The sequence below is a fragment of the Trichomycterus rosablanca genome, chromosome 8 (assembly GCF_030014385.1).
Source record: "Trichomycterus rosablanca isolate fTriRos1 chromosome 8, fTriRos1.hap1, whole genome shotgun sequence".
In the NCBI taxonomy this organism is placed as follows: Eukaryota; Metazoa; Chordata; class Actinopteri; order Siluriformes; family Trichomycteridae; genus Trichomycterus; species Trichomycterus rosablanca.
The window spans coordinates 27,661,601-27,733,689 of record NC_085995.1 but is presented as its reverse complement, the minus strand read 5'-3'; the positions used below and the strand labels follow the sequence as shown (position 1 = coordinate 27,733,689).

At 38.1% G+C, this 72,089-nt stretch overlaps 1 protein-coding gene across 2 annotated transcripts; it reads left to right on the top strand.

The window, feature by feature from the left end:
• Positions 1 to 20,783: 20,783 nt before the first annotated feature.
• Positions 20,784 to 69,595, top strand: tsc22d3 (TSC22 domain family, member 3). Of its 2 annotated transcripts, none has more exons than XM_063000635.1 (3): positions 20,784 to 21,261; positions 67,238 to 67,289; positions 68,362 to 69,595. In XM_063000635.1, the coding sequence occupies exons 1-3, from the start codon at positions 20,957 to 20,959 to the stop codon at positions 68,611 to 68,613; spliced, it is 609 nt and encodes a 202-aa protein (XP_062856705.1). In that variant the 5' UTR covers positions 20,784 to 20,956; the 3' UTR covers positions 68,614 to 69,595. The 2 variants fall into 2 exon arrangements, with proteins under 2 accessions (XP_062856705.1, XP_062856706.1); XM_063000636.1 differs by lacking the exon at positions 20,784 to 21,261 and adding an exon at positions 66,573 to 66,885.
• The last annotated feature ends 2,494 nt before the right edge of the window (positions 69,596 to 72,089 follow it).

The following is a 72,089-nucleotide window of genomic DNA, read 5'->3' as shown; positions in this document are numbered from 1 at the left end:
AAGAATCAGAGGGAGTTAACTAGACAGGGATTGTGTTAAAAACATAGCCTAGAGCTACTTCTGCAAAAGCTGAGGGATTTGCAATAATGCTGTATTATACACTGATCAGCCATAACATTAAAACCACCTCCCTGTTTATACACTCACTGTACATTTTATCAGCTCCACTTACCATACAGAAGCACTTTGTAGTTCTACAATTACTGACTGTAGTCCATCTGTTTCTCTGGATCCTGCTTTCACCCTGTTCTTCAATGGTCAGGACCACCACAGAGTAGGTATTATTTAGGTGGTGGGTCATTCTCAGCACTGCAGTGACACTGACATGGTGGTGGTGTGTTAGTGTGTGTTGTGCTGATGTGAGTGAATAAGACACAGCAGTGCTAATGGAGTTTTTAAACACCTCACTGTCACTGCCGGACTGAAAATAGTCCACCAACCAAAAATATCCAGCCAACAGTGCCCCATGGGCAGCGTCCTGTGACCATTTACACTATTTGTAGTGCAAATAGATGGACTACAGTCAGTAATTGTAGAACTACAAAGTGCTTCTACATGGTAAGTGGAGCTGATTAAATGGACAGTGAGTGTAGAAACAAGGTGATCATAATGTTATACCTGATCTGTGTACTTGCAGCAAGGTTAAAAACAGGTGTTCAGACCTCCCAGTTCCTAAGGTTTACACTTCCTTTAGATAGGCCTATTATATTAAAAAAAAGTTAAATAAACAAAAGAAAGATGAGTGGGTAATATCAGGCAGTAGCTAAGTGAAAGTTTAGTTTGAAGAAGCACTGTGTGGCATAATGGCCCAGCAGGAAGTGGGGTGCCATACATCAACATAGATTCTATGGACCTAACTTAGAATTTTTCTTTCAGTCACCTTCATGTCCATGTGGTTTTCCTCAAACCGCCCAAAACATGCAAGTGGACTAACTGCTGTGAATTTACCCAGGTAAGTAAGTAAGTAAATGGATCAGTGTGTGAAATCCTGCAGTGGCTTGCCTCTCTTTTCATGGAGTATCCCTGCCTTGATCCTGTAATCCTGGTCAGGATAAAGGAGTTAGTCTAAATTAATAAACAAGGCAGCACTGTGTTCCTGCTATTGTTGTAGGTGCCACTGGACCCAAAACGACCCTAAGATTAATAATTTAGTGTAAATGAGTGATGAATAAATAAATGATAAATCACTATTCCTACATTAAAGGTTTTTTAGTGAGGGCATTTCTTAGTGGGTTAAAGTGCGTGTTGGCACGAAATATACTATATGGCCAAAAGTATTGGGACACTTGTTCATGAGCCTGTTGAATGACCCATATTACAATCATGGGCATTATTGCATAGTGTCCCCCTCCCCCAGCTTTAACAGACTCTACTTACCTTGGAAGGATTTCCACAAGATTGTAAAGGATGTCCATTTTGTCCACTGTCCATTTTATCGGCTGTACTTACCATATAGAAGCACTTTGAAGTTGTACAATTACTGACTGTAGTCCATCTGTTTCTCTACGTATCTTTATAGCCTGCTTTCACCCTGTTCTTCAATGGTCAGGACCCCCACAGAGCAGGTATTATTTGGGTGTAGGATCATTCTCAGCACTGCAATGACAAGGTGGTGGTGTGTTAGTGTGTGTTGTGCTGGTATGAGTGGATCAGACACAGCGGCGCTGCTAGAGTTTTTAAACACCGTGTCCACTCACTGTCCACTCTATTAGACACTCCTACCTGGTTGGTCCACCTTGTAGATGTAAAGTCAGAGACGATCGCTCATCTATTGCTGTTGTTTTAGTTGGTCATCTTCTAGACCTTCATCAGTGGTCACGAAGCTAACAAAGCATGCAGAGAAACAGATGTGCTAATGGGCTTAAAATCAGAGCTCTGTGCAGGCTACTGGAGTTCCGAACAAACTTGTCAAACCATGGCTTTATGAACCTTGCTTAACATAAGAGCATAGTCATGATGGTACAGGAAAGGGTCTTTTTATTCATATAATTTATTATAAATGATTCATTCTGTACATTTGTTAGCAATGGGTGTGGCTGACACACCTAAACACATACTTTTGGCTATATATTTGTATGTATTCTCGAAAAAAAAAAAATGTCAGTGTCACTTTCCCTCTTACATTTTTTACATTTTCTGCATTTAGCAGACGCTCTTATCCAGAGCAACTTACAGAAGTGCTTCCATAGTAAACATTTCATTTCTTAAGTTTAAGTAAACAACAGTCAAAGAACACAAATCTGCTGAAACCTATTAGAACCAAAGTTTTTTGTTGTTTTTTTGGAAATGGAAAAAAAATGTTAGTAAGTACAAGTCAGCTTAAGTGTTTAGGAAAAAGGTGGGTTTTTAAATAGTTTTTTAAAGACTCTCTTTTAATCATCAACTGTAAACACTAGTTTACAGACTAAGCTTAGACAGACATTTCAAAACAAAACCACCTGGGAAAGAATCATTATGAAGATGAGTCACCGACAGAATGAGCATTCAGGAGTGAAGCCGAAACAGATGGTAAATAGAAAACACTGATTCAGAAACCAGACCTGTGATAATGAGCACTTTTGGAGAGGTTGGAGCATTGGAGACAATAATGAACCTATGACCTTCAATAAGATTTACACTTTATGTCCAGAATTATGTGGACACTCCTACTACTTATTGAGTGTGGTTTTTTTTTAGCCAGATCTATAGTCAAATAAATCAACTGTATGACTTTGCCCCTGTGGTCTATAAAGCCAGGACTGACTTCATAAATTGTGAACACAGATTTAAGTTTTAGTAATTTTGAGTTGGTCCAAATACCCTTTATCACATGTTAAACTGACCAGAAATAAAATGTTCTCCCTGTATTTCAAAGCTGTAAAGCAGCTCACTGGGATAATAAACCATTTTCAAGGTTGACTCAATTATCTTTCAGTCATATAGACCAGGAATGTCAATAAAGTCCTGGCTCTGATGCTAAACCCATCTGTCCTCTCATAAACTTGCCCCAGAATGTCAGTAATGCTAATGATGAGCTGAGTCCCAGCAGGGAGCCACAGAGGTTGTAGAACACTGCTGAAGACCATGTTAGATTCACAGCAGTAGCCATAGCAGTGCAAATAGATAAGATGATTCCTACCTAATTCAAAGAGGCATACAACTTCACTTAAATACCTCTGAATGACCTCACTCTAATCAGCAAAAGAGAATTATTTTAACTTTTTTTTTTTTTTTTTACCAGCTGCTTAATACTGCTCAGGGGTGCGGCAGGTATGTTGCCACCTGGGAACTTAAAGACGGCAGAGAAATTTACTGTGGACAGGAAATAATTGGAAAAAACCCTATGCCAGTGCATACACTAAATAATGGGCTATATACTTCTTAGAGCTAATCAGTTGCAGAATAGCAATTTTAATATTAAACTGCTATTTAAAGTTTGGCTCCTTTACACCTGATAAATAGATCTTGCAACAAATTTGTGTACTGTATTTACATATTTACACTAGTCAAATAAAATTGATAGTAATATGCTACATTTACTCTTTCATATTTAGTTATGTAACTTTGAAATTAGATTTGTTTTATTTGTTGACAAGATTTATACCTATTTTATAACATTTTTAGAGATTATTAAAATTAAAAAGTACTTTCATCAAAAACATTTGGCTTTTTTCTTTTTAATAAATTGTAATTCCTCAGAGATTATTGCCAACATTAGAGATTATTACCCACATCTCTGAGGACTTGTCATTCTACATATGGTAAATTATATGTAGAATGCTTTAAGGGCGCTCTGGTAGTGCAGGGGTGAAGTATGCTAGCTAATTACTGCTGAATCCGGAGTTCAAATCTCAGCAATACTATCGGGTGTATGCATGGAAGTGATTGTCCGGGGGTGGCTGAAACAGCCTAGACTTTGAGAGGTGCACTTGTCAGTGCGCTCTCAGTGCCGGTCCTATGCCTGGATAGAAATAACAGGCTTGCGTCAGGTGTAAAATTGTGCAAAGTTTAGTATGCACACCAGATTCACTGAGGCAACTCCTAAATGAATACGAGAGCAGGCAATAAAAATAAATACAAAAAAAAACATTTATAGTGAAGAGGAAGTCAACTAGGATTCAGCCTGTGTTCCAGCATTTAAGCATGCAGCACCAGCATATCTCTCTAGCCCTTTTGATAACACTAATGCTAACATTATTCATCGTCCAGCTATCAAATGTTTATAATGAAGAGTACCTTATGTATAATGTCATTTAATGTAAGTTAACATATCTTTTTTCCTACATCCTACAATGCCATTGAATCCAGTTTAATAAGTATATTTATATACAGTTTTATATGCAAAACCTAATTATTCTTACCCTAATAGTAATCTCGAAATGTTGTCATGCTCTGACATTTCAGAGTAGAAGAGCAATAGCCATAGCCATAGCAATCTAGCAAACTGTGTGAATAATACTGCTTCAGTCCCACTCTATCATACCAACATTTACTGAGTGTGGTTATCAACATGTAATTACTTGAATTAAAGCCTTGAATTACTTTTGGGACTTTCCAGTTCTTACGCAACCATAAATTTTTTTTTTTTTGCCAAATAGACCACTGTTTACACCTCTGATCAAAGGGTAGGCGTACAGAAGGCATCCTTTTCAAATTCCCAAACCACTTAACTGGCTCCTCTTCCTGAATCACCAGTATTTGAATGGTAAATGGCTTTATGGCTCAGCTCCCTCTACAATCTGAGATACTTCAATTTTTAATTGGAGTAAGTTCTCAGCCCCTACCTGAAAGGATACCATATTTTTATGGGAAATAACCATGGCCTCAGACTCTGAGGAGCTGATCCGCATAACGACCACTTCACACTTGCCTGCAAACTGCTCAAGTTCATGCTGGAGGTCTCCATACAAAGAAAACAGAAGGAAAACATTATCTGCAAATAGCAGAGATCACACTACCCGAACCCCCTCGAGGAAGCCCTTCTGTCCCAGACTACACCTTGCCACCCTGTTCATAAATATGATGGTCAAACGCCCATCAAACAAACCTAACTTACTGCCAAGAATGTGAACGCAACTAATACTTCCTACAAAGATCGATTGGCTTGCCTCAGCAAACCTGGCACCCCATACCCTCCAAGCACAACACACAGGATATGTTGGAGAACTTTGTACATATTTGAAGTAGGCATATGACCAGCACACTTACTTTGGAGTAGCAAACTCTAATGCCATCTCAGTTATATGTGAAAGGGTGAAGGTTTGTTACATGGCCAGGACATTATTCATGTTTTTCCTCTTGAATCAAAGGAAATTTGTGCTCTGGACCTCAGGAGTGTTTCTGAGGGTGACCCTTCTCTAGGGAGCCCAGCAGCAAAAAAAAGCCTTATGGCTTTTATTGGTCCCGGCTCAGCTGGTAGCTACATCATCACTTCCACGGTAAAAATGCTGGGCATACCCACGACACTCCTAGATGCTCCATTACTCATTACAACAATTGACAGTCGGTCTGGAGCAGTTAACTGGAAAACTCAACACACAACCTTGCAACTGTTTAACCACACGAAAAGAGATTTCTGACCCAGGCTTTGGACCAACCTTTGATTCTGTGCATCACTATATTAAAACACCAAGCTGACATCTCTTTCCCAGTGGACGGGCTAATAGATATGATAGATTGTCAAAGGATTCCTCAGAGTACCATTACCTCTGGGCAATATTCAGCAAGTGCAGGGCATTTAAACTTTCTTATTGCACCAATCAATCTGCTCCAGAGCACGACCTCATTTCAGGGCAGATTATTATCCCTGTGAGCCCCTAAACAAATAGCCATAGATAAATATATCAGGATGCCCTGGCCTTAGTGCACATTAGTCCATTCTCATCCCCGGTCGGGGCTGTCTTTTTTTTTTTTTTTTGTGTAGAGTAAAAGGACGAGTCCCTGCTCCTCTGCATTGACTACCGAGGTCTTAATAACATTACTATTAAGGACCATTACCCCCTGCTGCTCAGGAATTTGGCATGTGGGTCATTGCAGCAATGCCTCAATTTGACCAAGTTGGACCTGTGTAAAGCCTACAACCTAATCTGAATTTAGCAGAGGAATAAATGGAAGAGAGTGTTCTCGCTTTTGTCACTATGAGTACCTGGTATTGCCTTTCGGGCTCAGGAATGCCCCATTGTCTTCCAGCGGTTTATTATGATCTATCTTGACGCTATATTAATATATAGCAGAAACCAGGATGAACACGTAGCTCACATTTGGCAAGTCTTACAGCTGCTCCAGACCACATGTACATCACGCCTGAGAAGACTGAGTTTCACACCAGTTCACTAACAAGTTGGTTGACTTTGTCTGCTGTGTCACACACATCTAGAAGAGCCTGTCATTTTTCCATAATCAGGTTGTTTTTTTGGGCCAAGTTAGTTGTTTTCAAGGATTTGCACTTTCCTCTGATTCCACCCACCCTCTGTATTGTGGACCAGAATCAGTCTTGGTGGTGAGTCCACTTCTGTCATTTTTACATCTCCATGTTTCTGTTTTCCCCCTGAGAGAATGTCAGTGTTCAATGCTCAGAGACAGAGCTGAGCTAAATTCAATAAAAAAGAAGAATGATATGCATACTTTCTGCCATAAAAATGCAAACAGCCCCCAGAGCCTGGAATGAGATGAAAGAGAAATATGGACTCATCAAAATGCAACCTGATCTGGATGATCCTGTATAGCATCCAGCTCAGAGATCATAGTTTAAAACTCTATTCAGATGGGCTTACCCTTTTACTGCTTGATTAAAGTTGATGGCATAAATAATGAAGCCTAGATGAATTACATTTCTCTATTCAACATTTTTCTCTTGCATGAGTTTTTCATACATTTTATTAGTATGAAAAAATGACATTTTAGCCTGCATTATAAACTGGAAAGTAACAAATTCTATCTTTATAATAAAAACCTGGTGACACACAAACTGACCAAAAGTATGCAAAAGTATGCAGACAACAAAAATTATTATTATTATTGGATATATGTAAATTATTTGCTGCCAGCAAAACTTCCACTATTTATACTAGAATCTGATTACATGAATTTAATTCAATTTAGGCACATGGACACTGTCATACAACAATGCCGAAAAATAATGTTGGACAATAAATCAGGCTTGAGGTTGCTGTTCATTCATCCTGAAGGTGCCAAATTCTATTAGGGTTAGATCTCTAAACAAGCCAATTAGATTCTTCAGACCATTTAAATATCAAAACATAATTAGCAGAGATCTTAACACAAAGACAGATCTAAGAGTCTGTTTCTTGTTACCATGAGCTGATGTCCTTTATCACTGTCCAAGCAAGTGTTGGTTTGGCACGAGTTCAGATTGAGCTAAGATTAGACAGGGTTTGAAATGTGACAATGTCTGACACTGTAGTCAAAGTTTGATGAGAGAGTTTCACAGCATTTTTTGCTCTGAGATGACACTGCTAACTCTCTTGAGATATATTGGTCAATCCGGCTGCTGGAGCAGAGGTGTCAGGAGATGCTTTTCTTAGGGCTAAAAGTAGTAGCTGGAAACTGGACACATTTAACAAGCCTGGTTTGTTGAGCTGTGTCTGGACAAAACATGTAGATTATTTTGAATAAGCAATTAAACACCTTTTTTAACTTCATTATGTTCTTTTTTCATTTTGCCAGGTCAGTTGGCCAGCAGAGTACACCAATTCCTCAAATGTTTGAGGGCTAAGATCATGACACTTATTGATCCAGTACATCTATTCAATTTACTTGAAACCACTCCAGTTTTGCTTTGGCATGGAATGGGTCAACGTCTGGGAATCTGCCTATGTTTTTTAGAGTGGGACACAATTTAATCAAAGATCTCCCTGTACTGTAGACCATTCATTTTCTTGTCAATCCTGAACAGATTGCTTGCTGGAAAAACCTACCAGCATCATACATACTGTGTGAATGGTATTACCTGCACATGTGCATTATTAGAGTTCTTTAACACGTCTCTCAGAATCAGTCCTTGGCATCATGTACATAGTGATGTATATAGACCGACACATCACTGTCACTGCTGGACTGAGAATTGTCCACCAACCAAAAATATCCAGCCAACAGCGCCCCGTGGGCAGCAGTCTGTGACCACTGATGAAGATCTCAAAAGATGACCAACTCAAACAGCAGCAATAGATGAGTGATTGCCTCTGACTTTACATCTACAAGGTGAACCAACTAGGTAGGAGTGTCTAATAGAGTGGACAGTGCTTAGACATGGTATTTAAAAACTCCAGCAGCGCTACTGTGTCTTATCCACTCATACCAGCACAACACACACAAACACACCACCACCATGTCAGTGTCACTGCAGTGCTGAGAATGACCCACCACCCAAATAATACCTGCTCTGTGGTGGTCCTGTGGGGGTCCCGACCATTGAAGAACAGCATGAAAGGGGGCTAACAAAGCATGTAGAGAAACAGATGGCTGACCGGTGTATATGTATACATAGAAGTCTGTATAATAGTGATAAACCATGGACTATTTATTTTTTTAAATAATAATAATCCCACATTTTGTACACAGGTGTTGACTATCAAAAAAGGTATGTTGGTACATAATATTGAAGTCTGTTTACAGTAGTACACAGGTTTGTAATACTGTTACTATTAAATATATTGTTAAAGTAAGTATTTGAATGTAAAGCTGATGTAAATAAATATTCTTTTCCTTCCATGCTATTGCTGATGATTCATTATGTTAAACTAGTTCAGTGCTGAAGCTGTTTTAGACAAAGGTTCACATTAATTAAAACACTAATGAGTATATCAGTTAGTCTGCAAATTAACATGCATAGCCATAGCCACTAAGACACTATGAATACAGCTTTAATGCAGGTTATGATAAAAGTGATTATCTTTTAATACTTATGTTACAGTGTAAGTATTAACTACATGATGAGTTTAAACAGGGGTGCTGTAAAAGCAGATAAAATAAAACATTAAAATGTAGTTTCCTAAATAACATCCATTCTGCAGTACAAATGATGTTTTCCGGCATTTACAATAATAGTGAAGATTTTAAAAGTATGAAAATTCTGCTGTGGTACAAAGAAATTAAACCAATATTACATACAATGTCAGATTTGTTGAAATGGTCATTTTAGTACCTCGTAATCTTCAGATTTTAAGATGCATATTGCACTAAAGTGTTATCAGAATTATTGTGATCTGCTCTGGTTTAAATATTTTAGTCTGATATCTGACCATATCATCTCATGCATACAATGAACTATAGTACAAAGTTTAAGACTTGCTATTCAACTCAAGACAGCTGTTTAACAGGAAGCAGCTCCACTGCTTATTGAGGACATAGTGACCTCTGCTGTCCAGCTTTATTACTCTCTACTGTGACCTTGAGAGTCTCTGTATCGAGCATATGATTATCTGCATGTCAGAAAATGTACACTTAAGCAGAATGTCTAAATGTTAAATATATGTTAAATATTTCCCTCTTATCTTAAATGTGGTCGATCAACCAAGACATGCTTGCCTTCCGGTGTTTAATGTGGCTAATTAATTTACATAGATCTTATATACAGTAATTGTATCCTTGTATACTGTACAGGATGTTCGAAGTTGTTGGGGCTGCCAACTGAATCTAAAATAGTGACCATGCGACTGATTTAAATCTGCTGCACCCAAAACTGTGGTCAGGTGCATCCTGTGTGCTTTAATTAACCTTGAGACCTGTCTAGAACACTAAAATTGAAGTCCAGTTGCTGGGACAATAGGACAATGCACTCTGCATTGTCAGGACAGAAGCCATGAAGTTTAAGCAACTGTCTGTCGGTCTCTGCACTTAGATTGTGGCAAGATCAGGGCAACAATATAAAACTAGATCTAAGGATACAGTTCCTTAGAAATAGTGTTACAGGACCGCATTTTGAAATAGCAGACGCTTGGCTCAGTAACATAACATAGATAGAATATCCTCTTGGCCAGAACAGCAAGCATTATGTCTATATAGATGATACCAGGATCATGCTATGTGGATGCTGCTCAGTAGCTGGGACATTGAGACAGGTACAAAATAAGGGATGTAAAAATGTATTAATGGGATGGTGGTGCTATTAACTTTTATTGACATATAACGTTTTTGCACAAATGTATAATTTTAGGGTTGTGTTAGTAGAAGACACCCACTCAGAAAGCTTTTTGTCCTCCTGCCAATAATTGACTGATTTAAATGATGGAGCTTTTCCAGCCATGCCTTTATAATGTGTTCAGCATGTGGTTTTGCATGACATTTTGACAAATCCATGGGCCATCCTGGAAAAGATTTGAAGGCAGAATATGTTGCTCTAAAATCTCATTGTACTTTTCTGCATTAATGCTGCAATTACAGAAGTGTAAATTACCTTTGCCATGGGCACTGACACAAACCCATACCATAACACATCCTGGTGCTTTGAGTTGTTGCTTGTTGGTAACAATCTGAGTGATCCATCTCATCCTTGGTCCATCCCAGATGCCTTCGAGCCTAAAAAATTCGACACTGATTATGGAATATGATTAAAATAAGGCTTCTTTTTTTGCACAGTGAAGTTAAGTGGCATTAGTGAATATAATTTGTAGTGATTGACAAAGGTTTGCCAAAGTAATCCCTTGCTCATGTGATATCAGCTATCGATGAATGACAGTTATTTATGCAGTGCTGTCGAAGGGATCGGAAATCATGGGTGTTCAGCGGAGGCTTGTGCCCTTGCCATTTATGTGCTGAAATTCTTCCAGATTCCTTGAATCGTTTGATTATGTATGCATGTACAAATAAAATGTAGAAATATGCAAATCCTTTTTAATCTTGCTTTGATGAATATTAAATGTGTTGCAGACCTGAAATGCATGAATGAATATATATTAACAAATGGAATATATTCGACCAGACAAAACATGTCGTGTTCATACTGTCTGCAATTAAATAAAAAAAAAAAATCAAAGCAGACTTAAGAAACACTGTTTTTTTTATACTGTCCCAACATTTTCTAACTTGGGATTGTACTATAATTGATTTTCTGTAATTGAACCTATACTCATGCTAGCAATGGGTGTGACTAAAACCCCTAAACGTAACAATTAGAAAAAAGTATTTTCACCTTCAAATTCATCTTATAAGGGTCGTGGTGAGTCTGGCATCACCCAAAACATAGGGCAAAAAAACTTAACTACACTTTACCACTGTAGCACACACTCATTTATTCACTTACTAAATTACACCTAAGTGCAATTAAGAGTAGTGCATGTCTTTAAAGGTTAAAAAAACAGATAACCCATAGAAAACCCACCCAGATTTAGGAAAACATGCTAAATATCCAAACAATGTAACAGGACTCAGATGCTGTCAGACACCCTTACCACTTGCTGCACCACCATGCGGCCAAGTCGAAGTATTGTTAGACATTAGTAGTACAAATTCTCTCCTAAAGATGGCAGCAAAGCGTTAGTTTTTGTCATTGCAATTTGATTACATTTAGTTTTAGTGATTAACGTGTTTACCTTATCAGTTTGAATGATGTTTGTAAATATATGCGAATTCATAATTGGATGCCTGCAAAACATCAGGAGAGGGCCAAATTAAGACCAGATATAATGTAAAATTAAAAAATAAACACCTAGAACAGGTGGTACTGGCATGATTGGGTATAAAAAGAGCATTATCATAAGTCTTAGTTGTTTACGAGCAAGGATGGGTTGGCAACTAGTGAAATTATTGCCTAACAATTTATGAACAATGATTCTCCAAGCAAATTTGTAAGGAATTTGAGATTTCACTATCGACTGCCCATAATATCAGCAAACGTTTCAGATAATCCAGAAAAATCTTTATGTATAACGGCAAGGCTAAAAACAACAGTAAGTTCCCATTACCATCAATCCCCCAAATGGCAAAGCAATTAAACCAGCATGTGTATGTACTATATGCATACAACCCCAGATCAGAAAAAGTTAAGACAGTATAGAAAATGCTAATAAAATTCGATGCTTCCTACATTTACTTTAACTTTTATTTCATTGCAGACAGCATAAACCCTAGATATTTAATGTTTTGTCTGGTCGACTTCATTTGTTAATATACATTAATTTCTGCATTTGGGGTTGTGTAACAACTTGGGCTCAGAAGCACTTCAGCCAACCTTTTTCAGTACACACAGTTTGTCACTGCATCTATAAATGCAAGTTAAGCCTCTTACGTTTCTTTTTAAAATATCAGACATACTATACTGTATAATATGTAACCCATATGTTAATCCCATGTATCATACCCTATGTATCATCTCTAAAAGTTTATTGACCTGATTTGACAGTTTGTCTCTATTAATATAAAAGGCACTATGTATTATATTTACTCTTCTATTCTTATGATCACTGTCCATAGCGCAGATGTTTAGGTCTCACAAACCTGCAGGGTGGCACAGTAATACAAATCCAGAGTACCAGATTCACTAGCCTCTTCTAATAACTGTCTATGTAGAGTTATACATGCACTCTCCATGCCTGTGCAATTTCCTTATGGGTGTTTTGGTTTTCTGCTTGGGTGCTTTTATTTGCCATTAGGTGTGGATGTGAATAAGTGATTGTGTAGTGGCCTAGAAAAGATTGAAATTCTTCTATACAGGGTGTATTTTGAGTGTTTCCTTTGTTTTTATCCACGTTTTATCAGCATAAAGCAACTACTGAGGGTGGATGGTCAAATAAATAAATGGATGAAGAAATAAAACAGGTGCTTTATGCGAAAGTTTGTGATAATCTGATTGCATTGGACAACACCATTCAAACAAATTTTTTCCACTATGTGCCGGACACTCAGTTTTTGTTTTTATTTGACATATCATGCTGTATTATGTTGACCTAAATTGTGAAAGACATGGTTTCGAAGTTTTTCTCTGGTCAGTACATTCTCAATGTCTTTCATTTGGAAATAAGTCAACACCTGGACCCCTTGATAAATGACTTGATAAGAGGATGATACCATCAGCTCAGTTGTGAATTAAACAAAACATGGGCCAAAAGATCAATAGGGAGGGTGAAATGGGTGTTTGTCCAGTCCCCAAGGGCTAAATCCTTAGTGCTGAAGAAAATTAATTAGTACTATTGTATTTTAAAAACAAGCAACTGTCTTTTAGAAATCAACCTTCTTGAACATACATAAATAAACTACAGATTTATTTGTCTCAATATAGTATCATTATATTTACATATTCCTACATTGTATATTCCTGTTTATGGAGCACCTGTTGACATGATTACATAATATAAAGAGGTCATAAACATGTTAGGGAGACATTATATGCTGTCATGTGATATGTCCAGTCATATACCAGTGTCATGCTTCTATTATTTGTCATATGTCTAAATTGTTATGCTTCTATATTAAAATCACTTGTGATGCCTGAGTTTTGTTAAAAACAATCAAACAAAAACATTAGGACAGTATTATTTTTTTACGCCAGGCAATCTGATACATACCTCATGACAATGATGCTTTTTAGCACACGTCATAACTACGCTTTCCTGACATGGCCTGGCAGAATTCTACACTGATTGGAAAGTTGTAGCATTTCTACTGCTGCTAACCTTAACTCCTGACAAAGGAGAGCTGTGACTATCATAGCCCCCTCTGACTGCTTCTGTTCACCAGCACAATGACGCACAGATCTCCATTATTCCTTGTCTCTGTGAGGATGCCATCAATCAGCCGGAAGGTTGTAAGTGCATCAATTATGAGGAATCCCCCCCCGGCAGCCCCACCCATGAATGAGCCAATCATTGTTTGTTTGTTTGTTTGTAAACCCAAGCAGACACGGGGAGAACATGCAAACTCCACACAGAAAGGACCTGGACCTCTCCACCTGGGGATCGAACCCAGGACCTTCTTGCTGTGAGGCGACAGTGCTACCCACTTAGCCACCGTGCCACCCTAGCAAATCATTGTCCATAGGCACCGGGTTTGATGGTCTTTGAGGAGCAAAGATGGGCAGAGAATATCCAGTTTTTAGAAAGAAAGATTGGAATGGATTTGCAAATTTCTCCCTCTACAGTGCATAATATTATTAAACAATTTGTAAGTAATTTTTGTGAGTAAAGGGCAAAGGCACAAGCCTAAGCTGAAAACCTGTGATCTCCAATCACTCAGACGGCACTGTACCAAGATCTGTCATTCATCAGTAATTCATCAATAATTCACCCCCATACTATTACTCTCCTGAGTAATAAACAAGTGGGTTATAACAACATTTAGTCTAGACAAGAGCATTATGTACTCCAAACACAGTCCTGAGAGAACAGGTTATGAAATTATTTTCAGCATTCCCATCCGCAAGTGCAAAACACATGCAAAACACAAGCAGCATCTGTTAAATAATTAGACAAGATTGCCATCAGACCATCAGATTTATGTTTCTTTGATTGCTGGTTAAGACAGTTCTGAGGGAAAGGAGATTACTTTAATAAAGCGATAAATAATAACACAGGGGACTGGAAAATAAATGAGAACTGAAAGCAGGTGTACAGTTAATTATTTACAGCACATTACATGCCATTCAAGAGACGTCAAGATCTACAAGTTGGGACTTTTTGTAAAACGCAATAAAAAGAAGAACCTGTGATTTTCTTAGACTTAGACTTAACTAAAGCACAAAGAAATGACTTTTAATGGTTTGGCTGACCAACTTGTATTGTAATGTATGTTGTAAATATGAACACATTTGATGAATTTGATGTCTATACAGGGCAAATTAAGAATGAACAGTTTGTAGAATTTTCAGCTTTCGCTGTTTTGAAACAATACGCAGGTGAATTGGTAACAGGTATGGATTGGGTATAAAATAATTTATTTATTAGGATTTTAACGTCATGTTTTACACACTTTGGTTACATTCATGACAGAAACGGAAGTTACTTGTTACACAAGATTCATCAGTTCACAAGTTTGTCATACACATCTCCAATTCACCTCACTTGCATGTCTTTGGACTGACAGAAAGGACCCGGACCGCCCCACCTGGGGATCGAACCCAGGACCTTTTTGCTGTAAGGCGACAGTGCTACCCACTGAGCAAAACATTTTTCACTTCAAGATAATTTGGGTCTTTAACCATCTTCTGCACACTGTATTGTAAACTCATTTAGGGAATCTAGAGAAATCTCTGTAAATGAAGGGAATATAGCTGGAAACCACTGTTGAATGTGCATGGCCTCCAAGCCCTCAGATGGCACTGCATTAGAAACTCTCAAGCTACTGTCATAAATATAGCCTATGCTCGTATCCAATTACCCTGATTGCGTTACGCTTCACCTCCACCGATACAACCCTCCAACTGCTGACTAAGGAGCTTCGCAACTGACACACGCCCCCTCCGACACGTGATCAGTACCGACTGCCTCTTTTCACCTGCACAAGGCGAGTTCATATGCTGACCAGCCTTGTGCACAGAGAGCATTATTTTCCATTATTTCAGGCGCCATCAATCAGCCAGCAGATGTCGTAATTGCACCAGTTATAAGGAACCCTGGTCCAGCTTACCAACTCTGAACAACAGGCCAATCGTTCATGTGTCCGCCCAGCCCAGCCGGATGGCAGAGCTGAGATTCGATACAATGTATTCTAAATCCCAGCTCTGGTGTGCTAGCGTGTTTTACCGCTGCGCCACCTGAGTGGCCAGATATGTTTCTTTGAAAATGTATGCCGTATTATGAAGAGAAGAATCAGACAAAGGTGTCAACTGATTGATAAGCAGCTGAAGTCTTGTATCAAGTGAGAATAGGCAAACTATTAGAAAGTGTAATTAATAGGAATAGTGATGTAGGGCAAGCTGTAGCCTAGTGGTTAAGGTACTGGACTAGTAATCAGAAGGTCGCTGGTTCAAGCCCCACCACTGCCAGGTTGCTGCTGTTGGGCCCTTGAGCAAGGCCCTTAACCCTCAATTGCTCAGACTGTATACTGTAATGGTAATGTAATTCGCTTTGGATAAAAAACGTCTGCTAAATGCCGAAAATGTAAATGTAGACGTAGTAGTATGTGTTTTTTTTTTTTAACTGTGGTGCAGGCATCAAATTCTTAATGTGTTTATATTAAGGTACAATAAAGTTGATAAGTGAAAACATTATAAAAAAAATTTCTTTGTAGGTGTGTGTTAAAAACTGTAGGTGAAAGTTGACTTATACAAGGTACCAATTGTATAACGTTGGCACATATTTACTATACCACTAGACATAATTACTGTCTGTTATTGTGCCCTATACACAATGTATCAGAGCAGTGTACAGCGATTGTGTAAACTGGATTCCTGGCATTTGTTTTGTTTCGAAGATAAAAAAAAATGCTGGGGTTTGCCTCTGACATTGCACGCAAAGGTCAAGTAATAAAACATGCCTTAAAAACAATTACATCTAATTATAGTGACACTGCAATGCTAACATAATTAATTGATACCGTACAACATCGTTTTTAGAACCTGAAACAATTTTTGGTAGTTTTGGTAAATTTAAGGTAGTTTTACATACAGTGGTACCTGTTAATACGTTATATGGTCCTGTGGAACTGCATATATTTTAGGCTAATGTAAAATAATGGGGTCATTTTGACACTTATACACTGAACATAACACATGTATAATATAAAAAAAAACACTGAAATACAATAGACCTGCACTTTAACTTTACTCCTTTTTTATGTTTCCTTATACTTTTTAATCGTGGAGATGCTTGATCTTGGAATACTGTATTCTTTAGCAAGCTTAGTAATGGAAGTGGCAAAACCACTTTTGCGCTGGCTGTGCCGTTATTTCATATGGAGTGTGTCGGTGCACAACACTTAACGTGATTCACTGTACTATAACGAGCAAGAATTTTTATTAATGGAGAGAACTTATGAGCAGTAATAATTAAGAGAGGTTTAGTGTTCCTGTGTTGTTCTTTTATTACATTAAGTCACATCAAGCTTTTAGACTCTCTCGAAAAAGCTGATTCTCACAATTTCTCAGAACCTCGAGCTATAACACAAGTTTAAAAGTGAAACAGGAAAAAAATTCAGCTAAACACAGATACATGTGGACGCTTTCAGAGTGAATTTGACGGTTATTCCACACAAATACAGATAAGTCTCACATGCACACCGCTCAAGCCAAGCGCTGAACAAAACGGCTGTTTATTGTTCATTTGAAATTAAATAAATAAACAAATAAAGCTGAACACGTTGAGTTTAAGGGTACAAATTTCTCCACAAAGTGCATCGAGTTTTAAAGAGTTCAAGCTTAGGGGACATCGAGTTACAAGGTACCAATGTATCTATCATGAACAGTAAGTGCAGTAATGGTGAAGCTCATAGGATTGAGTGCAGAAGTGTGTAGCACATAAAATGTAGAACTTGACTGGCCTGCACATAGCCACATCCAATTTGTAAAAACAAATTAGAATTCAGACTGCAAGGCAGTCCTTATAAAACAACTTTCAGTAAAAGCCTCCCCAGTACAGTAACAGCTCCCCAGAGCTATCTATTAATGTTCAAAGGTTTAAATGTGTTGTTTGTTTTTTAAACGCTTGTCCATATGTTGTAGAATGACAGAATGTTGTTGTGATCATCTGTTCAGTGCTTGCTGGCCCTGTGCACCATTTTTTGACCTCTCTAATGCAACATACAGGTAAAAGTACATTTTATATCTTTGTTAAGCAAAACAAGCATTGTTTGTGCAATCAATGTGTTTGATCTGTTGTGGTTCAGATCAGTCCTCCATGCTTAATTCTATTCATTCGTTTTACTATCTGATGGTTCATGCACTGTTAAAAAAACAAATTATATACAGTGTATCACAAAAGTGAGTACACCCCTCACATTTCTGCAAATATTTCATTATATCTTTTCATGGGAAACTTGGTAGTAGTGTAGTTAGTGTACAGCTTGTATAGCAGTGTAGATTTACTGTCTTCTGAAAATAACTCAACACACAGCCATTAATGTCTAAATAGCTGGCAACATAAGTGAGTACACCCCACAGTGAACATGTCCAAATTGTGCCCAAATGTGTCGTTGTCCCTCCCTGGTGTCATGTGTTAAGCTCCCAGGTGTAAATGGGGAGCAGGGCTGTTAAATTTGGTGTTTTGGGTACAATTCTCTCATACTGGCCACTGGATATTCAACATGGCACCTCATGGCAAAGAACTCTCTGAGGATGTGAGAAATAGAATTGTTGCTCTCCACAAAGATGGCCTGGGCTATAAGAAGATTGCTAACACCCTGAAACTGAGCTACAGCATGGTGGCCAAGGTCATACAGCGGTTTTCCAGGACAGGTTCCACTCGGAACAGGCTTCACCAGGGTCGACCAAAGAAGTTGAGTCCACGTGTTCGGCGTCATATCCAGAGGTTGGCTTTAAAAAATAGACACATGAGTGCTGCCAGCATTGCTGCAGAGGTTGAAGACGTGGGAGGTCAGCCTGTCAGTGCTCAGACCATACGCCGCACACTGCATCAACTCGGTCTGCATGGTCGTCATCCCAGAAGGAAGCTGACGCACAAGAAAGCCCGCAAACAGTTTGCTGAAGACAAGCAGTCCAAGAACATGGATTACTGGAATGCCCTGTGGTCTGACGAGACCAAGATAAACTTGTTTGGCTCAGATGGTGTCCAGCATGTGTGGCGGCGCCCTGGTGAGAAGTACCAAGACAACTGTATCTTGCCTACAGTCAAGCATGGTGGTGGTAGCATCATGGTCTTGGGCTGCATGAGTGTTGCTGGCACTGGGGAGCTGCAGTTCATTGAGGGAAACATGAATTCCAACATGTACTGTGACATTCTGAAACAGAGCATGATCCCCTCCCTTCGAAAACTGGGCCTCATGGCAGTTTTCCAACAGGATAACGACCCCAAACACAACCTCCAAGATGACAACTGCCTTGCTGAGGAAGCTGAAGGTAAAGGTGATGGACTAAACCCAATTGAGCACCTGTGGCGCATCCTCAAGTGGAAGGTGGAGGAGTTCAAGGTGTCTAACATCCACCAGCTCCGTGATGTCATCATGGAGGAGTGGAAGAGGATTCCAGTAGCAACCTGTGCAGCTCTGGTGAATTCCATGCCCAGGAGGGTTAAGGCAGTGCTGGATAATAATGGTGGTCACACAAAATATTGACACTTTGGGCACAATTTGGACATGTTCACTGTGGGGTGTACTCACTTATGTTGCCAGCCATTTAGACATTAATGGCTGTGTGTTGAGTTATTTTCAGAAGACAGTAAATCTACACTGCTATACAAGTTGTACACTGACTACTCTAAGTTATATCCAAGTTTTATTTCTATAGTGTTGTCCCATGAAAAGATATAATAAAATATTTGCAGAAATGTGAGGGGTGTACTCACTTTTGTGATACACTGTACATAGAATTATTTTGTACAATGTTAGCTAGAGATTTTTTCGTTCAATACAGTGTGAAGTCTATGAAAGGAATTTAACAAAATGCTAATAAAATACAACAATTATAAAAAAATAAGCTTTCATTGTGTTCCCTGGCTCAAAACATTCTGGTATATGAAATTATTGCATTTAATTGACTGTAGGTGTGAGTGTAAATTTAGTCTGTAGTACTTCTGTAGTACCATCTTCAGAGTGCTTAACTGACTTACACCTTGGGGCAATCTTAAGTAACCAATTGTCATTCTGCATTTTTTGGGAGGTGGATAAACAAAAGTGAAAACTCTGTACTGATAAGGGCTAGATGCAGTGGGTCCAAAACCCATGTTGAGTTTCCTTCATAAACTGCACGAGTCTCTATATAGTGTTCACACATAATAATAATAATTTAATTATTAATATTATTAATATTATTATTATTATTATTGTGTGCAACATACATCTATTGTTAAATAAAAGTAGATTGTGTATTACATAATTGTTGGGTTTTCTCTATAGACTGCACTAATCTCTTTATAATTAGTGTTTACACATAATAGTAATAATATTTTTATTATTGATATTATTATCACATGCAACATACATCTATTGTTAAAAAACAGAAGTAGATTGTATATAACATAATTGTTGAGTTTACTCCATAAACTGCACTAGTCTCTATATACAGTAGTGTTCACACAATAATAATATTTTTACATACATCTATCGTTAAATAACAGAAGTAGATTGTACGTATATATTACATAATTGTTGGGTTTCCTCCAAAACTGCACTAGTCTCTATATAATTAGTACGCACACGCACACGCGAATGCAGTTGTTTTTAATAAGGGGCAGTAAAACAAAATATGAAACATCCTTCCCTGTCTGGCTATGTGCATGTGCATGCTTGAATTTTATGTCTGAGGCCAGTTTGTTCCGTTTCTTAAGTTTTTTTTTGCCTCTACCGCCCTCTTGGTCGCTGTTCTATTCAGCCATCCACAGCACATGTGAACGAGCATGCTTGCGTTTGAGTTCCTCCCTCCTAATTGTGATGTGTGAGTGTGTAAAGAGGAAAGGGGTGGACCTTGTGGGTGTCCTGAGCACAAGGTCTTACCAATCATAGGGGTTTCCCCACCCTCTCTCTATCGTCCTCCCTCTATTTTTTTTCAGTATCTCTCTTCTGTCTAGCCCTCCTATTCTTGGCTGTACTCACACTCAGGGGCAGGAAAAAGTACAGGGCAGGGAGGAGGGGTAAGGAAAGCTTAGACAGCTTCTGGTTTTGCTTTCGAATGTGTTCCTGCTGAACTGTTGTGTGTCATATCACCTCCCCCTACACACAAAACCAGTGTGGCACACTCACTTAAACACTCTTTATTGCATGCACTACACTATCACACTCAGCGTGAATAATATAAGCCGATACTCAGCCTTTACCGGGGGGCACTTTGGACTCCACTGCAAGCAGGCGAGGTAGGTTCATCACAGTTTACTTTGGGAAGTGTTCATGTGAAGGGAAGATCTACCTGTACGTTGGCTCAATGTCGAGCGAGGAGTGCCGCTCTCCTATCGGCCTGGACTGCTGCAGCTGTTGCTTAGACCTGGCCAATGGCTGCGAGTCAGAATCTGGACACCCCAGCCTGGGCAGCCCGACTTCAATCAACCACTTCCGACAGCTTCGGGACCAGCTGGCCTTCCAGAACCTCAACACAGACAAGCTGAACAATATCATGAGACAGGACTCGCTGGAGTCGGTGGTTCGAGACCCATGCTACCTGCTTAATGAGGGCATTTGCAACCGCAACATTGACCAGACTATGCTGTCAATCCTGCTCTTCTTCCACAGGTATGCCCAACACACTTTTATACAATACACACTCTCACTCTTCTTACCTGTGTGCACATGGCCTAGGGTGGGAAATCCTTTACACAACACTTTGACTGGCATTTTTATAGCTGACTCATGAACAGAACTCAACAGAATTATCACGCACATATATAAATGAACTATAAAGGATAGTTTAGTGTTTGTGTTGATATTTTAATGCATTATGGTCAAAAGTTTGCATGGAATTAGAAGCTTGTGTGCAAGAAAGAAACCCTTATTTTTTCATTTACTCTTGCGATAAACAACTACTTACAATCAAGCTTTAAAGTGCCAGTTTTAGAACACTGGCTTTTTTCTTGTGCACAGAGAACACTTGACTGTAACTGTGAACAGTACAATAATTTTACTTTTTGGTGGTTCCTGGATCTGACATCTGACCAGCAATTCTTCTCACAACATAAGTTGACAGCTTTGATTTTCTTTCTGACCTTGGAAGAAAGACTTTCAAGCACTTTGTAATGGGTGCAGCCAAACTACCCCTATTTATATGTGAACAGAGAAGTTATGATCACAAGGAATTAAGGGTCCATATGACAAAATTATAGGAGTTTTATAGCATTAAATAAATAATTTAATTTGATGTATGTACGTACATGTTTAACCCCAATTATAATTTTTTATTTTATGCAAAAAAGGTGTTTTAATTGTTTACTCCCTAAAAATGAAGACTCTCAGAAATCATTTAAATCCCAAGATTCTTATTAAATGTGCCTCTTATGATTTTTTTTATTAAATGCCAAAATGTTAAGGTTCCTCAGAGAATTAAATATAATATATATAATATAAAATAATGTGTCAATATAACAGATTTCGACTGACTATATATATACACTCACTTGGTAGTCACTTCCGTTTCTGTTGTTTCTGCCACACCCATAACTAAAGGTGTACACAATTTATTATATTAAACTAATTACATTCATCCAACATTGAGGCAACTGTTATTGTTTCAGCATGATTGTGCTGCTGTGCACAAAGAAAGCTCCATAATTACATGAATATGGTTTGGAAGAATTCCAGTGACACAAATTCCCAGACACACTTAATTTTTTGGAAAGCCTTCCTAGAAAAGGTTGCTGAAGTTGCAAAGAAGAGCCAATCAAGTGGTCAGGTGTTCACATACTTTTGCTTATATAGAATTAACAAAACACACTTCATGAATAATTGGCCATGCACAGTGCTAGCTCATTGTGCTTCTTAAATAGCTTTTATTAATGTAGGTTATTTCACTCACACAAAAAAAGAGAGACACCTTATTTAAATTAATACTAATACTATATGAATGAATGCTTTAATGTTATTGCACATTGTACTTGTACAACGAAATTGAAGTTATGACACTACATGACACTCGGGTGACGAAGCGTTGAATAGCGCTAGCCCCACTATTGTTGGGATCCAGGGTTTGAATACCCAGCGGTGCTATCGGCAGGTGAGGATTCTAAATACTGTCATGGTGGACTATGTGAGGCCCTGCAATGGATTGGCGTCCTATCCAATGTGTGCTACTGAACAGTGCCCAGTGATTAAAGGACAACCAAACCCACCGTGACCTTGACCAGGATAAAGCAGTGGTAAAACATAAAAATAAATAAATTAATAAATGAATAATACTATAAAAATATATACATATACATAAGGGAATATAAGATGCCCTGAGATACACTAGCATCTTGTTAATGGTGTTTTCATGCCTTGTCATATACAGTGTATCACAAAAGTGAGTACACCCCTCACATTTCTGCAGATATTTAAGTATATCTTTTCATGGGACAACACTGACAAAATGACACTTTGACACAATGAAAAGTAGTCTGTGTGCAGCTTATATAACAGTGTAAATTTATTCTTCCCTCAAAATAACTTAATACAGCCATTAATGTCTAAACCACCGGCAACAAAAGTGAGTACACCCCTAAGAGACTACACCCCTAAATGTCCAAATTGAGCACCGCTTGTCATTTTCCCTCCAAAATGTCATGTGACTCGTTAGTGTTACTAGGTCTCAGGTGTGCATAGGGAGCAGGTGTGTTCAATTTAGTAGTACAGCTCTCACACTCTCTCATACTGGTCACTGAAAGTCCCAACATGGCACCTCATGGCAAAGAACTCTCTGAGGATCTTAAAAGACGAATTGTTGCGCTACATGAAGATGGCCAAGGCTACAAGAAGATTGCCAACACCCTGAAACTGAGCTGCAGCACAGTGGCCAAGATCATCCAGCGTTTTAAAAGAGCAGGGTCCACTCAGAACAGACCTCGCGTTGGTCGTCCAAAGAAGCTGAGTGCACATGCTCAGCGTCACATCCAACTGCTGTCTTTGAAAGATAGGCGCAGGAGTGCTGTCAGCATTGCTGCAGAGATTGAAAAGGTGGGGGGTCAGCCTGTCAGTGCTCAGACCATACGCTGCACACTACATCAAATTGGTCTGCATGGCTGTCACCCCAGAAGGAAGCCTCTTCTGAAGTCTCTACACAAGAAAGCCCGCAAACAGTTTGCTGAAGACATGTCAACAAAGGACATGGATTACTGGAACCATGTCCTATGGTCTGATGAGACCAAGATTAATTTGTTTGGTTCAGATGGTCTCAAGCATGTGTGGCGGCAATCAGGTGAGGAGTACAAAGATAAGTGTGTCATGCTTACAGTCAAGCATGGTGGTGGGAATGCCATGGTCTGGGGCTGCATGAGTGCAGCAGGTGTTGGGGAGTTACATTTCATTGAGGGACACATGAACTCCAATATGTACTGTGAAATACTGAAGCAGAGCATGATCCCCTCCCTCCGGAAACTGGGTCGCAGGGCAGTGTTCCAGCATGATAATGACCCCAAACACACCTCTAAGACGACCACTGCTTTATTGAAGAGGCTGAGGGTAAAGGTGATGGACTGGCCAAGCATGTCTCCAGACCTAAACCCAATAGAACATCTTTGGGGCATCCTCAAGCGGAAGGTGGAGGAGCGCAAAGTCTCGAATATCCGCCAGCTCCGTGATGTCGTCATGGAGGAGTGGAAAAACATTCTAGTGGCAACCTGTGAAGCTCTGGTAAAGTCCATGCCCAGGAGAGTTAAGGCAGTTCTGGGAAATAATGGTGGCCCCACAAAATATTGACACTTCAGGAACTTTCACTAAGGGGTGTACTCACTTTTGTTGCTGGTGGTTTAGACATTAATGGCTGTATATTGAGTTATTTTGAGGGAAGAATAAATTTACACTGTTATATAAGCAGCACACAGACTACTTTTCATTGTGTCAAAGTGTCATTTTGTCAGTGTTGTCCCATGAAAAGATATACTTAAATATCTGCAGAAATGTGAGGGGTGTACTCACTTTTGTGATACACTGTACTTGTTTTTAAATCAAATAAATATATATTTTTAATAATTGTTAAAAAATGATAAAGCTTATATGAAGTAGGCTGGCATGCCACCCACCAATAACGTGTTGCAACAAATTAAATTGTCAACTGCTTACCTGTTAGGATTGGCATCTGGAATTCAGGCTAAACATGTTTGCATTTTCTTTACAGAACCAGACCCCTTATTAAATCAAATTAATTTATAAGGGGTGACAGAGGTACACAAATTCCTTTCTGACTATGAATAGTCATTCACAAAATATGTGTCTCATAAAAATGACTTTCTTTTAGTTGATACTTGATATTGCATACTTGATAATCCAGGTGTTTTTAAGTAGTGAGTAATAACATGTTTTAAAGTAGTTTTAACACATCACCAGATTATCAGAGGTTGGCTATAAACAGCACTGAAATTAAGTTGCCCTTAAACTTCAACTTTAGTAATCAACATACATCATCCAGAAATAGGCTTATCATTTAAAGGTGATTCTTTAAGTACAGTAACAAAATAATTATACATTATTGTTTCTCACATCTGGTCTAACTATAAATGTATTTCATCTGCCTCTGAATTTGAAGCAATGCCCTGTGAAGAAACATTAAAATGAGAACCTGCATTAGACCCTTATCTTTAAATTCCATATATCTGTGCTGTTATGTCAGCCAAATACAAAGGTGAAACTCTCAGAACACACAGTGCAAAAGGACACTTCAACTTGATTAATGTTGACAAGTTATTAAGTCGTAAAGCTGCAGTATTTTGGTCTCAGTTTTCCTGGTGTCTGAGAGTTGACGCCACTGTGCACCTTGGCACACCAACCTGCTTTAGCAGCCAAGTAAGAGACCTGATAATAATTAAAATGACCAAGTCAGGATTCCTCGTCATTTTGATAAGCTTTAATACATTTAATGCAGGCAATGTTATGTAAAGGTTAACTGATGAATATTTATGTAATTGTTTTAATAACCGAATTGTAAACAAAGCAGGTGTATCATAATCCTGAAAAATATATAAAAATACATATTCAGAGTGGATTGGTTAAATTTTTCCTGCCAGTCACATTAAAAACAAACAAAAAATGCTGACAAATGAAAACATGGCAGACTTCCCTAACAAATGGTAGGTATCCAAAAATACTATGCTTATTGGTAAAAGCTGCTGTAATTTAACTGCTACATCCCAAACTAAAAAAAACTGTTAATTATTAACAATAACTTATTGAATGACAAACACACAGTAAACTATAATATCTTACAGTTTTGTATGTTACTATTATACTGTCATCGTTAACTTTATAGCTGACATTTACAGAGCTTATAGAACTTAAGCTACAAACTTAATGAATAAATAAATAAATAAATAAATTTAGCAGCTAACAGGCAAAGTTATTTGTACCAGGGCGTACTATATTCACACTTTCAAAGTTGCCAGGTTTTATCTGTGTATAGCTGTCAGTGCATCAGCTATGGCATAAGTCTCTGGTAGGGTTCTATCTTTTAAAATAAGCATCATACCTGTTATTCATGACATTACAGACAACAGCAAAAAGCACCATGTGAGAGAGCTTTATACATTTTTAATTTCAATTATTAAAAAAGACAACATTAAGACCTTTATAATAATGGTTATATGGTTATATGGATAATGGTTATATGGTTGCCTAATTGTTTAACAAGAAGAAGAATAATAATCATTAAAAATAATTAATAACCAATAATAGATATTATAATTATATATATTTTTTCTTCTTATTCTTAATAATAATAATTATTAGTTAATAATATTAATTATTTTAAATATATAACAACAACAAAACCACAATAATAATAATATTAATAAGATAGGATAGTTTGGTCTACACCCACCTGTCAAAAACATAAAGGAGATGAATGTTCTGTTCTAAATTGCCCCTAGGTGTGCCCAGTGTCTCTTGGTGGCACCAGACCCACCGAGAACCTGACTAGGAGGAAACAGTTAGTGAAAATTAATGACTGAGTATATAATAAAGGTACAGATGTTTTTAAATAATGTTAAGGTTTATAGTTAATAATGACTTTAAATATCATTATATACCTTCGCGTGTATTTTAACTTGTCATATATCAGATTTTCGTCGTGAATAACACATGATAAAATGTGAGTTAATCTACGTCAATCACAGTAAATCTTACAGATTTTTGGAAAGTCCCTGTCACATACTATTTTTTTTTTCAAATATAAGAAGCTGTGGTGTCCAGCAGTAAAAGTACTGCACTGTTTATCAGAAACCTCTTAATCCTTAAGTGACTGCCACATGCCTGAATGTACACATCAGGTCTCTGACCTAGCTAGTTTAGTCACTTTTATATGGTGTAGTAAAGCTGAGCAATTTATATTGTAATGACAGGAATTCCACCGTTAAATTCAATGTGTCCTTGGTAAACGAATGTATTAAGACCGTAACTCACTGGTTACTTCATCCCACTTATTCCATCAATCCCTGTTACATTTATTATTGTATGTATAGATGGCTTTGAACGTTTTAGTTGTTTCTTAATAATCAGTTTTATTGATTTTCATTTAAGAGAATACAGAAAGGCCATAAGGACATTTCAGACTTGCAATAAAGCCACACAGCTTATTTTAGTTGTCATGCCTCAGTAGTCTTTATTACCACCAAGCAGTTAATAAATATCTGTGTTTTTGTCCATGTGTAACTGGAAAGGCAGTTGTGCTCAGTGCTCCTAACACAACCCAGAACATTTTAATCATGGATGTTTTTTGTCCTCTACAGCCTCCTTACATAATATAAAATTTGACGCTGCATATGCTGGAGCAGAAATATTGCATCTTTCTCCAGAATCTATTTTTCATCATTTTGTAAGATGAACACTGTGCTATTGATACGCAAAAAGAGGTGTGTTGTGTTATTAGTGTTTAGGACAGGGAGTAACTGGACTTTTGGCAGGAAAACTGCATTATGGGCCTGTGCTGGCAAGAACTCTATGACCTGTTGCTAAAACCAAACAAGCTGATGAGTTTATTTAAAATTCTTAATTCCTGCGTAGTGCATTCAGCAGAGATTTAACAGGGTGTGTACAGAATAATCATCACTCCATAGCACAGAATCTGGATTGTTTTTTTGCTCTGTGATCTGGCTGTCTCATTGTGGATTACCTCTGGGTGGAGATACATAAAACCTGTGTCAGCAAAGCTTAAGGTGGATAATACTTGTAATGTTCAGATGTGGAACAGGATTAACGTTGATACAAGGATACCACATAAGAAGAAAACATGCATGGATACAGGTTCCACCAGCTTAGGAAGAGGTAAGACCAGTGGGTAGGATTGTGCTGACTGAGTGTACCTGGCGAGCTCCAGCAGTCAAACGGGATTAAAAAACCCTTAATGTTAAAAAAGACAAACAACACCCTCCCTCCCAGCAATTTACTGTATAGACAGGGGACAAAATAAAAAAAAAACACTTGTAGTAAGGTGTTGGGCTGCTATAAGCTGGATGGTTTAGTGCACCAAAATTGTTCTAGTCAAACATTCATAGAAAAAAAAGAAAACACTTAAGAAAGTAAGGTCAACTTTTGGTCCTGCTTTCCCCAGACTTAATAGGTCCTATCTGTTAGTGTGGGTTACCATTCAGCTGAGCTAAAACGCTTTGGATCAATATACTTTGGACACACTCTCCTGGAAAATCCAATAGCCTCATTCTTTAAGTCTAAGGTACAGTGGATTGGGTTACAAACGGTTTACCATAGGAACATTTTGGGTTATGAATGATCTTTTTCAACTTAACGTACGAACAAATTTCAGATTACGAACAGAAATTCGCAAAACACGTGACGTCACGAACAAGTTGACTCCGACCGTCTGTCTCTCTGTCATTATATACTGTATATATACAGTGAGCGAACATTCGGACAGCGGACAGTGTTTTTTCGGTGTTTTCTTTATATTTTGTAAAATTCAATATTAAAATGGCCTTAAAGAAGTTGCAGAGGAAGCGCAGTGCTAAGAAAGTGAACAAATCTATTACAATTCGTTGTTGTACAATTACTCCTGCCAGTAGATGTCACTGTGTATCAGACAGAGGGGACATTGAGTAAGAGAGAAGAAGAAAATCGCCGAGTAAAGTATTATTTCTTTCGTGCAATTACACCTACAAAGTACAACACTATTGAAATAAAGAAGGAAATAATAGAGAAATATGAGAGTTTCTGGTATTATGGTGTATAGTAAAGCACACGTACTGTACTGAAATGTGATGTGCTGTGTTTTATGTACAGTACAGTACTACTACTGTGTATTGTTGTTTATTACAGGAGTATCTATTCTATAACTTAAGATTTAAGAGAAAATATACTTGTATTTATAACAAAAAAGACCATTTTAAACATTAGAAAGGTTAGGTAAGGGGGTGGTTTGGGAGGTCTGGCACGGATTAATTCTGTTTACATTATTTCTTATGGGAAAAATAGGTTTAACTAACGAACATTTTGACTTAAGAACAGCCATTCGGAACCAATTAAATTCGTAAGTCAAGGGTCCACTGTATAATAAAAAGGCCTTATAGATTTAGTGAAAAAACAAATGTGAAGGAGGAAAAACATCTTACATTGGGTTAGGGTTAAGGTACTACAAATCAAAAGGTTGCTGGGTCAAGCCTCACCACAATCAAGTTTCCAAAGTTGGGTCCCTGAGCAAGGCCCTTAACCCTCAATTGCTCAAATTGTATTCAGTCATAATTGTAAGTCGCTTTGGATAAAAGTGTCCGCTAAAGGCTGCAAATGTAAATGTTAATGTAACAAACAAAGCAGTCCACAGATAGCGTGCTGGTGCTGCTACCTTCGTGCATAAAAGTCAGCTTGAGATCAAATTGATTACATCAAACTGCTAAAGAGCTGCACTTTAGACTGCCCTAATGACCCGACTGTTTGCTTCACCTTCTGCGCAGAACACCTTGTTCTTATTCTTGTCCTAAGTGTAAATTTCCTGGCTTTTATATTCACATCGTCATTCTGGCATTCTGGGTCAGGATATCTGATATGTATTCCAGTACTTGAAGCAAACATTTAGGGAGAAAAACACACCCAGCCATTCCATTGACAGAGTTCTGTCTACAACATAAGACAAACCTAAACAGGACGCATGCAATTGTGTCTCTGACATGATAAAACAAAAACAACTTTGGCACTGTGGCCTGCTTGGGGACGTAAACTTTGTCTCCAGAGTGTCAGGGGAGGGAGTGGTGTAGGATGATAAAAACAGAGTAGACATGTGAAAAGAGAGCAGACAGCCCGGGCAAGGGTGTAATAAATGAACATCTACCACATTATGCTTCTTAGTTGGAGCTTAAGGTTTATATAACACCTAACTCCTACCATTTAGAGTTTCTAGCCCAAAACTAACTTTAAATCTGTGATTATACCAACAATTGTTGCAATACCTCATCAGTAAGTTATAATTTACTTACTTCCATAGATTTGTTTTTAAACCAGCAGGGTATTTCTTGAAAGGAACATGGCTCAGACCAGTTATGTAAACACTTCAGGGGTCATAGAAGCCAGTTGAGGTTTTGGCTCATGCGCTTCCCTTTGAAAGTTGTTTTGAAGAAGCAAGCACAACACAGGGAACAGGAAATCTGGGCTTTGACGATCACAAGCCCCGACTCTTTCAGTCTAAACTACCTCCTCCTTTCCAGTTTTAACCTATTTGTATGATATAGCCACCACTTGGAAGCAGATCAGCTGAATGCCTTTCACAAGTCCCAGTGGCTGCTCCCAGCTGTGTCAACACAAGAAGGTCTGCATAAGATCAGTAAAATATGAACAAATGAGAAGCACAGTATGAACAGAAGCTCTGATTCAGGGAGGTCTTTTCTTTGGAAAATGACAAGCTGAAACAAGACTTTTATAACTTCTAGAATGATCTCATTTAATATTACCTAATAAAGGGTTTTTAGAATTGAAAGCGGTCATACAAGGAATCTTATAAAACTATATACGAGGGATCTTCAAAAAGCTTCCGCACTTTTTTAACTTTATTTATTAAGAATTTCAAAAACAAATGACACCACTTTTCTACATTGTCACCTTCCTTTAGGATGCATTTTCCCAGTGTCGTACCATTTTAATGCCATCAGCAAAAATGGTTTTGGTTGAGTGCATAGCAACTGATGCACAGCTGCTTTCACAGTATCATCACATGAAAATCTTCTTCCAGCGGTCCAAAAAGGTGGAAATCAGATGGAGCTAAATCCAGACTATAAGCTCTCTCTCAGTCTCTCAGACACGACCAATTACTACTCCTCCCCCCCTCACTGTTTCCAACGAAGATCCCTCGTATAACTGCTAAACATTTCTTCAAATAGGTTACATATAAATGTCATCGTAGCAGTATGTTTCCCTTTACTTTTCTTCTTTTTGTATGCCACCACTCTGTGTCTGTACAATAGTATTGTTGTTATACTATGTTTAGGTTTGGTTATATTGACTAAAAAAGTCTTCCTGACTTGTCAGGGAGTTCTTACCTGACTGAACATATTGCAGCTTAGACACTTATTTGCATAAAACTGCTGAGTTTTTTCATGCCCTTTCTTGCAGAGTCTGTTGCACCACAACTGTTACTTATCACATGGATCTTAAAAAGCTCTTGTGGCCAGGCAAAAAGCAAATAGTTACACTGTATGGCCAAGGGTATAGCAGCACCCCTCTAATGATTGAGTTAGTTGTATTTTACATGCTAAAAGTCTAAGACCACTAATAAAATGTTTATATTAAATATTTGTCTTAATTTTAGTTCACTGTTTTTTTTTCATTACAAATCATATAAACAGTGTAACACGTCAAAAGTTTGTGAATCTTTACAAAATACATACATTTTAAAATATCATAGTATTTGGCAATACTAAGAAGCATATAAGCACATTTGTATTTGAAATGGACCATGTCTTTTATCTAAAGCACATTCACAGACAAATTTGATCTTGTGTTTTTGATCTGTTCATCAAAAACTGTTTAATTTAATACATTTGCAGCTGTTGTCCTCCTATTATAAATCTGGCTATACTAAACACAAATTACTTAATTTTTAACATTTAACTGTCTGCTTAAATTGTTATGCTGTGTTTTATGATTTTTTTTGTTTAAATTTGAATAATAAACAAAATAAATGTAAAGCATTTTTATTAGTGGTGGCATCAGACTTTAGGTCTGACTGAATGTGCTTTTAGTTTTGAGGCAACCATTTGGGAAGCCTTGTTTCTGTGACTGTGCAAACTTATTAAGGACATGGTTTGAAAAGCTGAACCTCTACCAGTAGACACATTTCTATCATCAGTCTGTATTGCCATACCACTACAACTTTATTTTAGATAATTGTTTGCAGTTAGGAGTTGGTAATCTGTAATTTTTGTGCCATGGATATAATTGATTTTTTTAAATATGTCTAATGATGATGACAGACTATATGCAATTACTTTAATTAATTTATTAATTATTTTTAGGTCTTGAGATCCATAATTTTGCATGTTGGTTTAGTTGTCTTGAACAAAAGTGGAAGAACTGAAGTTTTTATTGACAGACTGAATAGGAGCATTGTTAAAGACTGGGTCAGTTAGGAAGTGACAGGGAACCTGGGGCAGTGGGCCAGCGGATGCTTTGTTGTCTGGAATAAGGTATTCCTGTTAACAAAAGCAGGGCTTAATGTACCTAGATCAACTGCCTTACAGGCACTCCCAGACAAGGTATTCGCAGTAACACCCAAAACCATCTGTCAGTACTATGTCAGGGAGATCATGTTAATCTATTCAAAGTAATAGTTTCTGTATTTGTTAACAATACAATATGAGCTATCCAAAACATGTTGTTCCTGGGCATGTGTGGACAGACATGACTGAAGTAACTACAAAAACAAAAATAATTATTTCACTGGAAAAATAATAATGCGCTCAGAAAGCTCATCCAATAGTACTCACAGTGCTGACCAGTGTAAATCGCACTCATTGCTTGTAAAATATATCGTGGTCATGGCCTTTGGTTAGAGAAAACAGAAACCCTGTAGCTCTCTGCGGCTGTCATGAATAAATCTCACCTTATTTCAACGTCAAATAGCCTAGCTATCGTTTAATAGAAATCAATATTGTACTCATTCAGCCCTCTGAAAGAAGTAAAACATTAGGAATTTAGTGGTAGTTGTGGCTTAGCAGTTATGGCCCTGGACTATTGATTGCTGTGGGTTGAAATGGTAGCTCTGCTAAGCTGCCCCTGTCGAGCCCCTGGGCAAGGCTATTAACCCTCTTTGCTCAGGGGCATAGCCATATGTTTCATCCGTAACGGAATTATACACATATACTTGCCATGAGGATGTGTCCAGGCTGTTAGTTTTCTGCTGCTTTTAACTTTGCCTTTACTTTAAATGTGATTGGTTCAAGCTTCATGCAAAAAACTGCTAGTAGAGTGGCTTCTTTAATTGTCCACAGGTGTGAATGAGTGAATAAGTGGTGATGCCCTGCAATGTACTAGTACCATGTAAAGTGTGTATTCTCATGATGTAGACCCATAGCAAAAATGGGGCAATTGTAGCCTAGCAGTTAAGGTACTGGACTATTAATCAGCAAGTCACTGGTTCAAGCCCCACAACTGCCAGGTTGCTGCTGTTGGGTCCTTGAGCAAGGCCCTTAACCCTTAATTGCTCAGACTGTATTCTGTCACACTACTGTAAGTCGGTTTGGATAAAGGCGTCTGCTAAATGCTGAAAATGTAAATGTAAAAGAATAAAATGATTATTCATGGTAAATAAATAAGCAAATAGATGTAGTGTTTGCCATCCTTCATGGTGCTATGCAGCAACATGGGTCCATTTTTAGTCACTTTTGGTAAGGTGTCTAACATATTCTTTCCATGTCTGAGTGGGTTTGCTTCAGGTACTCTGGTTACCTCTCACCTAAAAACATGCTAGCAGATAGACTGGCTGCTTCAAGGGCCCTAAGTACGTAAGCAAATGAGTGCTTGTGAGCCTGTGATAGATTGGCACCCTGTTGACACTGTATTTCTGCTTTGTGCCCATTGTCTCTGGGTGGACCTACTGCAGACCCAGAGGATCAAGCTGTTTGTAGAAAATTATTAATAATACATTTGAATCTAATTGTACAGTGACCCTTTGCCAATGTGGTGTGCTGAACTGAACTTTTTAAATAAAAATAAATAAATATATTACATAAATAATTTAATAAGATAAAACACTGTTCATGATATGATGGTAGCAATAAACAAAAACAGCCAATAAACCATACAATACATGACAGACTTTGCCAAAAGTCTAAGCAAATTGTATTTTCAATTCAAATTTAAAGAAGACAGAAGGAGATGGAGCATCTTTTGCATAGACAAGTGTAGAGAGCTGCATGGGTATAAAACTCTAACCAAGTATAGAAATTCCTACAATCTCTATTTAAATGTATTTAAATTCATGGCATAGCCTCCCAATTCACTGCTGGTGATTAATATAAACTGTACTTGGTGACTTTTCTGTGCTCATATAAATAGGACAAGTATTTCTTACCAAGATTGTAAAATATCCTTAACTGTTTCAAAAGGTCAGGTGTAATTTAGGAAGCATTAAAAACAGATCTTTCCTGAATTAGAAGCTGCTAGAACATATGAGACACTGTCCAAAATCAAGCCAGTATTACATTGATGTAGAGGTTACCATGCATCAAAGATGCTTCTACTTTTGCTTTTTATTTGTCTATGTAATCAGCAGCAAACTTCAATCAAGCTTTAAGGTACTGATTCCAGAACAGGGGCTCCTGTCTTGTACAGTTTAATTCAAACTGTAATATAAACTTGCTTGGCTGTGAACAGTGACACTTGTTTTCCAGCAGCTTAGCAGCATAAAGTGACAATGTGTTTTCTTACTGACTCTGGTTATAGACCACTGTACGCAAACAAGGTACTAATCTAAGTTGCTTTATGCATATTTTTGACCAAGCATATTCTTAGAAAACTCACAATAAAAGTGCTCCCTACATTTAGTTAGACTAAAAGAACAGCTGTAGAAATCATTGGAACCCCTCTAATTACATACCTGTTGCTTAGAAGTGTATGCGACTTTTTAACTTCAATAGAAATGTCTTATAAGTTAGAGCAATCTGTACAGTATTATGCATATTACAACCTACTACACAGAACCAAAATAGACATCATGCCTATTAACTGAGGCTTTTTAGACACATAATTGATTGGATGTCTGCCGAAGTATATCATTATTCAAAATGTGTTAGTGTGACATTTAAGAGGGAAGTACAAAACACTTTTAAATTAATATAAGTGTATTCTATGCAAAGGTATTAGAGCTGTGTGTTATGATGGGCTCCAGGTTTCAATCTTAATAATGCTATTGGCTAGTAGTCTAAACAGGGGGGATGGCCGGAGCCCTGTAATGGATTGGCTCCCAGCCCAGGGTATTCCTGTCTTGTGTCCAGTGTTTCCAGTGAAAGTAGACCTGCCATGACCCTGCCAGTATAAAGTGGTAGTTTAAAGTAAAAGAACAAAAAAAAAAAAATTAAATGGAGTGTATTTCCAGATTCTAACCTGATGTGTGTTACTAAGTGTAACAAAGAGATATCCAAAGGCAAAGTCTGAAAAGAGATAAACATGATTTTGAAATACTCATTTAAATTCAGGATTGATTTATAAGGTAGCTGATGTGAGTTTATTTTCATTTATAATCTCAGAAAACAATTAAGGCTGCTTTAAAGCAGGCTTATTTTGTACCCACTTAGCTTGTAAAGGAGTGGTACCTATTCACTACCAACACTCTGATATTTGCATAATGTGTTTGTGGTTAGCACACTATCGGGAGTGGCTCGAACTGAAGGGTTATGTAAGAGCTGGTGGAAGCGGCTGAGCGCTGAGTGCTGAGCGGTAGTGAAGTGCTGACCCACATTAGTCTTATCTGCTCAGATTCAGGCAATGACAATGGCATCTATTAGGATAATAAGAGGGCCTGTCAGCAGCTGCCAACCTTCATCAGTTCTATATTAGGCTTTTCCAAGCCTGGACTGACTCATGCAATTATAACTTGTGAAGTGTGATCTGTTCTGACCTTAATAACACAAGTCACATTATACATTATAATGTATACTACAGTATAATGTGTAAGATGTAATGTGCATTGTAGTGGGAGCTTACACTGATCAGCCATAACATTAAAACCACCTCCTTGTTTCTACACTCACTGTCCATTTTATCAGATCCACTTACCATATAAAAGCACTTTGAAGTTCTACAGTTATTGACTGTAGTCCATTTGTTTCTCTACATACCTTTTTAGCCTGCTTTCACCCTGTTCTTCAGTGGTCAGGACCCCCACAGAGCGGGTATTATTTAGGTGGTGGATGATTCTCAATACTGATCAGACACAGCAGCGCTGCTGGAGTTTTTAAATACCGTGTCCACTCACTGTCCACTCTATTAGACACTCCTACCTAGTTGATCCACCTTGTAGATGTAAAGTCAGAGACGATCGCTCATCTATTGCTGCTGTTTGAGTTGGTCATCTTCTAGATCTTCATCAGTGGTCACAGGACGCTGCCCACGGGGCGCTGTTGGCTGGATATTTTTGGTTTGTGGACTATTCTCAGTCCAGCAGTGACAGTGAGGTGTTTTAAAAAATCAGCATTGCTGTGTCTGATCCACTCATACCAGCACAACACACACTAATCCTGGCTGTTCACAGCTTAGTCTGAAAGGAACCTCATGTTACAACTGCATGTTTGATTAAAATGAATCACACAGCCATCACAGCTAATGCTTTATGTAACTGGAGAGTTTGAAATAATGCCACTCCACACACTGGTAGTTATACAAAAATATAAATGTCACAACAGCAGTTTGAGGACCATACCCAAACACCCAACGTGCATGCCAGTGCCAGTAAAACAAAAGGCTCTGCCTATACAAACATTGATTTTCACATTTAGGCACGCTGAATTAAATGATGCATCATAGACTGAGCAAGTTATGCCTAGAACTCAATATGAAAATGCTATATGATCTTATATTTTTAAATACATAAATACAGTAATTTAAATGATAAATGAGAGTGGAATGAAGGGTGGTTGGGGACAAACTCCACTATTGCATTAACTAAGTTATCATTATGCAGTTTTCCAAATATCATCATAGTTTTTTTCCCCAAGATTACCGGGGTCTGAAAAAATCTATTGTGGCTATTGAAAATCAGTCCAAAAAACAACACAACGGTCAGTAAAAAAAGCCAGCTTAAATAATGCCTAAACAGAAATTGCCATTACATTTAATTTAAAGATGCTGACATATTACAGGTTTTCTTTTCTTTCCCCCACAATGCAAATGTAGAGTGAGTAATGCAAAGTCAGTGGACAAGAGAAAGAATCACCTGTGTGTTGTATCACTGAGGGGCTTTAGTGAATATAGTAATATTTGTATACACTAAGACATCCATGTCTGCATGATAGGTATTTAAGACTTGGCAAAACCAACCATCTGCCCCTTCACCTACATACAAACACATTCCTTTAATTCTACCCCTAAATTGAACCCGATCAGTTCCAACCTCCCACCTTCCTCCTTTTCTAGTGTGCATTTTGTGTTTGGTGGCCGATTTAGAACCTGTGTGGCATGTGAGTATTTCTTGGTAAAACAGCCTTGCCCTGGTAAACAACTCACTGTTTTGTTTTCTTGGTCTCGGATGGGTAATTACAGGAGCTTTGTTTCGTAAAATGCCACTCTCACGCAAGGGTTTAGGAGAAAACGACACTGCTAAACCAGTGTGATTTTTCAGGGTGAATATTTCCTTAATGATATCAGTACTTTAAGGAATTCTGTAGTAAGTTGTTTTAAGCTTGTCTAGCAAAGCTAAATTGTCTGATATACAATATTTAAAGTGAATTATTATTAACAGCTCTAGAGGTGTACAAATGAAATAGAAGGCTAATGATAATATCACGCTACCATGCTCTTCAAGTATTGATATCAATCAAAAAAAGTGTTTCTTGTCCTATTTTACATTAAAATTTCAAAAGGATAAAGAACACATTTGGTTTGCAGTGTGAAATAGCTGAGAAGTTTCTTAAGGGTAACATGAAGTGAAGAACGTTTTGTTGTGTAACTATTACAGAGTTCTACTGCTGCGACACAGACCTTTCTTAATCAAATCCATGCATGATGTTGCCACATAAACACATAAATGTGCTCTTAAAACCGTAGGGAATGGCAACAAGGGAAATATTACAAGTGGGTCCATAACTCAAGCACCTGCTTACTAAAACAAACACAAACATGCTGTTGGCATGGTGGCAGAGTGTCTGTTTTGGAATCTTATTAATTCTTTATATTTATAATAAGCTTGGTGGGGACTGAAACCCAACTGGTGTTAAATTTACACTGAAACATGGCAAACTCCCAGTTACATTCATTCCTTCATTGTTTTACCACCACTTTATCCAGGTCAGTGTTGTGCTGGGTCTGATTCATTAGGCAAAAAAACATGCAGTGTTTGGGCATGTAGAAGTTTTTTTTTTTTTTTCATTTTCAACCCATGTCTTTTATTGCACTTAGCACAGCTGTGGGAAAATTGGTGTGAGGGCAGCAAGAAAGGTTTAGTTAAGCAATCTTTACAGGAAACTATCAGCCTGTCCTGGAAACACCCTGTTTCATGTCTGTGCCAACCTCCTTCTCTTATTTAACATTTCTTATTTACATCATTTTTGTTCAGGCACTATGTTAAACTTTGCAATAAAAGAATACCTTAATATATTAATAGTCTATAGTTTAGTTTCCAGGGCAGGGTGTGTCCTGGAAACACCCTGTTTCATGTCTGTACCAATCTCCTTCTCTTATTACACATTTTTTTTTTTACATCATCTTTGTTCAGGCACTTCGTTAAACTTTGCAATAGAAATATACCTTAATATTCTATAAGTTAAATATATATTGTTTGGATTTTAATAGCTTTTTCTTATTCTGTATTTAAACATGTTTATTTAAACATTTATTTGGTATGCTAATTCTAAATTTATAATGTATTTGGAATAAAATGTTGTAAATTTACTGGTTTGGGATTTCTGTAAATAATAGAACCATAACTTCACAAATTATTCTGAAGAGATTTACTTAATATAACTATGTGTTAAGATTATACGTTACTAATATAATGCATTAACAAAATTTTAATTTCTGAACTCCTCGGTTCGAAACTGCTAATTGCTAATTGGCCACCGTATGGGGGACCGGACTATGTGTGGGTGGGTCTTCATACGCTGTGTAAGGACCCTGATTGGCGGAAGAGATGCCTGTGCAGAATGCAGGAACGAGAAAAGGAGGGCTGTGCATGTGTTGGAAGAGACATGTACAATGATGTGCTCTACTTGGATGCAATCTGGTATCTCTCAAATGTGGCATTTAAAAAAAATTAAATAAAGTTTCTTCAGATCATTTTGCCTTGCCATTTTGGCCTGCAGAGGGGGCATGGAGGCACCACGTGAGCATTCATTTGCTCCAGATAAAGGTTTTTTTGTATATCATGCTTTCAGCCATTAGGACTTGCCACTTGCCAGCTCCTCTGTTGACATACCTGTTATTTCTTTAAAGCTGTGATACTGGGCTGCTCAGTCCAGTCCTGTCTGCCTTGTCTCAGATCACTTGAATCTGTCTCTTTTAGCACTGTTTTGTTTGCATAGACTAGGGCTTTTTCTGCTACAGAAGGCCACTAAATGATTTTTGTGGCAACATTTTTTCCCACTCAGATGTCATATAACAAACTGTTAAAGAAGTATAGTCTGACTGCTAACATGACAGCAAATGCTAATTGGCAAATGAGTCAGTGGATTAGGATGGACTCTGAAAAACAAAACAGAGAACATTGCTAGAGTACAGCCAATGAAACCCAAATGGACTGCCAAAAAACAGTGACAGGAACGTGAAACATGCTGATCTTTGCCTTGTCCAAAGTACTGAATGGGTTGCAGAAAGAGCGCTCACTGAGCTGGGATACTCTTCTGGGTCTTATTAGCAATATTGGCAACCCTGCACCTCTTTCAGAAAATGCACCCCTTCTTCAAGAAAGAGGTCATGAGTCTTTCATCAGGACAGCAACCTAAAGCTTAATATAATGGAAAAATTATATATGTATATATACTTGTGCTCAGTGTTTCAGTGTGGTGCCAGAACTTGGTTCCAATTTTCAAATCACAATAAAATCACTCACATTTGGTGCAGTTTTTTCAGAATCAGAATATCTTTATTGTCATATACCAGTTTAATCAGGAATTAACATTAACACTTTGTAAAATTTCTGTATTACCTTCTATAGACATGATATGGCGGTAATGTTGATGCTAAGAAAGGGAGTTGGTGAAATAGCTCAACTTCGAATTAGAAAAGGTGATCAAATTGGGCCATGTAATACAAGGGTTATTAAAAATAATCTATTGGTTTCATTAAAAGTAAATGAAAATCATAACAGATTTTCATAACAGAGTCATTACAGACAAATATTATTACCTACAAAATAAAGTCAGGATACGTCTGTTTAGGCATGACTTCAACAAGGGTACATTGAAAGGAACAGCTGATCAAGCGATAAGTGGTTCAGGATTTTCTGCCGGCGCATTTATTTATGTTTATTAATTACATCAATAGAGGATCAACATGGACATCATGTCCACATGTGAGCAGGATGAGGAATGAATTGTCTTCCTAGAAATGTCAATGAAAGTCTTATAGTGCAGGAAAAAGAATCTGGACAGAACTACAGTATATGACTTATGGGACTTAACCCAACAATTTATATACATCTAAAAAACATTGCCATTAATATATAGGTGGTCCCTTATCCGCTTAGAACACCTTTTATGAAAGGTTTGTAAGATTTCAGAACATAACTGCAAAGATTCTTGTTATTACGCTGCAAGATTGTTGGTGAAATCAGGCAATTAGACCTTGTTTACAATCTGCATTTTCAGTTTTTTGCAAAGGTGTTGGAGGGGGGTACAGTCAGGGCTCTCTGCAAACCAGTCTGCTTTTTGTATTAGACCAACTGGGCATACCTTTTCTTTTTGGATCTATATTTGTGCACATAATGTAAAAAATCTATATTTAGCACAACATTATTTGCTGTTTGATGGTAACACAGTGGTATCCCATAAAGACTTAAGGTTAGAGTGTATTAGGTGTTTGTTATTGACAGCTGGCACCATACCCAGCATTTCACCCAGCATGCTAACTATACATTAACTACTGTAATATTTTGTTAAAAGACAGTACAATTATTTTGATCTTTAAATAGAATCCATTATACAGATTTGATGGTGCTCTAGTAAAACAACTGAATAATTTACAGTTTATTCAATATAAAAGAATGAAGTCATCAACAAGATTAAACTGTTACATTTTCCCCTGCTCATGCCAGGGTATCTGTAGCTGAGTGTTTAAGATTGTTGGTTCAGATCCCACCACTGCTAGGTTGCCACTGTTGGGCCTCCGAGTATCCCTCAATTTCTTAAACTGTATTGTCATTTTTGTAACATGCTTCTTATTAGTTGCCAGTAACTGTGTTATTCACCACTTATAGTTATAAATAAATCAATATGAGTTTTAAATTCTGAAGTGTAACTGAGATTAAATAAAAAGTTCGTGGAAAACCTATCCTACCCAACCCAGTCTTGTGCTACCTCCTTCCTTTTTAGTCCTAATAATGGTTCCTAGGTGCACTCGTATCATTTTTCAATTCATGTTTTCTACAATTGGCCTAAAGAACTGGGAGTACTGCCAAGTGCACTATCAGAGGAAGCACAGCAGAACAACAGCTGTGAGAGCCTGAGCTCCCACCTCTTTCTCTTCCTCATTTTTAAAATTTTCCTCTTTCAATGTTTTTTTTCTCTCTCTCTCTTTCTTTCTCTCTCACAAACACTCCCACACACACACACACGCACGCACGCACGCACGCACGCGCAAATGTACACACCCATTAAATGTCAAAGAGTAACACTAAACATTCTCATTAACACTCTTTACATCATCCCAGTGTCTGGAGCTGAATAAAATGTCTATTAAAGCCTCAAATAAATCATTAGTTAGTTACACCCATTTCCAGAGTAAGACTATGAACCATTATCTACACTGCATCTACACTCAAACTACAAGCTGATAATTAAGTGGGCTTAAAAAAAAAAAAGCAATTATTACAGCTATCAAAACATGTCCACCACTCCCAAACATTATTCAGGAAAATCTGTAGACCGTGTGCTTCGGATACACTTTAGTCATGCACGAAGCACGTTAAAGGCTAACACTAAGCCCAGACTTGAAAGCCCAGACTCTTAACAACTGCTTCCAATTCCACATCTCAGGGGATCTGTCTAATAATAGTCTTTTCTGTGGTAGCTTTTCTCGTTGTCCTTATGTGAGGGTCATGCAGAGGCTCGTCCTATGCACTGTTTACTCCCCTCGTTGCCAGGAAACTCCTGGTTACTAAGCTGGTACAGTCTGAAGTGCATTGTGCATGAAGTCCACATATTCTCTCAGTTCACATTCATACTCAAGCTGTATGCTTGCAAACTGTTTGCATGGCAGTTTGTATCACATTTGTTTTGCCTACTGTAATGCACTGTTGTGTACTGCATTATACGACATAAAAAAAAGTTATGACCACTCTATTTGCTACTGCATTTAATGAGGTAACCTTTTATTTAAATTTTACTTAGAAGCGAATTAAAGTTCTATCCTTATTTAATCGCAAACCTCAAATATTTTATATTACAGTCATGCAAACCAAATCTTAGGCCTGGAGATTACATTTTTCCATACAAGCAAACTTGTCAGTATTACCACTCAAGAAGTACTTAAAACATTACCAATATTAACTGATATTTTATGGTTGTATTGTTTGTTTTGCCTCAAAAATGCCATTAGATATGTGTTATATGATCAAATTTAACAATTACTGCTTACACATGATTTTAAAAAGGTAAAACTAAAGTATATTTACCACTGTGGTAAATCACAACACTTAATCATTTGTGGAATTGAACACAACAAGTGATTCAGTTCTGAAGTGATTTTTTTGCCACTTACATAAGGCAAGTCTTATCCAGAGAACAGGATATGTATTCCCATAAACAATGCCAAAGGTTGAATTGTAATCCACAACTCACATTCCACTGAGCGCTAATAGATGAACAGTGTTTATTGACAGTGGTTTGTTGAAGTATTTCTGAGCCCATGTGCTGATGTCATTACGGAGAAGTCCCTTGTGTGCTGTCTTAATCCTTTGATGATATGTACTATACAGGGTGAAATACCTTAACTTCCGTACCTAAAGATCCTTACTTATAAAGGACTAGGTCTTTTCACAATTGCATCACCTGTATACACCGATCAGGAATAACATTATGACCACCCTCCTAATATTGTGTTGGTCCCCCTTTTGCTGTACCATACACACTGTGTATTCTGACACCTTTCTATCAGAACCAGCATTAACTTCTTCAGCAATTTGAGCTACAGTAGCTCGTCTGTTGGATCGGACCACACGGGCCAGCCTTCACTTCTCACGTGCATCAATGAGCCTTGGCCGCCCATGACCCTGTCGCCGGTTTACCACTGTAAACATGTGTACATTTGTGTACATTTGCAACATCATACAGGTTGTGAAGGTCGTTTCTGTGGTTTTTTATTTATTTATGGGTACTACATTTTCCTTCTCTATCTTGCAACATGCAATAGATGGATTGGCTTCTCTAAATTGCTCCTAGATGTGAGTGAACAATGTAAATTCGATGTTCTTCTGCCATGTCCCTAGTGTTTCTGGGTGGAACCGGACCCACCAGACCCAGTAATATTATTAAAAGTGTTTTTTATTTTTAATAGAGCTCACTTCTTTTGTCATAATATATTATATTTTAAAATAACATTGTAAAAAAATAGACTACATGAATGCTAATAAAGCTCCATTGAAAAAATATGTATACACTAATAATTATCACCACATTTATTGATAAGTGAAGACTAGAATTTATTTAGATACCATGCCGTGCTGAGTTTCTGTATGCACGGTCATATGAAGACTGACAGACATATCAGGCATTAGGTTAAGGACAGTCAACACCCTCTATCAGCATAGCCTACAGAAGTGCAAAGAGTAGAGCCGAAGCCAGGAGCCAGTGCAAACAGGGCTCTGAATCAAACAAACACTGCAAACTCACTGATCACGGCTACCTCAGAGCCTGTGGGCACAGTGGATATCAGTGTAATGAGTCTAACACTTCTGCTCATGCCACAAATAGCACAGAACCAGTAAAGCTGGTGAACACTTGAGTATACGTAGAACGCACCCAATAACCTTGCTGCACCAGACAGCGAAACACTCCTGCACTCCAGGCTGAAAGAGCTGTACTTGTTGACACAGTATCAAGATAAGGAAAAACAATGCATATGTAGTATGAGAAAACAAATGAGATAATAGGCGGTGAGCATTTATGGATGATCTGTACCATCACTGAAGAGCAACTAGTGAGGGAGTAATGGTTTTCTGCTCTGCCTCTTATGTGCTGTCTCAATCCTTTGATTCATGACTTCTCACAGACATTGAAGGTTTCAAGGTTCAAGGTTTGAAGCCCAGGCTGTATACATGTTCAGTGTGGCACCCAGACTACTTGCTGTGACAGAGACAACTGCACAGGCTACTATGCCCGACACCCATAGAAAGGGGGTTCATTAGGCACTGTAGGCTGAAAGCATTTGCCCCATTAACAGGAAGGGTTATTGCAAGTAACCTTACTTACTGAATTGCTCTTTTAAGTATGTCAATGCTGAAGTCTATAAGGCACTAAGGGTTATTAAATGGTTTAATGAGTCAGACAATGCTTTTACCGTAACTGAACAGCTGGGACCAACAAATTAGCACCGTCCATCAACATCCTCAAAAAAAAAGTACATACAGTGCCTTGCAAAAGTATTCAGCCCCCTTAAACTTTTCAACCTTTTGCCACATTTCAGGCTTCAAACATAACGATATGAAATTGTAATTTTTTGTGAAGAATCAACAAGTGGGACACAATCGTGAAGTGGAACGAAATTTATTGGATATTTTAAACTTTTTTTAGAAATAAAAAACTGAAAAGTGGGGCGTGCAATATTATTCAGCCCCCTTGCGTTAATACTTTGTAGCGCCACCTTTTGCTGCGATTACAGCTGCAAGTCGCTTGGGGTATGTCTCTATCAGTTTTGCACATCGAGAGAGAAATTTTTGCCCATTCTTCCTTGCAAAACAGCTCGAGCTCAGTGAGGTTGGATGGAGAGCGTTTGTGAACAGCAGTTTTCAGCTCTTTCCACAGATTCTCGATGGGATTCAGGTCTGGACTTTGACTTGGCCATTCTAACACCTGGATACGTTTATTTGTGAACCATTCCATTGTAGATTTTGCTTTATGTTTTGGATCATTGTCTTGTTGGAAGATAAATCTCCGTCCCAGTCTCAGGTCTTTTGCAGACTGCAACAGGTTTTCTTCCAGAATGGTCCTGTATTTGGCTCCATCCATCTTCCCATCAATTTTAACCATCTTCCCTGTCCCTGCTGAAGAAAAGCAGGCCCAAACCATGATGCTGCCACCACCATGTTTGACAGTGGGGATGGTGTGTTCAGGGTGATGAGCTGTGTTGCTTTTACGCCAAACATAACGTTTTGCATTGTGGCCAAAAAGTTCGATTTTGGTTTCATCTGACCAGAGCACCTTCTTCCACATGTTTGGTGTGTCTCCCAGGTGACTTTTTATAGATATCTTTGAGAAATGGCTTTCTTCTTGCCACTCTTCCATAAAGGCCAGATTTGTGCAGTGTACGACTGATTGTGTCCTATGGACAGAGTCTCCCACCTCAGCTGTAGATCTCTGCAGTTCATTCAGAGTGATCATGGGCCTCTTGGCTGCATCTCTGATCAGTCTTCTCCTTGTTTGAGCTGAAAGTTTAGAGGGACGGCCGGGTCTTGGTAGATTTGCAGTGGTCTGATACTCCTTCCATTTCAATATGATCGCTTGCACAGTGCTCCTTGAGATGTTTAAAGCTTGGGAAATCTTTTTGTATCCAAATCCGGCTTTAAACTTCTCCACAACAGTATCTCGGACCTGCCTGGTGTGTTCCTTGGTCTTCATGATGCTCTCTGCGCTTTAAACAGAACTCTGAGACTGTCACAGAGCAGGTGCATTTATACGGAGACTTGATTACACACAGGTGGATTCTATTTATCACCATCAGTCATTTAGGTCAACATTGGATCATTCAGAGATCCTCACTGAACTTCTGGAGTGAGTTTGCTGCACTGAAAGTAAAGGGGCTGAATAATATTGCACGCCCCACTTTTTAGTTTTTTATTTCTAAAAAAAGTTTAAAATATCCAATAAATTTCGTTCCACTTCACGATTGTGTCCCACTTGTTGTTGATTCTTCACAAAAAATTACAATTTCATATCGTTATGTTTGAAGCCTGAAATGTGGCAAAAGGTTGAAAAGTTCAAGGGGGCTGAATACTTTTGCAAGGCACTGTATATGATGCAAATTATATTAAAGTAAGGTTTGTTTTTTTAGATTGTGGGCAAACCCTGGAAAAAGGATACACTGTAGCATGCTGGGTGACAAAAATAAAGAAAAAAAAATTCCTATTACTCATGATTTCCCGTTTTACAACATAATGAATCTAAACGCTTTTTTTCTCCAGGCTTTCCATATGCAATGCTAAAAGGCTAAAATTACCCGTTATGTAACTGGCACCAGTAATAAGTGAGAGAGCAAAGACCATTTACTGTGTACTGACAGCGCATGTCATATTGTTTGCATTAGGTTTTACCTCAGGTTTGATTAGTGTTAGAGGTAGAAATAAGTGAACAAAGCAAGAAACGTTAAAAAAATTCACATAATAAATATCATGATGATCAGATGACCAAATGATCAGATTTAGCATAGAGATGTATTAAAATGACTGCATACATAATCAATTATATATTATATATCAGTGGGGCTCCTAATCTGCAGTTCATGGGCCATTAATGACCCTCAGTACATGCAGATGGAGCACTTTTTAAAAAAAATACAGGCCTAGACAGCGAAACATGCTTTTGTTCACATTGCAGTCCATTGTAGACAAATAATGTTAATAAAAAGAACCACATATGTATCAGATAGCAATACCAAGTAGCAAGTTATGCATACTCTGTACCCACAAATACAACATCAAATCAGTCAATGATTATACATCCTATCTTCTACTTTGCACAGTTTGTCAGAACCTTCTAATCAGTCTACCAAAGAAAAGAAAGCTGCAGTGATGCTCTCATAGCTAGTAAATGTGATGGAGTGACTCAGGTTTAGCAATGATGACAGTCATGATGGTTTGGTTAAGAATAGTCCACAAACATACAGGGTCCTGAAATCAATATCTGATTACTGGAAAATGGGAAAACAATTAGCTATTGTTTCTTAAGGTATACCTGCAAGGTATAAAAACAAGGCAGGCATGTCACACCAACAGTGCTGCTGTAACTGATATACTAGTATCAGCACAACATTGCTGTGCTTAGAATGTTCCACCAACAGAAAACCTTATTGCTCATTTACCCTGTTCAATGTACTTATATTATTCTTTAAATGAATAGTTTACTTATTTGTTGTTTATTTAATACATTTAGTGTTAAAATATCTTACTGTTGTTTTCCTCATTATTTGATGCAGTTTTAAAAACCATGATATCAAATCATACAGTGAAGGTCATTTGGGATTTGGCCAGTTTGTTTTGAAAAATTTGAGATTGTAGATAACAATCTAAAACAATAAACCTAAACATACACCGACCAGGCATAACATTATGACCACTGACAAGTGAAGTGAGTAACACTGATTATCTCTTCATCACGGCACCTGTTAGTGGGTGGGATATATTAGGCAGCAAGTGAACATTTTATCTCCAAAGTTGATGTGTTAGATGCAGGAAAAATGGGCAAGCGTAAGGATTAGAGCAAGTTTGACAAGGGCCAAATTGTGATGGCTAGACGACTGGGTCAGAGCATCTCCAAAACTGCAGCTCTTGTGGGGTGTTCCCGGTCTGCAGTGGTCAGTATCTATCAAAAGTAGTCCAAGGAAGCAACAGTGGTAAACCAGCGACAGGCTCGTCGTGAAGAGTGAAGGCTGGCTCGTGTGGTCCGATCCAACAGACGAGCTACTGTAGCTCAAATTGCTGTAGAAGTTAATGCTGGTTCTGATAGAAAGGTGTCAGAATACACAGTGCATCGAAGTTTGTTGTGTATGGGGCTGCATCGCCGCAGACCAGTCAGGGTGCCCGTGCTGAGCCCTGTCCACCACCGAAAGAGCCAACAATGGGCACGTGAGCATCCCAGATCTCAATCCAATTGAGCATCTGAGGGATGTGCTGGACAAACAAGTTCGATCCATGTTGGCCCCACCTCACAACTTACAGGAGTTAAAGGGTCTACTGCTAACATCTTGGTGCCAGATACCACAGCACACCTTCAGAAGTCTAGTGGAGTCCATGCCAGGACAGATCAGGGCTGTTTTGGCAGCAAATGGGGACCAACACAATATTAATAAGGTGGTCATAATGTTATTCTGAGTATTCTTCCTTTCTATTCTAGAATTTCTATATAAATGAACTTTGATTCACGAGTAAGATAGTGGATGATGGACAAATTGTGTGATGGTCAGTAATTGTACACATGCAAGGTACCATATCACAAGTGTACCTGATTAAATAAGTAGAATTCAGTTCATGTATAATTTAAACTATAGATTCAAGTTTCTAGATGGCCACCCACACTGTACATAAATATAACGTTTATAATGCTCAGTATATCGTAGGTTATACACTGCTTTACCTCAGTGAACCCTTTATACATCACATGTACCTGAAGCTCTGAAAATCAGCCAGCACTTTCTAGCAGTGCGTGAACAACCTCCAGTATGTCAGCAACATCCAGATTGTTCTGCAGATAAAATAACAGCTACCTGGCTCCGAGCACTATGCCTACGTGTGCAGATCCTACACATCAGCTACCTCCATCTCTCTTGTGCACTTCTTTATGGTTGGGTGACTGACTAGGCTTCACGACAGCACCTTGGCAACCCAAACTAATATCACATTACAATTCTCCCTCTGAGTGAAATCTACAGAAATGTAATCTCATCTCAGTAAATGGAACAAATGAAGTGTAAATGATCTATCAATTTGTTAATACATTAAAAATGCAATTTTGTGTTGTTAGTTACTGCAATTTCTTATGCAACTATATAAACATAGCTATGCACAGTGCTCACAGAAGCAAGCCTGCACTAGTGAGAGGCAGCTGAAATTTACTTGGCTTTGAGAGCTGGCAGGATCTTTGAAATTCCTCTTGAGATGAGATCCATTCATGGCCAGGAGCAGAGCTGGGCGTGTGTCTGCAAGGCTGCAGGGTTTAAAGGGATATTGGGTACAATAAGATAGTGCCAAGTGCACTAAATATACTCTGACAGCAGGCAGCACTCATTATTTTCACGAGTATGGCCAAACTAGTTCTTCATGGACAGTCTACTGGATAGTATGACCTTTTGTAAATATGTGCATGCTCTGCATTGTTAAAAGACACAATGCATATCATCAAGCTTTAAAAGCACTTTAATCCTCAACTCAGGAAAGAATAGAGAACAAATCCATCTGGTTTATATGTAACAGATGGCATGATAGAAAAGCAAGCAATAGATAGTGTTGGTGCTGTGCCATCTGATCTGGAGTTGAACCTTGCCTCTGGTTAGTGTTCTAAAATATGTCTGTCCTTTGCTAAAAACAAACAGTGGGTGGACTGGCTACATTAATTGTCCCTAGGTGAGTGAGTGATACCCTGTAATGAACTAACAACCTTTCAAGGGTGTACACACATCTTGTGTGCATACAGTGTTCTCATAAAAGCCTCTAACGCCACTGCAACCCTTTATCAGGATAAAGCAGTTATACAAAACTAAGGCCAAAGCACGTAGTGGCAAAGCCGATATTGTAGGGGGTGCACGGTCTCATAGATCTGGGTTCGATCCTTGCCTTGTATCAAGTTACGTCAAGTTTGCATGCTCTGTCTAGTCAGGTCAGGTCTTAGTAAGTTAATGCTCTGATTATGTCAGCATTACATTTCTTTCAAAAACTGGGAATAGATGAATTGGCCATTTAAATTTCCCATACATATATGTAATCTGCTGTGATGGACTTTTAATTTTTACCAGCACTCAGTACGTGAACTGACTACTTTAAATAGCCCCTATGTATAAGTAAATTACTAAATGAGCAAGCTTGTGATGCCCTGCATACATTTACATTTAAGGCACTTAGCAGACGCCTTTATCCAAAGCGACTTACATTGCACTTACAGTATACAGTCTGAGCAATTGAGGGTTAAGGGCCTTGCTCAAGGGCCCAACAGCAGCAACCTGGCAGTGGTGGGCTTGAACCAGCGACCTTCTGATTACTAGTCCAGTACGGCTTGCCCTAGCCTAGTTAGTGTTACATGCCACAGTGTGCTATGCCACACTATCAAGGCATGTTTTCAGCTTGCACCCAGTATTTCTGGAATAGGTTCCTAATCAGGAAAGGTGACATTAAGATGAATGAATACATGGATGAGTGAATAACTAACAGTAACAGATGATACACACTGCATTGTTGCCACACATGATTCTACATGATTCATTTTACTGAGGTATTAATGAACACTGCTGCCCTGTCAAGGGTGTGCTCCTGTCCTGGGGCTAAGTGTTTCTGGAAAAGGATTCTGCTCATGATAAAGCATTTACCGAAGAATAAATCAAGCCAAGTGGATGAATGAATAAACAAAGTATAAGTAACAGACACAAAGAACTTTCCCACATACTCAGTTGGCATCTATCTCCATCTTAATGATTTAAGTCACTGTCAATCAATGCTCATCCTACATCAAATTTACTACACTAGCACTTTGTATAAGTAAAGTCACAATAAGTTAAGTCACAAAGGACAACGTGTGTTGTTCTTCCATCTCATTCTCAAAGTTCATTATACTGTGTAAAGAAACAGTAATAAAGACTTCACTTTTCATTTTTGAAAACATATCACTACATAGATAGGCCACTTTTTATTTCCTTATCAATGTGAGTAATTCCCTGTAATCAACATTGTGTTCCTGCCTTACATCAAAAGTTTCCGGGAGAGGTTTATAATTTGGGCCAAGCGTTTACTGAAGATTAGATTATAATGAATGATTGACAGTTAACATTAATTAAATAACCATTCATTGTGTTATGATATTTTTATGATTGTTTTTCCTCTCCCAAAAGATCCTTGTAGATATTTGGCTCCTTTGTATAAGTAAATGAATGATTAAATTTTACTACTGCATTGTTCCACCTTGTGTTTCCAAGATAGGCTCCTGTAGATGAGATTATTAAAAAAAGTAATGTTACACAACATGCTTAGTTAGGATTGATCTCATTATTGATTGATCTCAAATTTTTTAATTATTGTTCTCTAATTGTATTATTGTACCGATCAACCACAAAATTAAAACCACCTCCTTGTTTCTACACTCACTGCCCCTTTTAACAGCTCCACTTACCATATAGAAGCACTTTGTAGTTCTACAATTACTGACTGTAGTCCATCTGTTTCTCTGCATGCTGTGTTAGCCCCCTTTAATGCTGTTCAATGGTCAGAACTGTCCCAGGACCACCACAGAGTAGGTATTATTTGGGTGGTGGCTCATTCTCAGCACTGCAGTGACACTGACATGGTGGTGGTGTGTTAGTGTGTGTTGTGCTGGTATGAGTGGATAAGACACAGCAATGCTGCTGGAGTTTTTAAACACCTCACTGTCACTGCTGGACTGAGAATAGTCCACCAACCAAAAACATCCAGCCAACAGCGCCCTGTGCACAGCGTCCTGTGAGCAATGATGAAGGTCTAGATGATGACCAACTCGAACGATGAGCGATTGTCTCTGACTTTAAATCTACAAGGTGGACCAACTAGGTAGGAGTGTCTAATAGAGTGGACAATGAGTTGACATGGTATTTAAAAACTCCAGCAGCATTGCTGTGTCTGATATACTCATACCAGCACAACACACACTAACACACCACCACCATGTCAGTGTCACTGCAGTGCTGAGAATGATCCACCACCTAAATAATACCTGCTCTGTGGTGGTCCTGACCATTGAAGAACAGCATGAAAGGGGGCTAACAAAGCATGCAAAGAAAGAGATGGACTACAGTCAGTAATTGTAGAACTACAAAGTGCTTCTATATGGTAAGTGGAGCTGATAAAATGGACAGTGAGTGTAGAAACAAGGAGGTGGTTTTAATGTTATGACTGATCGGTGTATTTACAAAGCAACAAAAAACAGTAATTACCAAAAATGTATGTGGCTTCTTTTTTTCCTCTACTGCTGTAATTATATTTTAGCCTACTTTGTGCCTAGGATGAAATGACTATTAAAACACAGTCATCGACATTCACAGCAGACAGTAATACTGAATTTCATTTTTCTCTAATTTCCCTGCCATATTAACTGCAGGAAAGAATCTTGCTGCCAGAACTGTACCTGAGATAATAAATTGAACACAGCAAGGGATGCCTGTCTGGTTCAATTTGTAGTTAAGCGGTGTGCTATTGAGTGGATTCGAGCACAGTCTGTCTGCTGCACTGTAAAACGCTGCTCTATGCCTGTGTTGATGATACCTGATCCACACGAGAGTGGATTCTTGGCAACAGCTGTGACATCACACTGTCCCTTCCCACTCGGGCAAAATAACACTGCTTGGAAGGCAGGGAATCTAAAAACACCGAAACACTGACCCTGTGACATATCCCATGTCTTGTCTAGTCTAGCTATATCAGTCAGTGATGTCATTGCCTCCAGGGTTAAGTGAGGATAGTAGTATCAAAATAATCCAGTATTATTTAAGAGCCCATGTACCAAAGACGCTGACATTATGTGTTATTATTATTATTATATTTTTATTTACTAAAGGAAGTCACAAATCCTGATAGGTAAGTTGCAAATACCCTAATAGTCAAGCATCTGTAATGACACCCAGCCTTCCAATGGTGGCACTCTATTCTTGCCTTGCTTACATTCTATAATTTAATTCTGTTTTTCTCTTTGATGTTCTTTAACAACTTTTTTGAGAAAACCTTACACTCAACAGTAAAATTATTTATCAGGTTTGCAACACGTGTATCATTAGACCATGCTTAGATATGTTAAAATTATTATAAAATGATTATCTTTTATCCAAATTGAGGTACAGTTCTGACAGTAGTCTATGCAATTGAGGGTTGAGTGCCTTGCTCAAGGGCCCAACAGTGGTAACCTGGCAATGGTGGGGACTGAACTAGCAACCCTCTGATTACTAGTCCAGGACCTTAACCGCTAGGCTACAACCGCTAGGCTACACAATTTTCCATGTTCTCTTGATGTCACTGCTGCTATGCGATGTTGAGGGCATAAATGTTTATAAATGGAATAATGGATATGAATGGAACGTTCATCTATAGCCTAACCCACCCAAAAACTAATACTACAAAAATAAATGCCACATTCTGGCACAGTGTAGTATAAGCTTTGTATATTAATATTTGTATAATTGTACTAGGGACTAAAAGCTTAACGCTGAGACAACACTGCTCTTGTGTTTTCCTCGGGCTGAACTGCATAGATTGGCCAGTTATATAAGCCTGCCGTGCCAGCAAAGACAACTTTCTTCAAAAGCAGCGCACCCCACAGGAGGCCATTGTGTAACAAGAGGCATCAATTTGTGCAGTTCATGAGCAGTCATGTGGGAGAAACGCACTCCGACATTTCTGTGCATTATTAATTGTGCCTGTTTGCAGTGGCACCAGCACTCCTGCATGACTGTGGTTACATGTGGAAGAGTACATCGTCGTACCCAAACAGGAGGGGCTAGACTAGGGGGGAAAAGACAAAATGTACTGTAGGCTTCTTAACATTGAGTGGTATGAGGGCCTTCCAAAAAAGGACACTCCATCTTCCTAGGGGGTAAGGCAAAGATGGCATTGATAATAAAAGTTAAGGCAGTAAATTCAAGAAATAAATGTTAAATGTATTAGGCTACAGGCAACAGTGAAGGTGAGGCCATAGGAATGTGGCTGTTAAGTGGCTGCTGTAAGCGTGATTTAAGACAACCTTTTAGATCATAGCTAACATGATCGTAATGCTCAAAGAAGGCAGTCATACATGCGTTCTTCAGCAAACCCAGAGCTCTGTGTTTTTTTTTCCCAGAGAATGTAAAGCTGCACAGCTGAGCACACAAAACATGCAAATATGAGGCTCATGGTGTAGGTGCTTACAAACAGCATAAACTGGCTCCATAAGCACACCAATGCATTTTAGCACAGGTTTCATGCACAGATTCCCAGTGGTAGCTCAGCGATTATGGACTAGTAATAAGGAGGTCACTGGTTTAAGTCCAATATCTGTCAAGTTGCCACTGTTGGGCCCTCAAGAAAAGCCCTTAACCCTCAATTGCTTAGATTGTATTCATTACAACTGTATGTTGTTTTGGATAATAAAAATGGACAGTGGTAGCCTAGTGGGTAGAGCTTTGGGCTATCAACTGAAAGATTAAGAGTTCAAATCCCAGCTCTACCATGCAGCCACTGTTGTTCCCTTGAACAAGGCCCTTAACCCTCTCTGCTCCGGGGCGCCGTACAATGGCTGACCCTGGGCTCTGACCCCAGCTTCCAAACAAGCTGGGATATGCGAAGAAAGAATTTTGCTGTACTGTGCGTCTGTATATGTACAGTATATATGATGAATAAAAGTGACTGCTAAATGCCCAGTGTAATGCACTGTTTCTGTTTTTTCCAATATATGCACACCTTACAGTACCAAAACATACCTGCTGCTTTGGTAGACATGTAATATGAGAACCTTAGAAACCTTAGTCCTCAGTACAATGTCTGGCATAGTAAGATTACTGTCTGTGTAGTAAGATTAGAACAGACATCAGTTGAAAAAGGGATTTCCCAGACAGCAATGCCCAGAGGTTTGGTTTATGTTGCTCGTATCTCAACTGATCTAGGACAGAGCCCTGGCTGGATCCCATTTCTTTACTGTGTAAACCTCTGTTCGGTAATAAGCAACAATGACAGGCAAGGCGCTTTACTGGAAATCAGGATGATGTGTTTCCTGGATCAGTATTTTAAAAAAGGTAAAACTCAAGTGTCTAGATGGCCTCTAAATGACCCGACCACAAAAAGCTGTCATTCAGAACATGTCTAGGTAAATCTAGGTCTTCACAAGGCTTGTTGAATACTGGAAAGTGGACTGGACAGGGGTTTAGGCATTACACTTACCAGCCTGTAATGTACTTATATTCATTAACCATTTCAGAAGCTACACCCACCATTCCGATAAACTGTGTGGTTATACTATTACTATACTAATACTGACTGCAGCCCTCCTGTTGCTATGTACACACACATAAAGATAAGATTAAATTCATTTAATACCTGCAACACACGGGCAAAATATGAGTGAAAAGTTTATAGAATATTGAAGTAACAGTGTTCCATATTAAGCAGGTGAATTGGTAACAAGTAAGGGAATCATGTTTGGGTATAAAAGAAGGATCCACCAAAGGATCAATCTTTGTAAGCAGTGCAGGGTCATGGCTCACAAACCTGTGCCAGACATTGTGAAAGAATAGTCAGTCAATTCGAAAAGAACATTACTCAATACAAGATTGCAAATAATTGAATCTTTCACCATCTACCATACATAATATTCTAAAAAGATTTAGGAAATCTTGAGAAAACACAGTCTGTGAAGTGCAATGCCTGAAACTACTGTTGAATATGTGTGACCTGTGACCTGTAAGCTCTCAGAAGACATTGGATAAAAACTGTCATGCTACTGTGCTAAATATAGCCACATGGGCTTGGGAGTACTTCAGAAAACCATAGTCACTTAACACAGTCCGCCACAGCATCAATAAATGCAATCTAAAACTCTACTACATAAAGAAAAAGCCATACATTAATTCTATACATAAATGCCGTAGAGTTCTCTGGGCCCAAGATCATCTCAGATGGACCAAAAGACTTTGGTCAGATGAGTTCTTTGTGCTAAAGGTGGAATAGACCCTCCAGCATTCTGTGTGCACTACAAGTGTGGCTTTGTAGAGACAGGGTGGTAACTCATGATTCATACATTCCATTATGATGCTATGTATTTTTTACATTTACTTTTTAACATTTTACTTGTACCATGGAAAGGGTGGCACAGCAGGTAGTGTTTGTGCCGTATAGCACTAGGTTTTGATCTTTGGCTCTGTTTACTTTGTTACTATCTGTGTGAAGTGTTTTTTTATGGGTTTCCTTTGGGTATTTTACTCTAATTTTATATGATATCCTAGACTACTCTAAATTTACCTGTCAGTAAATTTAAATAAGTGAGTGTGTGATACTCAGAGGTAGACTGGTGCACCCCCCTGTAAATTCTGTATTAGAGGAGTGCCCTCTGCTACCAGTGTAAACCTGACCAGAAAAGCTTAACAAATGACCATGCTATATTTTGCAGGTACATACACTATGTGGTCAAAAGTATATGGACACATGAATATGAGCTTGCTGGACAACCTATTCCAAAACCATGATGTTAATACCGAGTTGGCCCTTGCTGGTCATAATAACTTTACATACTTCTGGAAAGGATTTTCACACGTTTTGGGGATTATGTCAGGCACTGATGTTGGACGAGAAACCTGGCTCTTATTCACACTAAGAATCTTTAGTGGAGCTTAGAACAGGGCTCTGCAGGCTACTGGAATTACTCAGATGTCATTATGCCAAAGGTACAGTCATGCTACAACAGAAGCAGGTTCTTTCTTTTTATACTTGTTGTCCCAAAGTTGATATAATATTATATAACATGTTAGCACAGTGTGGGGCAAAAACACCTACACAGTTAGGACGGGTGTCCTATGGTATATACAGTAAACACATCTGTTCATTGTTTGTAGATACTTTGTGCCTAAGAAAAGCTTATGGTTATTTATGTAAAGACAAATATTAAAGCTAAAGTAATAAGACATTAGGACAAGTCACAGTTAAATGGATTAACTATATCCTTATATAAATGCTCCTGATTTCAGACAGGTTTATCAATCCCTACTTTACAGTGTACCATATGATAAGCACACAACGTAACCTGTGTGTGAACTCTATTGATATAAACATCTGTAGTAGCACCTTGTTTTTTTCTGCTGATGTTCATACTCAGACATATGCAGCATTCAATGCTAAGCTCAAGGCCAAATGTAACCAGTTCGTTACACAACATACCATCAAGTGCAAAATAGTTATAAAGGAACAGTTTGTTCATGTCCATCTGTTTAACTTCCTCAATATAAATGTGTCTTGATGACAAGTATCAGGAAAATATTGTAAGTGTTCTGCAGGGCCTAAAATCGTTTCTCATTTTGTGGGGCAAATGCAACAACTTTCTGTGCCAGACAGACATGCAAATATTCAAAGAGGTGGCTGCCTCAGCTTGAGCAATATTTTAATACTTGCCATTACCCTGTCTTATTGCATCAGGGAGGCAATCTGTAACAGGCAACTCTTGTGCTGTGTTCCCTGGTGCAGATTTATCCCACAGGCTGCAGCCAAATACTCTTTGACTAGAACTCTTTGAACCATGTTATTCAATTAAGGCATAATTTGAACAGCCACTGAGAAGAAAGTAACTATTTTACTGCCCAACATAATCAACTTAGTCACTACCTTTAGACCAGTAATTTACAGAGCAGTTAACTGTTCTCTTGGTAATTCAGATTTACAAGGCAGAAGCTTGGTGAGACTGCACTACAATTTGCCAGTTACACACCATGATAATCCCCTATGATTAAAATTAACATTTAAACTGCTAGTCCTAATTAATTCTGGGTTAAAACGACTTCTTAAAGCACACCTGATCCATATAAATCCCAGCTGTGTCAACCCAACTTCATCAGGCCATAAAAACACTTTCAATTTCCTCGCAGACAGTTCATGTTGAGACTTGTACAATGATATTGGCTCTCTATCTGTCTTCTTTAGGGTATTATCAGCTTGTTTCCTGTCTGGTTGCTGCCTATTCACTCATAACAATAACGTCTGGGGAATGATTTAAACATTATATTTGTAAAAACTGAAGCTTGTCATCTGGAGTTCTTGAACAAAGATTTAATTTATGGTAATTATGGATCATGAGGTAAAAAAGCAAAGCCAATTAATGGATACAAACTGTGTATTATATAGGGTGGCATCATAAACGTAGGTAGCTGCAAGAATCAGTGAAATGGCAGTATGGGAAATATAGTTTATAGGTAGTTCTTTACTGGCAAAAAATAATGCAATGATTAATGCAATGCAATTTTTCAAGAATGATGGTATTATTTTTCCGATATTAAAAGTAAATAAACCTGAATCTTTTCCCTTTAATATAAACTTGGCTTCCCACATTATTATAGCTTTCACTCTTGCAGTAAAGATTAATCTCTTTGTAGTAATAAAATCACTTTAATTAAATAAAGCTGATCTGGAACAGTTTTTATGCTGGATGCCCTTGTTGATGCAACCCTCCTATTTTTATCTGGGCTTGGGACTGATACTGCCGATGGCTAGGCTGTTTCTGCCACCCCACTACATACATTAGCCTATCATGTCAGTGTAGCCTCCAGAACAGCTGATAGCACTACAGTTTCAAACCCTGGATCCCTGGATTTCAGCAATATTGGGTTGGTGTGCTTTACTGCTGCACCACCCAAGAGTTTAGTGAAAATAAATAATAAGCCACATTTAAAGAAACTACAGTTTGCGCCCAAGGTGGCACAGTGGGATATTCCGCTAGCACACCAGCGCTGATATTCTGAATTCCTCAGTTCGAAACTCGGCATTGCCACCGGTTGCCTGGGTGCCATCTAGCGGGCATAATTGGCAGTGCCTGAAGCAGACACGTCTCTGCTAGGGCGGGATGGCCGGACTATGTGGGTGGGGTCTTCAAACGCTGTGTGAGGACCCTGATTGGCAGATAGAGGCGCCTGTGCAGAGCGCATAGGTGAAAAAGGGCTCCGCTAAGGGCTGCACGTGGGTCGGAGGAGGCGAGAGCAGCTATATACCCACCTCGACTGCAATTGGGGATCCCCCAGCAGCGGAAGACACATTGACTACACTAAATTGGAGAGAAAATGCATAAATAGAATAGAAAAAAAAGAAACTACAGTTTTAAAGCTATTGCTAACATATCTGGCAGGCTAAATCCTAAACATAGAGCATTTTATGTATGATGTAGAAATCACTGTGTTGTACCCTATATTGTGCATGAAAAAAATAAAACTCTTTGGTCCTTTGTTTACTCCACTGGACTGCAGCATGATAAATTGAATGGCTCAGACATCTGCTTCCTGAGGCAGTCTGGTACTCATAGTAATTGCTGAAATCAAGAACAATTGCTATGCTCTATATATACATTTACACTTGGTGACATTGTTCTCTGAGCTTGTCAAGTCTATTGGTCTGCAGTTCAGCTGTTGTTGCTCCTTGAACTTTCCACTTCACAGTAACAACACATACAGTTTTCAGACCTACTCTAACAGAACACAAACCAGAAAGGTGGCATATTTTAACAGTGCAAGGTTAAACATGACAGACACATTCTACTGGTAATGTTAAGTCTGTTGAGTTTGCATGACTGCATGCTTGATTTCATACACCTGCAAGCAGTGGGTGTGTTTGAAATCCATTAGTTACTAATTGTGTCTTCAGACTTTGGATTGTTGTTTATGCCCAGAGGCTTTCTGGCTTCTTTTCTAATTGTATGTATTAACAGACAATAGGATCATTGGTGAAAAAAGCAAAGAAAGGATCAGTCTTTTCTCTCATTCATCTGGGAGAATGGGTCACTTTCACTCATGTCCTAAAGCCTGCACATTACTCCGTAATCCGTGATAGGAATACAGCTATGAGCTACAAACCGCCCTTCTCACCTAGCCTATTCAACCGTAGAGACAGGCGGTAAGTCCTGGCACAGCCAGGTTGCAATCGATTTGTGCTGACATCTGATAAATGTATTGTGTAGGTGTCAAGTGAAAGTTTAAAAAATGAGTTGCAAGACTCTGGTTGCAGAGCTTGCTTGACAACATGTGAAAATCATTACATTTAGGAACAGGCTTATTACCTGTTTAACATCATTACTGTAATCCATGACAGACAGACTGATCATGTGTGGATTAACTTTCTTTAGAAATGTGTGGATGAAATTAAGTCGTAAAGTATATTACTGATACAACAGGCAGTTTTACCTAGAAAAAGTGCTAACTAAATTAAACATTAAGCAGATTAAAGGAAAAGTATTAGATTCTGAATAAGAAAAAGTTCTTATCATGCATTTTATGATGGATTCATGCCATTATCAGTATATCAGTATTTTAGCATTAAAGCATAGTTTTAGGCAAACAGACTTGATACTGCTATATACCAGTTTATCGTACTTCTTTTAATAGATTAATAGTGAATGTTTTAATAGTTTTAAAATTCTTATGGTGCAGCAGCACAGTGTTTGTTTATCAGAGGGAGTTGGAGACATCACCACCGTCCCTTGGTGGCATGAGTGAGGGACATGATTCGCTTCCATTGAAGCATTGTAATGTTCACTGGTTTACTGTGCGATCATAACTAAGATTGGAGGCTTGAATTCTAATAAACAATTGCAATGACTCATTTTAAATAAAGTAAAAGCTGTTTCCACAAAACAAGTAGTTGTATTAGCTTGAATATTAGACATGTTATTAGATTTCAATAGTTAGGACAGACATTCTACAGATTATTACAATTAACACTGAGCTGTATTTCTGCCTAGTGCCCAGGGTTGAAAATGAATTTAAAAAATGTACACTCATATGCTTAAACATATTACTTACTCTTAGAAAGGTAGTTTAACCACTTTTCAGCATAAAGCATTCTAAAAATGCTGATGCTCACAGGAATGTACCCAAAGAACATTGTGCTTATTTTCCATTGGTTTTTGTTGAATATTGTACAGAATGATCAGTCCTCACTGATTAGCTTAACCGCAGCACTGTCAGCGAGATGCAAATTCTTCTTTCAGCACCACTGCTATGTAATCAGGTTGCTGAATATGCTGAATGAAATGAAACAAGACAGCCTCTTAATAAACCAATACTGCCTGCTTGCTTATATTCTCCTCTATATATCTATAATATGTTAGATCAACTTTAAACATTCATACTGTTCCGATGGGATTCAGTTCAGGTCTGGGATTAATTATTTGCTCTTTCAGAATACTGCTGACGAATGAAAATACAAGAAGATTTAGTGTTAATTTAGTTAAATGCATTCATACAGAGTAGTGGTATAGATTATATTGCTGCAGCAAACACCACTAACATATCTTTTACTCATTCTTTAGTAAATAGAGTAGAATAGAAATTTAAATGTATTAATATTATCGGCCAAAGCAAATGTACTGAATTGATATGTTGATATCAATGTGTATGTGATATGTATGAAAACTCAGTGACATATCAATTGCTTTTATTGCTAATGGCAGACTTGAGGTATTCCTTGGGATTTAGATGAAGGGTCAATTTTTAACCTGATGAACCCCTCACACAAAAACTAGGGTTTTATATTATTTCCACCCTTAATGTGATCTATAATCTGTGCAGTTCATAAAAAAAAACAAATTAAGTGGGGAAAAGTGGGAAAATAAAAATATAAAAAAAATAAAATAGTGGTTGTATACACTTGCACATCCGCTTACAAATGGGTTAAATAGTAGTTAGTACACACCTGTCGTAAAGTGATTCTGATTAACCTCATAAAGTTCAGCTGTTTTAGTAGCATTTTCCTGACTTAGAGTATCAAAGGGATCTCATTGATCTGGGATTAATCATTTGCTCGTTCAGAACTGCTGAAGAATAACAATACAAGAAGCTATGGTGTTAATTCGGGTAAATGTATTTAAACAGAGTAGATTTCGAATAGCCCCAGTGAATCTTAGACAAGCGACTGATGTATAGCTTCTTTTGCTGCAGCAAACACCACAAACATATATTTTACTTGTTCTACAGTAAATATAATATAATAAAATAGAAATAAAATGTATTAATATTATCTGCCAGAGCAAATGCCTAAAAAGTCTATTATATTTTTAAAAATTGATATGTCGATATCAATGTGTATGTGCTATGTATGGAAACCCATGATGAATAATTTTACACAGAACCACTCACACAAAAACTAGGGTTTTATATCATTTCAACCCTTATTTTGACATATAATCTGTGCAATTCATTTAAAAAACTGCATTTATTTAAAGTGGGAAAATAAAAATAAACAACTGAAATAATGTGTTTGCATACACTTGTGCATCCGCTTACAAATGGGTTAAATAGTAGTTAGTACACACCTGTCGTAAAGTGATTCTGATTAACCTCATAAAGTTCAGCTGTTTTAGTAGCATTTTCCTGACTTACAGAGCATCAAAGGGATCTCATTGATTTGGGATTAATCATTTGCTCGTTCAGAACTGCTGAAGAATAACAATACAAGAAGCTATGGTGTTAATTTAGGTAAATGTATTCAAACAGAGCTTTTGTATAGCCCTAATTAATCTTAGACAAGAGACTGATTGGCATCACAAGACGTATAGCTTCTTTTGCTGCAGCAAACACCACAAACATATCTTTTACTTATTCTACTGTAAATATAATATAATGAAACAGAAATAAAATGTATTAATATTATCTGCTGGAGCAAATGTACTGCCTAAAAAGTCTAAATATATTTTTTATCAATGTGTATGTGATATGTATGAAAACTCAGTCACATATCAATTGATTTTATTGCTACTGGCAGACTTGAGGTATTCCTTGGGATTTAGATACAGGGTCAATTTTTAACCTGATGAATAATTTTACACAAAACCACCCACACAAAAACTAGGGCTTTATATTATTTCCACCTTTAATGTGACCTATAATTTTCGCTATTTATTAAAAAACTGCATTTGAAAATAAAAATAAAAAACTGAAATAATGTGGTTGCATACAGTTGCGCATCCGCTTACAAATGGGTTTAATAGTAGTTAATATGGCAACTTATCAGTGACATAGCAATACATTTTACTGCCACTGGCAGACTTCAGGTATTCTTTGGTATTTAGATAAAGGGCCAATTTTTAACCCAGTGAATAATTTTACACAGAACCACCCACACAAAAACTAGGGGTTTTATATTATTTCCATGCACCTTTAATGTGACCTATAATCTTCGCAATTTATAAAAAACAAAACAAACAAACAAACAAAAAAAACAAAAAAACACTGCATTTGTTTAAATAAAAAAACTAAAATAATGTGGTTGCATACATGTGCACATCCGCTTAGAAAATAAGTTAAATAGTAGTTAGTACACACCTGTCGTAAAGTTATTCTGATTAACCTCATAAAGTTCAGCTGTTTTAGTAGCATTTTCCTGACTTGTATTTGGATAAAGGGTCAATCTTTAACCTAGTGAATAATGTTACACAGAACCACCCACACAAAAACTACAGTTTTTTATTATCCCTAAAATAATGTGGTTGCAACCTTAAATAGTAGCTGTCCTCAAGTGACTGATTTACCCCATATTAAGTTCAGCTGTTTTAGTAGGATTTCCCTGACATTTACAGCAAAAGCCATGGTCTGCAATGAGCTTACAGAGATCTCATTGTTGAAAGGTATCACTCAGGGCAAGGGTACAAAAGAAATTTTGAGACATTACGTATACCATGGAACACAGTAAAGACTGTAAACAACTAGAAAATAAAATATGGCACAACAATGACATTGCCAAGAACTGGACGTTCCTTTCACAACTGGTGAAAAGACAAGAACAAAACTGGTCTGGGATGCTGCCAAGAGATCTACAACAGCATTAAAGAAGCCTTCCACCTACCTCCAAGAACTAAAAGTAAACTCAATCCATAGCAGAGAACAGTGCAGAACTGAAACTTGTCACAATATGACAAACTCCTCCGTGATGCCAACCAAAAGATAACCTTAAAAAAAAAAGATAAGAGTTATAGCATCTAGGAAGGCAATAAACCGGACCAGATTAAGAGTTGGTTTTAAAGGAAAAGCAGGTTGGCAACTCATTGATGAATAAACCATGGTAAATAGAAACACTTTGGCAAAGGAGTCTGGGAGTTAAGAGAAAACGACATAGCAGTCGTCTGCACCTTCATGCATCCTCTGCTGGCAGGAGGACACAATTTTGAAACCATGTCCAGCCTCCATGTCCAGTCCAGTCCTCCATGACAAGTGGACCAATTACAATAACAATCCTAGCATTAATAATAAGCTTAAATACAGTAAGTACACTTTTTTGAAGTAATGTGATCAAACTTTCTCTAGGTTAATAAAACTGCAGTTTAACCTAACTCAGGTTTGGGTTTAGTAGAAGAAAAGTAAAAAATTAAAAAGAATTAAATATGCTAGTTCATATTTGCATACTTTTTAGAGTCTCATTTCACACTTACACATTATTTTATTTACTCTGTACAATAAACAGTATTTTCTTACAGTGTATAGATACAAAATGTATCTATAAATGTATCAATAACATTTCTGGAGGTGCTAGACCCAACTTAACCCTGTAGAGGATAAAGTGCTGAGTTAAAACTATAACTGGTTGCTTAAACAATAACCAATGAATAGCCTTCATCATTAGCTGAAATGTGATAATTACACCTTCAGATCTAATCTGACCTTTGCTTGTAGATTAAACTTTTAAGCTATAGTTTGTGATAACACTTTCTATGTTCACACTGGATTTGGATTGGGTATCTTTGGGGTGTTTACTTCGTGATGACCTGCCTGCAATTAACTATACAGCCACTAGAGGCCGATAATGCGACTATAAAGTAAAGCGTAGTGAAGTAAATATTGCTTAGAAAGATTAAGAACTACAGATATTGTATAATTATGAATTCATATAATTAGCTATCAAATTTTATTGTGCAGAGTAATAATTTAATGTCCAATAAAAACGTGATTGCGTTAAATTGACGATTTAAATGTCAATCATTTTCAAATGAACATTATATATAACATTAGTGAATTTCTTTTTGTTTAGTTACTTCTGGCAATACTTGTGTTTATGTTATATTTTCTTTATTTATGTAAGAATGAAGGGTGGAACAGTGGGTAACACTTGCCTACAGCAGAAAAAGCCTGGGTTTGATTCCTTGGTCAAGCTGCCTTTCAGTGCGAGTTTGCATGTTCTCCCTGTGTCTGTGTAAGTTTAAATAAAGTACCTTCCAAAAAAACTCTTTCTAATGTATTAAAAAAACTATAGCATGGACTTTTAGGAACAGAGAAACATTTTGAGCTGTAGTAATAACTAATCTACAGCCTTTATCATGAGATTGCATTTGGTAAACATACCTACCTTTAGGCATGTGTAATCTACCACGGCATTAGTAGTGGATGCAGCTGGTAGACTAGGTGCAGCACAGAAGTATGGGTTCGATCCTTTCCTCCAGTCACTGTCTGAAGATAAAAAAAGCCTGTAAATAACAAAAGTATTAACAACAAGTGCTGTTTACGCAGTACACAATATTTCTGTAGACAAACTGGAACTTTTTGGGCTCTGTGTTTAAAAAGTTCCTTTAAATAAACATGATGGGATTTGTGATAGGACATATTTGCAGATTTTTTTAAAAAAACTAACAGAAAATGCATGCTCTTATCAAGCACACTCTTGAAAATAGGATATATCTCTGGTAAGCTCATTGTCTGGTTTACCACCTCTTTATCCGGGTCAGGGTCACGGTGGGTGTAATTTATTGTGCGAAAGCCAAGAAACACTTCGGACAGGTCACAGTCCATCACAGGGTAGACACACACACACACTTGGGGCAGTTTTAAAGGAACTCAAATTGGCCTGATTGCATGTCTGTGGATATGTGGGAGAGACTGAAGCACCCAGATGAAACCCACTCAGACACAGGGAGAACATGCAAACCACACAAAAAGGAGATTGTCTGTCTGGTTTGTTTGTTTGTTTTAACGTCATGTTTTACACTTTTGGTTACATTCATGACAGGAACGGTTGTTACTCAATACACAAGGTTCATCAGTTCACACAAGTTTATATCAAACACAGTCTTGGACAATTGAGTGTCTTCAATTCACCTAACTTGCATGTCGTTGGACTGTGGGAGAAAACCCACGCATACACGGGGAGAGAACATGCAGACTCCACACAGAAAGGACCCGGACCGCCCCACCTGGGGATCGAACCCAGGACCTTCTTGCTGTGAGGCGACAGTGCTACCCACTTAGCTACCGTGCCACCCCCGTCTGTCTGGGGACTTGAACCCAGGCAGTGAAGCAACAGCACAACCCACCGTGCAGTAGCTGCAGTGGATTTTATTCAAGTAAACAACATGGTGCACATGGCAATAGTAACACGATGTACGTACTATGGTATCATGCGTATCAAAAGTCTGCAGCACTTTGACTTTTGCATGAAACAATGCACAAGGCTTTCGGTAGTAGGTGAGAGTGTTCGGATTGATGCAGTTTGTACATTTGGGTAAAGTTCTGATGTATTTTCCACGGCTACGTGATGACATTGTTTACACTTGATTGTTTGCGGTTGGATGTTCTTGTTTTTGACCCGCACTGTTCCCTGTGCTGCACGAGTTCAAGGAGGAGTCAAAACCGCCAGACTCATTTGCATAATTTATGCGCGCGTCGTTCGTGACGCAATTCACAGCGACTATAAAAGCGAGGTGAGGCAGAAATAGCTTCATTCTACCGACGGTGTTTCTCTGAAACTATACCGGTTTATAGTAAATAGAGCCCGGTCTCTGAGACGCGCTCACAAAGCGAGCAACTAGAGAACTAAACTACCACAATAGTACTTAGTAGAACTTTTTGACTAGTCGCAAACGTGGCGACGAGCATTATTCAGAGCGCTTTAGCAATTAATATGAGCACGGAGATGTTCAAAAGCCCAATGGAGCTCGCTGTGTATCAGCTGCACAACTTCTCTATCTCCTTTTTCTCGTCGTTTTTGGGAGCAGACGTAGTGTCGGTCAAACTCGACAACAGGTAAAAACACGTCTTAAATAACGATATATTGTGTTTTCTTTTAGTATATCTAGTTGTATTCGGGTTAATTGAGCCTATATGAGCGTACTTTGTCAAAGTGGAACTTTGAGGTGTGCATGTCTGGCATTCAAACCAGCCCTCCAACCAGTAGTTGGAAATATTGGTTTACATTGCACCCACACATGTACTATTTACAACCAAAGCTGCCCTTTAGTGCACATACATACACGTACATATTTATCTGTAAACAACCTACCATCATTAGATTAAAACTTAATATATTGTGCACACTAATCATCTAAGTGTTCTATTTATCCTGAGTATTAAATCCTTCCTTTTTCTTCTCTTACAGTGCTTCTGGTGCAAGTGTTGTAGCAATAGACAACAAGATCGAGCAAGCCATGGTAAGAAGGAATTCCCTCATGACAATACAATCCTAAAGAATGAATTCCATTGCTAGGCTTGACCTTCATAACAATGCTTAGTATAGTCATACATCTACACAAACCATTACAGCATTCCTTATGCAGGATTACGACACCTTAGGACACACCAAAACTGTCTGTAATAGAAGGCTTGTAAATGTAGGAGCGTGAGGCATTTTGACAATGAATTATATATATTTTACTTTTGCATGATACAATGCACGAGGCTTTTAATAGTGAAAAAGTGTCCATGTACTATATGTACTTTTGTGGTGAAGTAAATGCAAAACTAGGCATAATATATATTCAAGCAACAATCCCTAAACATAAGCAAGCTGAAGTGTAAACAAAGTGTATTGTGGTTTCTTTGCGCAGTCTTAAATGTCAGTTGTGGCTCTTTGGTTAGCAGACGTCAGTGTCCGTTAGGCTTGGAGAGTTCATGACAACCCTTAGAAAAGTGATTCACCCACACACCATTTGAATATTCGGTTCATAACATGCATTGCATGTTGTAGACCCCATAATTAGTTTATGCTCATGGGGTGCGATTGACTTTTTGGATAGAAATGGTATACATAAATTAAAAGATCTTTATCAGTTTGCTGAGATTTAAATTAAACTTAACCTTATCATTGACTGGACAAAATATGAGAATCAAATTGTCAAATGTCATATATCCCCTTGTGTCTGAGAAGTTATGCAATGGCATCTAACTTTAAGTGATGCATACAGTTTGCTTTAGCAAAACGGTTACTTGAATAGACCATTATATCTAAACATGGTTAAACAGTAACATGACAAGATGCCTAATAATAATAATCACATTATTTAAATATAGGCTATTCCCAAAAATGGAATTGCACTTGATTGTGCTTGCAAATGATTGTTGTGAAGGTTTTGCAAAGATTAACATATAATATATTAGTCAAGAAAGTACATAACAATAATAAACCATAAACATCAACATATCATCCATGCATTAGCCTTTATTTCACATACTCAGACTAAAAATCTGACAACTAACCTCTTTCCTTGTTTTTCTTTTACTCAGGATCTTGTAAAAAATCACCTGATGTATGCTGTCAGGGAGGAAGTGGAAATCTTGAAAGAGCAGATCAAGGAATTGGCTGAAAAGAACAACCAGCTGGAGCGGGAAAACAGCTTACTGAAGAATCTGGCTAGCCCAGAGCAGCTTCAGAAGTTTCAGTCAAAACTTCCGTCGGACTCTCTTCCGATGGAGCCTCTGGACCTGGAGTCTCCCGAGCAGGGTGGCCAGTACAGCAGCATGGGCTCGGCTGTGTAAGTGGCTCTGCCAGGGGGCGGGCAGAGCCACGGCTCTCATTTGAAATGGACCTCACAAGTTGACATCATTGATGTGCAGCTTCTACCAGACCTGGATGCACAGACGGGAGGAAAACCCGTCTAAAATGAAAGCATCCGACGTTCCAGTGGCCTTCGCATCTTCTGTAATACCCGACAATCTCTTTGGACTGACATGGAGAAAGAGTGATGTAGTTGCCTAAGGTTACTGTACAACGGGGCCACTGGCCGCCTGGAAACTGGTCCGGGCTGGTTTTTTATTCTTGCTTCCCTTTCAGTGAGGATGAAAGGGGGCAGACAGAGCTGGCCCTGAAAAAGCTCCTGGATTTTCAATGCTACAAGCCAGGATCGCATGTTAAGTCAAGCCAAGACTCAGTCTCACGTTAATAATTTGTCTACAAGAGTTCTTGTAGTTGAGGACTGTGAGCTGGACCTCTTTCTACCACAGTGATTTTTTTTTTAATCATGCCATCTAAGAATCGCTTGTATTCTCTGCAGTTGGGGCTTGCTGCTTATATGGGATGTGTAGCTTTGTTTTTGAGTAAAATCAACATGTTTGTAAACTGATGATTCTTGTTGGGGCTAAAAATGTCAATACATTTGCTTAGTTCTTAACTTAGCACATGATGAGCAAAGCGATGGAATAATGGAGTGCCATACAGTGCCTGCTATGATTGCATGTGCACTCCTGATTTTATAATCTGCTGAATTCACACGTCAACTTGCCATTGGATGGACCCGAGTGTGTTTGTGCATATTGTCCAAAATGGGCAACATGCCTCTGACTAACTGTTCTAACTACCAAAGACTCACTTCATATTCACACGATCTTAAGCGAAGTTTTGTGTCTTCGCCAGTTTTTTTAAAGCATAGGTTGTGTTGCTTTACTGTGTCCATTGAAAGGTGTTCTCAGCCATGTATGGATGCACAATGCACATTGCAATAAACCTTATGTTTACACTAAAGCCTTTCTGCCTCTGTTGCCTTTACTGTTAATGCAGTTTTTGCACTTCACATAGTTTTTGAAATTTTAAAGATCGAAGCAAATGAAACAGAATTATTGAACTAGTGTGATGGTGCTTAGCTAGTTTGTCGTCAACATGCCTTTACAACTTACAAAAGTTGACATTTAGATGCCTATAAAGTAACATTGCCATTCTTTTATCATGCATGGCAAGTTTTAGATGGCTAATGTATTCTGGTTTAAATAGCCAAAAGCAGTTTTGGCTCTCGATTTTTTTGGAGAGGGTCATAAATTACAAGTAAACAGATTTTCAAAAACATACTAGCACTAACAGTACTGTTATACAATAATATACCAGTAACTTAATGTTCTCATTAATGTACTGACAGCTGATTTGTTTACAAGAGCATGTGACGGCAAGCTTCAGCTATACAGCTAATTAACTACACATTAAATACAAGCTAAATACCTGGTTAAATCGCATCCTAGACAGGGTACCGGGTCAAAGCTGGCCATCATTTACTCATACACCTAGGGGCATTAAAGAAAACCTAATTAACATACAGGCATTGTTTTACATGATGGGTGAACATACCACCTGGATTGCTTCAACTGTGCAGCAGTAAAATATGAACAGGACAAACATGTGTTCCCCTTATGTACATTAAAACAGTTCTTACATTATTCATATTATGATCACAGAGATCAGCCAAGTATTTATACATTTATTATAGGTGTGCAACTAGTCAAGAATAATATATAGAAAATATCACATTTGCTAACGAATATACCAAGTATAGACAGGGCAAACCGATTCCTGATCAAAGTGTGGAAAAAAAAAAAAAAATCACTGACTTCCACTATCACAAGGCATTAATAAAGAATGTCTAAAATCTACAATATGATATTACTTTGCTTAGCTTATCTAAATGCAAAAGCACTGGAAGCATGTTAAGTGTGCCAGTGTAAATGATGCACTGTTATATTACCAGCCATTAAATGTTATGACCATTTATAACAGCATCAGTCAACATAATTCCACACCACATCATGATTTCAACAGCAGGGCATGCTTAAAACTAAGATTATAGCTTTCTAATTGGTATTTTCTCCTGAAAAGCACACCACGTAGTGTTGATGCCTCTGGCATGTTCTCCCCATGTTCGAAAGGGTTTCCTTCTGGCACTTTTTTGCCACCGCCACAAAACATGACTATAAAACATGGATGGACTCGAAATGATCCTAAGGATGTTTTCACTCTGCACTCAGAGTTTTAGGACAGGGCTTGGATCTAATAAGGGTAAAGCTGTAACTCAACATTAGTGATTTAGATTAGTTATAATTCGATTTAGATGTTGGGTAGAACAAACCTTTTTATAGCTTCTCATTTTTTTTATCATTTCTCTAATTTACCTTATGTGTTTGAGGAGGCGCTCGGATGGAGCAGTTGTAAAACATGCTGGCCCACTACTGCTGAGATTTGAGCTCTGGCTGTTTGGGCATCTACAGTCGTGAAAAAGTTAGGACACCCCATGAGAACCTTTGTCTTTTTGAACATATTTAAACATATGGGCATTTGAGCTTCATTTGAACAGTATTGAGAGATGGAGCTTATATAACTAATTAATAAAACTGAAAAAATTACTTTTAAACTCAAGTTTGATTGTGAGGAAAAAAAGTTAGGACACCCTATGCCCTAATAGCTGTTTTTTCCCCCTTTGGCTGAAATAACCTCAATTAGATGTTTCCTATAACCATGTACAAGTCTCCCACAGCATCTCAATAGGATTAAGATCTGGGCTTTGACTTTGGCAAGGTTTTGGGTCATTGTCATGTTGCATGGTCCACTTCAGCTTCAGTTTTTGGACAGATGGTCTTACATTTTCCTCAAGCACCCTCTGATGCAGTGAAGAATTCATCGTGGATTCTATAATGGAGAGCTTGCCAGGCCCTGCTGCTGCAAAACAGCCCCAAACCATGACATTTCCACCTCCATGGAAGATGGTATGTTGGTATGAGGTTCTTGTGCTCAAATGCTGTGTTTGGTTCGAGTTGTGTACACAGACATGATTGGCTATGTCTGGGGGAAGTTCAGGAGTAGTTATTAGGAAATTGACTTGTCAGTATGTGAATAAAATCAAGAGTGTTAAGCCAGGAAGGCCAAATTGTGTCAAACTGTGTGTTCACGGTGGCGAACCCTAAATATATGGTAACAGCTGAACTGTTTGGGATTATACATGTTAAATACATGTCTCACCTGAATAACACTTAATGTAATAACACAATGCAAATCATACACTATATGGGCTTTAATATGGAGTTTGTTTTAATTGCTGTAGAGGATTTTACTTAATTTACAACACTGGGGACAACAAAAATGGCAAATTCCACAAATGGAATCAAAAGTAAGCATTTATTTTCTTTTGTCTTTGAAAATCTGGCTAATCATAGTGATTGAGTCCGTCAGGTCCACAGCTTTGTAAAACAGACCTTAT

Coding starts and splice junctions, on each gene's coding strand:
- tsc22d3 (XM_063000635.1), top strand. CDS start 20,957: ATGTCGAGCGAGGAGTGCCGCTCTCCTATCGGCCTGGACTGCTGCAGC. Junction 21,262..67,237: donor ATCCTGCTCTTCTTCCACAG/GTATGCCCAACA, acceptor CTTCTCTTACAG/TGCTTCTGGTGCAAGTGTTG. Junction 67,290..68,361: donor ACAAGATCGAGCAAGCCATG/GTAAGAAGGAAT, acceptor TCTTTTACTCAG/GATCTTGTAAAAAATCACCT.